Source organism: Saimiri boliviensis, chromosome X (assembly GCF_048565385.1).
Source record: "Saimiri boliviensis isolate mSaiBol1 chromosome X, mSaiBol1.pri, whole genome shotgun sequence".
NCBI lineage: Eukaryota > Metazoa > Chordata > Mammalia > Primates > Cebidae > Saimiri > Saimiri boliviensis.
In genome coordinates this window covers 54,866,221-54,937,025 of record NC_133470.1, presented here as the reverse complement: position 1 = coordinate 54,937,025, position 70,805 = coordinate 54,866,221, and the positions used below count along the sequence as shown (strand labels likewise).

At 46.9% G+C, this 70,805-nt stretch overlaps 2 protein-coding genes and 1 pseudogene across 16 annotated transcripts in view; 2 read left to right on the top strand and 1 right to left on the bottom strand.

The window, feature by feature from the left end:
* Positions 1–19,252: 19,252 nt before the first annotated feature.
* Positions 19,253–20,127, top strand: LOC104653386 (keratin, type II cytoskeletal 8 pseudogene; annotated as a pseudogene).
* A 19,981-nt stretch (positions 20,128–40,108) lies between these two features.
* Positions 40,109–62,962, top strand: LAS1L (LAS1 like ribosome biogenesis factor). Of its 11 annotated transcripts, XM_010351679.2 has the most exons (15): positions 40,109–40,263; positions 40,387–40,431; positions 41,136–41,261; positions 42,193–42,262; positions 43,379–43,460; positions 44,753–45,037; positions 45,687–45,733; positions 46,892–47,001; positions 50,753–50,838; positions 51,181–51,231; positions 51,536–51,742; positions 52,074–52,221; positions 57,341–57,828; positions 60,516–60,666; positions 62,672–62,962. In XM_010351679.2, exons 1-15 carry the CDS (start codon positions 40,196–40,198, stop codon positions 62,769–62,771), a joined length of 2,064 nt encoding a protein of 687 aa, XP_010349981.1. In that variant the 5' UTR covers positions 40,109–40,195; the 3' UTR covers positions 62,772–62,962. The 11 variants fall into 11 exon arrangements, 9 of the variants coding, with proteins under 9 accessions (XP_010349981.1, XP_010349980.1, XP_003940995.1 ...); XM_010351678.2 differs by having other exon boundaries at positions 40,109–40,431; positions 60,519–60,666; XM_003940946.3 differs by having other exon boundaries at positions 40,109–40,431.
* A 4,788-nt stretch (positions 62,963–67,750) lies between these two features.
* ZC3H12B (zinc finger CCCH-type containing 12B) overlaps positions 67,751–70,805 on the bottom strand; it is a 523,339-nt gene continuing 520,284 nt past the window's right edge. For all 5 annotated transcript variants that reach the window (XM_074391748.1, XM_074391747.1, XM_003940948.3 and 2 more), the window contains one exon: positions 67,751–70,805. This exon is cut by the window's right edge and continues 3,368 nt beyond it. The gene's annotated coding sequence lies outside the window, so the exon portion shown is untranslated.

Genomic DNA, 70,805 nt, shown 5'->3' with positions numbered 1-70,805 from the left:
TCTTAGGAGTAAAGCAAGACAACTTGCCCCATACCAAGGGGTCAGACCACAAGTTTCTCTTCCATCCATTCCCCTCTTCAGGCCCAGAGCATACAATGCCATTGTCCCCTGGAGTTGTCCCCTCAACCACAAAGGGGTGCTGATTCTGGAGCTGGGATGATTCTAATACTCATTATCTAAGCTCTTTACATCCATGGAGTATTCCATATACTTCAGCTACATTTCATCATCTAACAATTAGAATACCAGTGCAATCTGGCCATAACAGGTTACCACCTGGATGGCCATCTAATTAGCTCCCCTTCCCCATAGCTCTGTGAAGTTGGCAGGATATGGAGCTCTCTCTCTCTCTCTCTATAATAGAGATGGAGTCTATGTTGCCCAGGTTGGTCTTGAACTCTTTTTCTTTCTTTTTTTTTTTGAGATGGAGTTTCGCTCTTGTTACCCAGGCTGGAGTGCAATGGCGCGATCTCGGCTCACCGCAACCTCCGTCTCCTGGGTTCAAGCAATTCTCCTGCCTCAGCCTCCCTAGTAGCTGGGACTATAGGCGTGCACCACCATGCCCAGCTAATTTTTGTATTTTTAGTAGAGACGGGGTTTCACCTTGTTGACCAGGATGGTCTCGATCTCTTGACCTCGTGATCCACCCGCCTCAGCCTCCCAAAGTGCTGAGATTACAGGCGTGAGCCACCACGCCCGGTCTGGTCTTGAACTCTTGAACTCCTGGGCTCAAGTGATCCTCCTGCCTCCCAAAGTGCTGGGATTACAGGTGTGAGCTATTACACCCAGCTGAGTTATCTCTATTTTGCAAATAAGGAAAATTGAGGCTCACAGAGATGAAGCTGATTAGATGCAGACTCAGTGCTTGATAGATCATTCTAGTCAAAATCACATTTTCATACTCAAGTCCCCACTCCTTCTACCCCACAATGCCCATTTCCAGTGGCTGGGTACTCAAACACCTGCCACAACTTGAAAATCACTATGATCTAAGGCACACTCTGTCCTTAGTCCATAGCCTATTAGGTATGGGGCTTGAACTAGGAACCCAGGGCTTTAGAGAGAAGCTGGCACCTGACTTTGGGATGTTCACTGTTTCCTAAGTTGGGGGCTTTTACATGGTTTTAGTTGGTTTACATCAAACATCCTCTTATGTTGTAGCCAAATCAAGACTCCAGGTGGTAGGAGGCAAAATCGTCTGAGAAATAGAAAGCGGTAACAAACCTTAGAGTACTGAAAATAAGACTTTATCCTAGAAAAGTGTCTGGGCAAGTTAAGGATGGGAGAGTTGGAGTAGGACTGGAGTGGGCGGGAAAGAGAAAGTCTAACCAACTCCATGGAACCCAGATTTGAAGGATATCCAGCCAGCCTAGAATTAGAAGTTTGTGTCCTGGTAAGAGGAGGCAGCTTTGGGGTCTGATCCCAACTACAGTGCTACTCCATTTGGACTACTTTGTGCAGACCTTCGAGGTTAACAGCTGCCATGTTGTAGATAAACTCCTCATCCTTCACTGGAATGTCAAAGAACAAAATTTTAAAAAGAGGAATGCATACCTGGGTGTGGTTGGCTCACTCCCGTAATCCCAGCACTTTGGGAGACCGAGACGGATGGATCACCTGAGGTCAGGAGTTCGAGACCAGCCTGGCTAACATGGCGAAACCCCATCTCTACTAAAAATACAAACATTAGCTGGCCGTAGTGGTGGACACCTGTCATTCTAGCTACTGGGGAGGCTGAGGCACGATAATCACTTGAATTCAAGAGGTGGAGGTTGTAGTGAGCCAAGATCGCATCACTGTACTGCAGCCTGGGCAACAGGGTGAGACTGTTTCAAAAAAAAAAAAAAAAAAAAAGGAATGCAGCTCTTTTCTAGCTCTGAGCAGCTGTTTTGGAATTGAGGGTGAGGAAGAAGGTTGTACAGAGGGAGCTTTAAAAAAAGGCATGGAGCTAAAATATCAGCCTGGGGCCACCCCCCTACAACCCCTCGCCCCATGTGGTGCTGCCATCTAGTCTAACTAGAGGATGGTATCTCAACATCTGGATATATAGGTCCTGCCTCCTCAGTGAGCAGGAGGCCAAAGTGTGAAGGCTCCTTTCTGACTTCCATGAAAACACTCCACCAAGAAGATACCTAATGAATAGGCCCTGCTGAAGTATGCATTCACAAGATAGACATTTATCCCTGGAAAAATAATCTGAGGGCCCATCTAGGCCAATGCTCCTCTCTACTCTATAACACCACTGACTTGAAGGTGAAGAAGCCTAAAGGGAAGTTGCTTTAGCAAGTCAGTCACAGCTATATCTCACATTTGGAGATAAAGAGCGCCTAAATACTCTTCTAGCCATGTTAAAGGACACCAGAGTAACTAGCTTTAGGTTATAGAACCCCAATTCTGAGCCCTGAATAAGCAAGTGAGGACTCTTTATACCCTCTGTCCTCTTGTTCTCATCCCAGCAATCCAGATCAACCCACTGTTCAGGCCTCACTTTCAAACAGGAGGGCCACACCCCTTTTTATCCAGAACCCTGGAAACAGCATAAGACAGCAAATTGACAGTATATCCTGAAAGGATCAAAAAGCAATGAATGGGCCAGGCACGGTGGCTCGCACCTGTAATCCCAGCACTTCGGGAGTCTGAGGAGGGTGGATCACTTCAGGTCAGAAGTTCAAGACCAGTCTGGCCAACATAGTGAAACCTCGTCTCCACTAAAAATACAAAAATTACCCAGGCATGGTGGTGGGTGCCTGTAATCCCAGCTACTTGGGAGGCTGAGGCAGAAGAACTGCTTGAACCTAGGAGGTGGAGGTTGCAGTGAGCTGAGATCACACCACTGCACTCCAGCCTGGGCAACAGAGCGAGAGTATCTCAAAAACAACAGAGAATGAAGAGGTTAAGGAAGCATCTTGGCTAGTCATTTTCCTCCATGTCAGAGGTTCCCAAATGTTGCTTGAGCAACCAAAGCCAGCCTCAAAACCCTAGACGAATGCATTAACAAATTGAGAAGGGGTTTCAGGTTGGAAGCAGGAATTTTCCAAAAGAGGAAATGTGCTATGAGCAGGGCTATATGGAATATTTCAAAAATTAGTTGTGCTGGCTGGGCACCCCTATAATTCCAGCACTTTGAGGCTGAGGCGGGTGGAACATGAGGTCAGAAGATCAAGACCAGCCCGGCCAATATGGTGAAACCTCGTCTCTACTAAAAATACAAAAACATTAGCTGGGTGTGGTGGTGGGCACCTGTAATCCCAGTTAATTGGGAGGCTTGAGGCAGAGAATTGCTTCAGCCAGGGAGGTGGAGGTTGCAGTGAGCTGAGATCACACCACTGCACTCCAGCCTGGGTGACAGAGGGAGACTCCATCTCAAAAAAAAAAAAAATCAACTGTGTTGTCAAGCTCAAGACCAGTGAAATCATTTGCATATTGTTCTTCAAGCATGTTCACCTTCCAGATACATTGTTTAGTGCTCTGAGGCCCGCAATCTGATTTCTCTAGGAAACCAGGCCTACTTGTTATCTAGCTTATTTTGCATGCAGACACATCTACACACAACCTTCAAAGACTGTTATCCAACTGCCCTGGGAAGCGGGCAGGGTAAGTTACAATGAATCCATTTTATAGCTGAAGGAAACTGAGGCTAGAGCAGCAAAGAGATTTGCAACAGGTGGCAAAATTGGGAAGGATGAAACCTATGTTTTCCAAAATCCTAAGCCAGTTTTATATTCCTGTATTTTCACTTGTAGGGTAGAGGCTAGAGAGAAGGAAGTCATCCAAGGCTTGTAAACAGACCAAAGAATAGAGGAAGGTGCCTGTGGGGGTCAGGAACTGAAAGGCGGAGGTAATGTGAAAGAGGAAGTCTGTGCCAACATACGGACTGCCTGCAGCTCTGCCTAAATCAGCTGCTTGCAATGGATATATTTGATGGCCTAGTAGAGGAAAACGTCAACTTTGCAGATCATGAACATCATTTTCTGCCTATATAAAGGAGACAAAGATAGGCTTGGACTCAGGACTAAGGCTCAGCCATGACAGCCTATTTCCATTGCACTCAACCTCTATTCCCTAGGCAAGTGGTTCAGGACATAGTACACTCAGATTCACAGCCCTGAGTAAGTTACTCCTCTAGCACACACACACACATTGAGTCACCAAAGTTTACCATTATATATTCATATGCAACTTGCTCATTAATCAGGAACACAGTTATCTTTGGGCTACGTCAGGCACTCTGGGTGCCATGTCACGGTCTGTGGAGCAAGAAAAGGGAGCTGATGTGAGGGAGCCAGGCAGCTTCCCCAGGCTCCAACAATTCCTCTCCCTCTAGACATGCATTGACCTCTTTTTCTATTTTCTGGGAGGAGGGGATAAGAAGGGTGATACAGTTTGGCTATTTGCCTCCTCCAAATCTCATGTTGAAATTTGATCCCCAGAGTTAGGACCCAATAGGAAGTGTCTGAGTCATGAAGGCGGATCCTTCATGAACGGCTTGGTGTCATCCTCATGGTAATAATTGAGTTATCTCTCTGTTAGTTCACGTGGACGCTAGTTGTTTAAAAGAGCCTGGCACCTCTCCCTCTCTTCTTCCTCCCTCTCTCGTCATGTGACACATTTGCTCCCCCTTTGCCTTCTGCCATGCTTGTAAGTTTCCTGAGGTCCTTACCAGAGGCAGATGCCAGCACCACGCTTCTTGCACACTCTGCAGAACCTTTTTTCTTTATAAATTACCGACCTTAGGTATTCCTTTATAGAAATGCAAAATGGACTAAGATAGTGGGCCTCTAGCCCAGTCCTAACCAGGGGAAATAAAAAGGGGAGAGAGGAAAAGGGAGAGAATAGGACAAGAGATCTTTGGTTCCTGGAGGAGAGACGTGATAAGGCAGTAGGGTAGGTATCAACCAACTTAGGTTTTGGGTGAGCTGAGCCCCAGGAGTAGAAGTGGTCTTTGCCCAGGCATCTCTGCTTACAGAAACAGGTCTAAGACAACCACAGAGAACAGAGCACCCAGTGACTCTAGAAGCCAACTTGGAGCTTGCTGCTCATATACACTGGGGGTGCTGCAAGGGGATGAAGCAGGCAGGTGGAGGGGAATATAGGAGAAATTAGCTGAGGGCTCTGAGTTCATCTTCATCACTGCCTTATTCTTGTCTACGAGGTGGAAGAAAGAGCAGGGGAATGAACCTGTGGCAAATCTGATCATGGAGGAAGGAAGGTCACATTCCTTTTGTCCTCCAGACTACCCACCAAGTTTCCAAACATGATGACAGTTCTTGCGCAGACACAGCCTTCCTCCTGTGCAGATTAAGGCTATGTGTCTAGGGCCTTGTGTGCCTGAGCTCCAGCCTAGCCATGACAGCCTATGTCCATTGCACTCAACCTCTGTTCCCTAGGCAAGTGGTACAGGACATAGTACACTCAGATTCACAGCCCTGAGTAAGTTACTCCTCTGGCACACACACACACATTGAGTCACCAAAGTTTACCATTATATATTCATATGCAACTTGCTCATTGTTCAGAAACACAGTACCTACCGCCCCCCAAGATGTATGTGTGTATGACGCACACACACACAATCATAAAATATCCACAAGTACACATACCTGGACTGGACATACATACTCTCACACACTACATATGTGTACACTCAACTAAACCTGTACGTATACATCTAGCCCTGCTCAGAACATTCATATTTATCTCCTTTGGACATAAGCCTATCACACCGAAGCCTCCTTTGCAAACACACACAACTATGTTTCTTTTTTTTTTTTTTGAGACAGAGTTTCGCTCTTGTTACCCAGGCTGGAGTGCAATGGCGCGATCTCGGCTCACCGCAACCTCCGCCCCCCGGGTTCAGGCAATTCTCCTGCCTCAGCCTCCTGAGTAGCTGGGATTATAGGCACGCGCCACCATGCCCAGCTACTTTTTTGTATTTTTAGTAGAGACGGGGTTTCACCATGTTGACCAGGATGGTCTCGATCTCTTGACCTCGTGATCCACCCGCCTCAGCCTCCCAAAGTGCTGGGATTACAGGTTTGAGCCACCGCGCCCGGCTCCACAACTATGTTTCTTTACACACTCACATAATGATATAAAGACAGAGACACACAACCACACCCATTCATACAGATTCTCACCCTCTGTGCTTACCTATACACAACCAGTACTCCCTACATGTACTCAGCAGATTGGTTTGCAAGTACTAATGCTTTATACTGCTTTGCAAGTTCTCCTAAGTCTATGAGATATCCTTTCTTCTGACTCCTTGTCTTGTTTTTTTCTTTTTTTAAAAAAACGTTTCTATATGAAACTTTTCAAAACTATATAGAAGTAGTGAGAATAGTAAAATTGATCACCCATGAACCCATCAACCAGCTTCAAAAATTATTTATACATGCTTAAGTTAAACAATTCAACAGACATTTCCTGTGTGCCAATTCTCAGCATGTGTATGATATTGGGACACAGAGGGGTGGCAGAGGGAAGTTGAAGACATAGTAGGTATTTAATAAATATTAGTTGAGTTGAAAATTTGCAGTCCCTTGGCCGGGCGTGGTGGCTCATACCTGTAATCCCAGCACTTTGGGAGGCCGAGGCGGGCGGATCACGAGGTTAAGAGATCGAGACCATACCGGCCAACATGGTGAAACCCCGTCCCTGTCTCTACTAAAAATACAAAAATTAGCTGGGTGTGGTGGTGCATGCCTGTAGTCCCAGATATTTGGGAGGCTGAGGCAGGAAAATCGCTTGAACCTGGGAGGCGGAGGTTGCAGTGAGCCAAGACGGAGCCACAACCGGCCTGGAGAAAGCGAGACTCCATTTCAAAAAAAAAAAGAAAAATTTCCAGTCCCTGGGCTGGCCTCTGAGGTTAAAGAAATGATAACTAAGTCACTATCCCTGCTCTTGGTGTGGTCGAGGAAACAAATGTGAACGTAATTCATAGGGCTCAGTATTACAGTAGAACAGGGTTGGCAAATTATAGGCTGAGGGCCAAATCTAGCTGGGAAATGAAGTTTTCTTTTTTTTTTTTGGAGACAGAATCTCACTCTGTCACCCAGGCTGGAGTGGAGGGCCATAATCTTGGCTTACTGCAACCCCCACCTCCCGGGTTCAACCTCAGCCTCCCAAGTGGCTGGGATTACAGGCATGCACTAGCATGCCTGGCTAATTTTTGTAGTTTTAATAAAGACAAGCTTTTGCCATGTTGGTCAGGCTGGTCTCGAACTCCTAGACTCAAGTGATCTGTCCACCTTGGCCACCCAAAGTGTTGGGATTACAGGTGTGGGCCACCTTGTCCAGCCTATTATGAGAAATAAAGTTTTATTGGCACACAGCCACACCCGTTCAACAATTCAATGTTGTCTGTGGTTGCAATGGCAGAGCTGAGCTGTTGTCATACAGACCATGTAACCCACAAAGATGAAAATATTTATTATCTGGCCTTTTACGGAAGACGTTTTTGATGACCCCTGCGTTAGAGGGCTGGGGAAAAGACTCTGGGAGTGAATTTGATTCTGCCTTGGAGGGAAAGTGGTAGTGGTGAGGGTCATGCAATGCCTCCCAGAGTGGCATGTGGACCTGGGTCTCTGGGGCAGAGTGTGAGTCTTCATCTCTCTACTGTACCCATGCTCTGTATACTTGGTTCACTTACCTACAACCTCCACAGAACATATTTGCAGGGCCCCATGCACCCCCAAATACATGTGCAGTCATTCCCTTTTTACATTTGGCATCGTCACAGGAGGACCTTGAGCCAAGATGGATGTCAAGGTCCAGGTTCCCATGCGTTACTTACCCAATGGGTAGAATATGTCTGACAGGACACTCATGCTGGCCAAAATCACCTACTCATTGGTCTCAAAGAGTGCATTCAGAAGGGATGGCAGCTGGACTTGATGGAAACTACACTAGGCCACCAAGCACAGACACACGGAATGTTAGATCAGGAAGGCACCTCAGAGATCCTTGGATCCAAATGCATCCCTCTCCACTTACATGAAGCTCAGAGTGATTTGAACAAGGTCACACAAGTAATTGGTAGCAAATTGGAACTGAGACCAGAACTTACGTATCCTGACTCTTGAAACAAAGTGCTAGCCATCTATGAATAGTACAAACCTTTTTTATTTTTTTGAGATGGAGTTTCGCTCTTGTTGCCCAGGCTGGAGTGCAATGGTGCGATCTCAACTCACCACAACCTCTGCCTCCCAGGTTCAAGCGATTCTCCTGCCTCAGCCTCCTGAATAGCTGGGATTACAGGCATGTGCCACGAGGCCTGACTAATTTTGTATTTTTAGTAGAGACAGGGTTTCTCCATTTTGATCAGGCTGGTTTTGAACTCCCGACCTCAGGGGATCCGCCCACCTCAGCCTTCCAAAGTGCTGGCATTACAGGTGTGAGCCACCGCGCCCAGCTGAATAGTACAAACCTTTAACAGGTGGGAAAAATAAGTTCCAGGGAAATGAAGAGATTTTCCCAGGGTCACACTTCTTGTTAGGAACAGAATTATGGTGAGAATCCAGGGTGGCTGAATCCCAGACCAGGGTTGTTTCAAGTGTTAAGCATCTAACTCGAGTGCCCAGAAGGAGGCCTAAGATCACCCAGGACTTAGCAGAAAGGCCAGGGGTCTTTCCACTAATCCACACTGCCTATCATGGAGCACACTAATGCTTTCCCAGCAAGGGGAGGAGAGTGATGAGAAAATCCACCCACCCTAGCTTCCACATTCCGAGAGGATGGCCTTTGCTAATGGCGGGGTCTGAGGTAGCGGTGCCAGAGCATTCCTCCCTTCTTCCCTTTGCTCAGACTCATACCCCACATTTGGCCCTGTGCATCTAATATACCCAGGATGTGGAAGATGTTGTTGAAGCCATGCAGACTCACTAGCCTCACCATCATGCTCCCATCAGAGATGCCTTTACACAGACAGCTCAGAAACGAGTCTCAAAGCAACAACGTGGACACCAGAGAGCTTCAGAAAGCTGGAAGAGTCAGTCCCTGGGGTTTTTGGCCCCAGAAAGACTTTCCAGCTCATATTCTGCCAGCTGAGATGAGTCCTCCCCAAAGCAAGAGGCACTTCTGCCCTCAGTGCCTGTTACCACCCGACTACTACCATGATCTCAGAGGAGAAATGACCACTAGAACCACATGCCAGTGAACTAAAGGAACTAGATAAAACTTGCACCTGCTAACCATAACCTGCGTCATCCCAAGTCTGCCCCTACCAGAGTGGGAACAGAGGCTTGGTGTCTGTTCTCTTCAAGAAGATAAACGTTTCAGGAGGGCAAGAAAACTTCTATGGGATCTCCCAAGGAACCTTCTTGCCCTAAATGCTACAGATTTCATATTCTCTAGTCTTAACCCCTCATTTTGCAGATGACCATACCAAGGTCCAAAGTCAATGGCTGGTTAGAGTCGTAAAGTAATCCAGACACTAACCAAAGTCCTGCACAAAAGTGAGTTAGATTTAGAGGAAGATAAACATGTCTGTCCTAGGCCAGCTCCTGGCTTCTGTGGGGTGGAGGTAGTTCTTACCTTGGTGAAGAAGACCATGGCTGCAATTCCGTGACTCTTATCCTCAGTCTGGTAGATGATGATGGAATACAAAAGAATTCCTGGAATCTGGAGACAGCAGAACTCCACCATGGCTGTGAAACAGAGAATCTTGAGCCATAAGATCGGTGTCACAACCAGCATTTAGGAAGGCAGGTACACTGTCTCCACAGCTGAATCTGGCCTAGGGACAGGGGCAGCCTGAGGAACTCTTGCAGGAGCTTTTGGGGAGGGAATTTGGAGTCTGCTTTTTTTTTTCTTTTTTCTATAGAGAGGCTCAGGGTTCTCAGATTTGACTCCAAACTCCTAGACTGAGGCTCCTGCTGCCTCCTTCTCTGAGCCAAGCAGAGCCCAAGAATGGCTGCTAATGGCTAGGGTTCTGCCTGTGACCCAATCTTTACTCTGTCTTCCAATTTCAAGGAGTGAAAAGTTGAATGCTTTTGTTTCCCTAGGGTAGACCCTGGGGACATCACATCCCTTTGTTTCTTCACATCTAAGATACAGGATTATCAGGTCCTCATACTACCTCCATATTGCCCATGGACACCAAGAGGAGAGAGAAAACAGCCAGGTTGTCTCTCATTCAATTAATAGAAGTGGGAGGTGGCTTTCAGGATCCAGAGGAGAAATGAATAGAGGAGTATAGCAAAGAACTGACTCTTCAGCCAGCTCCCTTGAATCTTTCTCATGGATTCTGAGGTTACAGCCAGGATACAGAGGCTGACCATTAGGATTTTCTCTCTTTTTCCGCTCCTCCCTTTCTCCACTCCATTAGACAGTGCTTAATGACTCCCTGGATCTGGTAATTGAATGAGCTGCTACTCCCTATCTACTTCCTCAGAGCAGGGGGCGGTATTCCCAGGCCCTCTTGGTACCGGGTTACGTATGAGACAAATGCCATGGCTGAAGGTTATGGGGCTAACAAAGTTTGTCCAGGCTTCTTGAAGCTTCAGAAAAGTGAATTCCTCTGAGTCCTGTCTTGCAGAGGATACTGTACCACTTCCATGGAAATGCTGCAGCCACGTCCTCACCTGGGTAGTGTCAGCCAAAGTGCTCCTTCTGCCCCTGCTCTCCTTTAGTGATGTCCATTCTCCCCCAAATCTCCAGGGCTCAGATAAGGTGCCTGGAGATTGTTCTGAGGGCATTTCCCCCATGGGCCACTGACAGAGGATGAATGCGGGGAAAATCATAGTATTTCGGAAGCCAGAGACCTGGGCTTAAAAGGCCTGATTCAGGCTGGGCGCGGTGGCTCAAGTCTGTAATCCCAGCACTTTGGGAGGCTGAGGCAGGCAGATCACGAGGTCAAGAGATCAAGACCATCCTGGTCAACATGGTGAAACCCCGTCTCTACTAAAAATACAAAACATTAGCTGGGCATGGTGGCACGTGACTGTAATCCCAGCTACTCAGGAGGCTGAGGCAGGAGAACTGCCTGAACCCAGGAGGCGGAGGTTGCGGTGAGCCGAGATCGCACCATTGCACTCCAGCCTGGGTAACAAGAGTGAAACTCCGTCTAAAAAAAAAGGCCTGATTCATAGTTTTGATACTCACTGTGGCGTTGGAGGCCCTCTTCCTTCTTGAGACTTAATTTTCTCATCCAACAAGTAGAGATGAAAGTACCTACTTCACTGATGGGCATTAAGAATATGAACATGACCAGGCGTGGTACCTCACACCTGTAATTCCAGTACTTTGGAAGCCTGAGGTGAGCAGATCACCTGAGGTCAGGAGTTCAAGACCTGCCTGGCCAACATGGTAAAACTCTGTCTCTACTAAAAATACAAAAAACTTAGCTGGACATGGTGGCACACGCCTGCAACCCCAACTACCGGGAGGCTGAGGCAGGAGAATCACTTGAACCTGGGAGGCAGAGGTTGTAGTGAGCTGAGATTGTGCCACTGCACTCCAGCCTGGGCAACAGAGTGAGACTCCATCTCAAAGAAAAAAAAAAAAAGAATATAAACATGAACAGGTTTCATTGTTTAAAATGCCCACTACTCACAGGAAGGGTTGTTGTGAACAGTATCCTCTTGATCCTTCCTTAGTCAAGCCTTGGTCCTTGATTTCTCCTAGGTCAAGACTCAAATCCCAGCCTTCAAGCCTACAACTTGAGCCAACCTCTGACAGATGGATAAGATACTTCAGCTCAGAGTGTATGTGTTGGGGAAGGGAGTGTACACGCAAGGGAGGAATATCCTTCCTGAAGACTAGGAAGATGGACATGAATCTTACTATTTTCTACACTATTTTACTTATATTATTTTTTGAAAATAGAGATAAGGTCTCACTGTGTTGCCCAGGCTGGTCTCAAACTACTGAACTCAAGAAATTCTCCCATCTTGGCCTTCCAAAGTTCCGGGATTACAGGCATGAGCCACTGTACCCATTCCTATTTTCTCAAATATTTATCAGAGAAATTCTTTTCTATTCCTAGTTGAAATTGGAATTATGCTGTGGTTAATTTCAGTCCATGTCCTCTGAATATGTGTTCCAAGGAGATGGAACATAGATGTGTCCTATCAACCATGTAGCGTTTCTTTGAGTGATTAAAGATGGATCCTAAAGAGGCCAGCTTCACTGCCACCTCTGCCAGGATTCTTCACTCAACCTTCTGTTCCTTGTTTTTTGTTTAATTTTCCCCCAGGAGACATGAACCTTGGCTTAGATTAGGAAAATCTATGAAAAAGCTAGGTGTTTGTTTGCTTGTTTGTTTTGTTTCCCACAAGAGAAATTCTTTTTTTTTTTTTTTTGAGATGGGAGTTTTGCTCTTGTCACCCAGGCTGGAGTACAGTGGCACTGCAACCTCCGCCTCCTGGGTTCAAGTGATTCTCCAGCCTCAGCCTCCCAAGTAGCTGAGATTTCAGGTGCCCACCACCAGGCCCAGCTAATTTTCATATTTTAGTAGAGATGCAGTTTCACCAGGTTTCCTAGGCTGTTCTCAAACTCCTGACCTCAGGTCATCCACCTGCCTCGGCCTTCCAAAGTGCTGGGATTACAGGTGTGAGCCACCACAGCAGGTAAGAAATTATTTTAGAAAAGCTTCTAGTGCAGCCTGAAATTGATGAAATTCTATGCTTACTGTCAGAAGCAACTTTTTTAAATTGATAGTTAACGACAATGTATTGTATATTCCAGAAGCAACTCTTTGAAAGCGGCTAGTTGTAGGAGGGACAATTAATTTTCTACAAGGTGTAGCTAAGGAAGTTAAAAAGTTAATTAAGGCAGCAGTCTCACTCAGAGATAAGGTTTCAGAGAGAAGCTGAAAGAATCCAGTCTTAGGTGCTGATAGTTAAGAATTTGCAAGGAAGTTTCTGGGGGCTTGGCACCTTCCACAAATGGCACCTTCTCATGTACTCCCCACAAATTACTGATGTTAATGAAAGCATTAATTTTTTTTCTTTTTTTCTTTTTCTTTCTTTCTTTTCTTTTCTCTCTCTCTTTTTTTTTTTTTTTTTTTTTTTTTTTTTTTTTTGAGACAGGGTCTTGCTCTGCTGCTCAGGCTGAATGGAGTACAATGGTGCAATCAGCTCACTGCAGCCTCAAATACCTGGGCTTAAGCAATCCTCCTATCTCAGCCTCCTGAATAGCTAGGACTACAGGTATGCACCACCACACCTGGCTATTTTTAAAATTTTTTTGTAGAGACAAGTTCTCTGTATGTTGCCCAGGCTGGTGTAGAATTCCTGGGCTCAAACAATCCTCCTGCCTCAGCCTCCTAAGTTGCTGGGATGACAGGCATGAGCCACTGCATGTTACTAAAACATCAATTTATTAAGCAATCTTCATAGATTTTTTTATATCAGAGAAATGTAAAAACTGATAGTTTTTGATGATATTAAGGAATTCTTTAACATGTAACAAGAGCAAGATAAAAATACAAAAATTAGCCAGCTGTGGTGGCGGGCACCTGTCATCCTAGCTACTCAGGAGGCTGAGGCTTGGATCGGGGAAGTGGAGGTTACAGTGAGCTGAGATCACCACTGCACTCCAGCCTGGACAACAGAGCAAGACTCCATCTTAAAAAAAAAAAAAAAAGTTGATCTTGTAGCTGGCACCAAATCTCTCCAGATTCCCAGAGTTTCAAAGACACTCCTCTCCGCCAAAATGTCCCTTTGTGTAAATATTTGAAAAGCAGTAGTCTGAGGGAAATAAGCAGAGTTTGGGGTGCTAAACTTGAAATGTTAAGTGTAAAGTAAAAACAATTCCAGATGGATCTAAGATTTAAATGTTAAGAAAGAGACTAATGTATAAGAAGAAACTTGTATAACCTTTAAGTGAAGAAACTCTATACAAAATCCAAAAGCCATACAAAAAAATATTGATGCATTTTACTACAAAGCATTTAAAACTCTTGCATCACAAAAATATATATTGACATAAAGTCAAAACACAAACAACAAAGTGGTAACATATTTTATAATACAAAAAACAGGTAAGCGAGGGGCTACTTTCCTCAATAACAAAAAGATCATGTAACTCAGTAAGATTAAGATGAATAGCAATATAAAATGGGAAAAGGGCAAGAACAGTGAATACACAGTAAGAGAGATGAATTACTGATAAAGATGCTCATCACTCATAATGAAAGAAATTAAAATTAAAGTGAGATACAACTTTTCACCTATAGGATTACTAAGTTTGTTAACAGTGTGAGTGACAGTGTGGGGAAAACAGTCCATCTTTAACACAGCCTGTTAAGAGTATAAACTGGGCAATCTTATTGGAGGGCAATTTATCAATGTTTATCAAAAATGTAAAGTGTGTACCGGGTGTAGTACCTCATGCCTGTAATCCTAGCACTTTGGGAGGCTGAGGTGGGCAGATCACTTGAGGTCAGGAGTATGAGACCAGCCTGGCCAACATGATGAAACCCTGTCTCTATTAAAATACAAAAAATTAGCCAGGCATGGTGGCATGTGTCTGTGATCCCAGCTACTTGGGAGGCTGAGGCACGAGATTCGCTTGAAGCCAGGATGCAGAGGTTGCAGTGAACTGAGGTCACATCACTGCACTCCAGCATAGGTGACGAAGTGAGACTCTGTCTCAAAAAAAATGTTAAGGGTGCATACTCTATAATCCAATAGTTATATTTCTAAAAATTTAGCCTGCAGATATATCACAGCTGTGCATGGACATGTGTACAAGGATAGTAACTAAAGCATTGTTTCTAGTAGCAAACGACTAGAAACAATGTCTAGTCTTTTGACTAGACATTGGGTTGGGGGCAGTGGGGGGGTGGAATCCCTAAATGTTCATCATTTAGGGACTGATCAGTTAAATTAAGGTGTAAACTCTACCTCCATGTATCTCTCTATTAAAAAGGGTGAGGTGGGCTGGGCGCGGTGGCTCACGTCTGTAATCCCAGCACTTTGGGAGGCCGAGGCGGGTGGATCACGAGATCAAGAGATCGAGACCATCCTGGTCAACATGGTGAAACCCTGTCTCTACTAAAAATACAAAAAATTAGCTGGGCATGGTGGGGCGTGCCTGTAATCCCAGCTACTCAGGAGGCTGAGGCAGGAGAATTGCCTGAACCCAGGAGGCAGAGGTTGAGGGGAGCCGAGATCGCACCATTGCACTCCAGCCTGGGTAATGAGCGAAACTCTGTCTCAAAGAAAAAAAAAAAGGTGAGGTGAATATGTTTGTACTGATATGGAAAGTTATCTAAATAGTTACGTGAACAAAGTAAGGCAGAGAACAGTGTATCTGGTTTGAGTCCATTTGTGTGAAAAAAAAAAAAAAGGTTATTCTGTATAAATACTAATTTTTTTTCAAAGGAAAACACAAGAAACTGTTTTCATTGGGTATCCTTGTGGAATGAACCTGGTAGTCTGGCTTAAAAGCTTTGCTATGTGTAGGTATTGTTTCTGAAATTAAAAAAAAAAATGTTAATTTTAAAATAACTTTTACCTACTGCTAAAAAAAAAAAAGAGAGAGAGTACAGTAATGTCTAAGTCTTTCAGTTATTGTTTTTGCCACTTTCACTGGGAGAGGGAAAGGACGGAAGTCAAAGTGTGTGTGTGTCCCTTAGTAAAACCCCAACAGATTTTTTTTCCCCAGTGACAACCAGTTTAATTTAGCAGGGCCTGGAGGCTGAATACTATACTGAGTATTCTATAAAGATGTATTCTCAGGTCGGGCACTGTGCCTAACGCCTGTAACCCCAACACTTTTGGAGGCTGAGGTGGGTGGATCACAAGGTCAGGAGTTCGAGACCAGCATGGCCAATTTAGTGAAACCCTGTCTCTGCTAAAAATTAGCTGGGTGTGATGGCACATGCCTGTAGTCCCAGCTACTTCACAGGCTGAGGCAGAATTGCTTAAACCCGGGAGGCAGAGGTTGCACTCCAGCCTGGGAGACAGAGTGAGACTCCATCAAACTGGCTTTTGATCCACTAACCTGTTTAGTTCGCCACTGCGTTCCAGCCCAGGCAACAGAGCGAGACTCCATCTCAAAAAAAAGAAAAAGATGTATTCTCAAGGGCCATTAAGTCCTATTTCTCTGGACCCTCACCCATGGTGGCACAAAGGCACAGAAGTGCTGTTAGGCTCCTTGTGCTACATGAATTCATCTCTTATAGTGAGGAAGTTTCTGAGGGAGATATCTGATCTTGGTGACCCCAAACACATCAAAAATGATACCTAGCATCTCAACAGCTGTGTGAGTGCAGAAGATCAAGCAGATTATCAAGCAAAGTTGTCATAAAGCCCCTTAGTTGAGGCAAGATGCAATGTTCCATATAAGTCTGAGACAGGAACATTGGTTGTGTACGAGGAAGCAGGAGTAGCTGACTTCACAAGAAGATCATGCCCAAGACACATAATTATCAGATGCTGAGGGTTGAAATGAAAAAGAAAATGTTAAGGGAAGCCAGAGAGAAAGGCCAAGTCACCTACAAAATGAAGCCCATCAGAGTAACAGCAGACCTCTCAGCTGAAATTCTACAAGCCAAAAGACATGGGGGCCGGGGGGCAATATTCAACATTCTTAAAGAAAAGAAATCCCAACCCAGAATTTCATATCTGCCAAACGAAGCTTCATAAGTGAAGGAGAAGATAGATCCTTTTCAGACAAGTAAATCCTGAGGGAATTCGTTACGAGAGCTCATAAAGGAAGCACTAAGTATGGAAAGGAAAAACCATTACCAGCCATTACAAAAACAGACTGAAGTATGCAGATCAGTGACACTATTAAGCAACCACATAAACAAGTGTGCAAAATAACGAGCTAAAGTGATGACAGGATCAAATCCACATATAACAAGAATAACCTCAAATTGAAATAGGCTAAATGACCTAATTAAAAGACAGAGAGTGGCAAACTGGATAAAGAACCAAGACCCATTGTTTTCAAGAGACCCGTCTCACATGCAATGACAAACATATGCTCAAAATAAAGGGATGGAGAAAAATCTACCAAGCAAATGGAAAACAGAAAAAAGCAGGAGTTGCAATTCTAGTTTCTGAGAAAACAGACTTTAAACCAAAAAGACAAAGAAGGGCATTATATAATGGTAAAGGGTTCAATTCAATAAGACTTAACTATCCTAAATATAATGTGCACCCAACACAGGAGTGCCTTGATTCATAAAGCAATTTCTTAGAGACCTTAAAAGAGACTCAGACACTGACACAGTAATGTTGGGAGACTTCAACACCCCACTGACAATATTAGACAGATCATTGAGACAGAAAATTAACAAAGATATACAGGATCTGAACTGAGCACTGGATCAAATGGATCTGATACATATCTACAGAACTCTCCACCCAAAATAAACATTCTTCTCATCACCACACGGCACATGCTCTAAAATCAATCACATAAGGCTGGGTGCTGTGGCTCACACCTGTAATCCTAGCATTTTGGGAGACCAAGGTGGGCAGATCACCTGAGGTCAGGAGTTCGAGACCAGCCTGGCCAACATGGTGAAACCCCATCTCTACTAAAAATACAAAAATTAGCCGGGCATGGCGGTGCATACTTTTAGTCTCAGCTACTCAGGAGGCTGAGGCAGGAGAATCGCTTGAACCAGGGAGGCAGGGGTTGCAATGAGCCAAGATTGTGCCATTGCACTCTAGCCTGCGCAACAAGAGCAAAACTCCATCTCAAAAAAAAAATAAATCACATAATAGGAAGTGAAACACTCCTCAGCAGATGGAAAATAACTGAAATTTAACAGTCTCTGGGGCCACAGCACAACCAAATGAAAAACCAAAGCTGAGTTTTTGACACCCTAGAATTGGGCCTGATAGGATTTCTTCTTCTTCTTTTTTTTTTTTTTTTGAAATAGAGATGGGGTTTCACCATGTTGGTCAGGCTGGTCTTCAACTCCTGATCTCGTGATCCGCCCGCCTCGGCCTCCCAAAGTGCTGGTATTACAGGTGTGAGCCATCGTGCCAGGCCAGGATTTCTTTAGAGAAATCAAGGTGAGTGTTTGGGGAAGAGGTCAACACGTGTGCATATAGCTACACTAACAAGGTAGGCATTAACTCCACTGGGATTGATATTTGGGCAGTATGAATGGACAGAGCTGTATAGGTTGCTAAAATATTTTAAAACTTCTATACTGATTGGTAACACTCTTCACTCACACCACCACCACCTTGATTCCTTCATGAGAACTCCTCCCCCTGACCTCCCCATATAATTCAACAACTATAAAGGGTTAATGCCTGGCATAGCAGGGGCTTCTAGGACTCTGCTCTAACACTAGGGCCACCAAAGTTAGTAGGTTGTCAGAGTCCCTTCGAGGAGTCAAATATTTACAATATCACCTCTAATTATCTCTACATACCGTGGGGAGAAACCAAGGTGCAGAGAAGCCAAGGTCACACAGCTAGTTCTATGGCTGATTGTGTCCCCTCAAAATTCGCATGTTGAAGCTCTGACCCCCAGTACCTCAGAATGTGACTGTATTTGGAGACTGAGCCTTCCTTTAAAGAAGTGATTAAGTTAAAATGAGGCTGGTAGGGTGGGCCCTAATCCAATCTGACTGGTGTCCTTTTAAGAAGAGAATATTGACCAAGAAGCAGCTTCTCCACTCCTTCTGGAATCCCCACCTGCTTCAGCCCGCCTGCCTCCACACATACCTCCACCACGTCCATCAGGGTGACCCAGACGTCCTATAAGGTGTCCACCTCTGTCCCCTGGGCCTTCAGCAGCCACTCCTACAAGAGTGGGCCCAGTGCCCACATCAGCTCCTCCAACTTCTTTAGAGTGGGCCGCAGTAGCTTCCGGGGTGGCCTGGACAGAGGTTATGGTGGGGCCAGCGGCATGGGAGGCATCACCACTGTCATGATCAACCAGAGCCTGCTGAGCCCCCTTAACCTGGCGGTGAACCACAACATCCAGGCAGTGTGCACCCAGGAGAAGGAGCAGATCAAGACCCTCAACAGCAAGTCTGCCTCCTTTGTGGACAAGATATGGATCCTGGAGTGGCAGAACAAGATGCTGGAGACCAAGTGGAGCCTCCTGCAGCAGCAGAAGACGGCTCGGAGCAACATGGACAATATGTTTGACATCAACAACCTTGGTCGTCAGCTGGAAATGCTGGGCCAGGAGAAGCTGAAGCTGGAGGCAGAGCTTGGCAACATGCAAGGGCTGGTGGAGGACTTCAGGAACAAGTATGAGGATGAGATCAACAAATGTACAGAGAATGAATTTGTCCTCATCAAGAAGGATGTTGATGAAGCTTACCATGAACAAGATAGAAGAGCTGGAGCCTCTCCTGGAAGGGCTGACTGATGAGATCAACTTGCTCTGGCAGCTGTATGAAGAGGAGACCCTGAAGCTGCAGTCTCAGATCTTGGACACATCTGTGGTGCTGTCCGTGGACAACGGCCACTTCCCAGACATGGACAGCATCATCACTAAGGTCAAGGCGAAGTATGAGGAGCTCGCCAACCACAGCTGGGCTGAGGCTGAGAGCATATACCAGATCAAGTATGAGGAGCTGCAGACGCTGGCTGGGAAGCATGGGAATGACTTGCAACATACAAAGACTGAGATCTCCGAGATGAACCAGAACATCATCTGGCTCCAGGATTATGCTGAGAGCCTCAAAAGCCAGAGGGCTTCCCTGGAGGCCTCCATCACAGATGCCTAGCAGCGTAGGGAGCTGGCCCTTAAGTATGCCAACGCCAAGCTGTCCAAGCTGGAGGCCGCCCTGCAGCAGGCCAAGCAGGACACGGAGCAGCAGCTGTGTGAGTACCAGGAGCTGATGAACATCAAGCTGGCCCTGGACATCGATATCGTCACCTACAGGAAGCTGCTGGAGGGCAAGGAGAGCTGGCTGGAGTCTGAGATGCAGAACACGAATATCCATACAAAGAACACCAGCAGCTATACAGGTAGTCTGAGCTCACCCTATGGGGGCCTCACAAGCCCCAGCCTCAGCTACGGCCTGGGCTCCAACTTTGGCTCTGGCATGGGCTCTAGCTCCTTCAGCTACACCAGCTCCACCAGGCCATGGTTGTATTAAGACCCGCGATGAGAAGGTGGTGTCCAAGTCCTCTGACGTCCTGCCCAAGTGAACAGCTGTGGCAGCCCCTCTCAGCCTGCCCTTCCTGTGGCTGCCCCAGAGCCCGGGAGGGAAGCTGCTGTGCACAGTTGCACAGGGAACAGGAGATCCACCTGAGGCTCAGCTCTAGCCCTCAGCTTACCCATGGGGGAGTTTACTGCCTGGGGACCCCTCTTGCCCATGGCTCCAGCTACCAAACAATTCAATTGATTTTTTTTGTGTGTCCAAAATAAAACCTCAGCTAGCTCTAAAAAAAAAAAAAAAAAAAAAGAAGAAGAAGAAGAGAATATTGGAAAAGACAGTCACACCAGGGATGCATTCACACAGACCATGTTGAGGACACAGAAACAAGGCAGCCATTGGCAAGCCAACGAAAAAGGCCTCAAAAGAAACCAACCCTACTAACACCTTGATATTGGACTTCCAATCTTCACAACTGTGAGGAAATACATTTCTGTTGTTTTTTATTTTTATTTTTTAATTTATTTTTATATTTTTTACTTTTTTTTTTTCTATATCAGCACAAAAACCTGAATAAGTTTCTGTTGTTTTAAGCCAATTATGTAGCATTTTGTTATGGTAGCCCTTTCAAACTAATATAGCTAGGTAATAACAGAGAAGTTCACCCCAGGTCTATTTGCCTCCAAGCCCATGCTCTGAACAGATTTTGCTTTCCCTATTTAGACAACGAAGGGAGTCAGCTCTTACGAGAATCCAGTGAGGGAAAGGATTTGGGACAGTATCTAGAGACATGACTCCTCAGAGAGTAGACTTACCTGCCAGGAAACATCTAAGAACAGCGCCTTGTGCACAGTAAGTGCTCATAAAGTGTGTGTGGTGCTAAATGAGGGTGTATCTCAACACAGGGCCTGAAAAGGAAAAATTACAAGTTTCCTAACCCTAGAGTGCCCAAATCCCAGAAACTGGTGCTAAATGCAATTCACTGGAAAGCCTTCACTGAATTATGTGAACTAAGGAGTGGAACTAGGGTTGCCCAAGTAACCCTCCACTAATATACTCTCTATACCCACACTCACATGAAACAACACAAGCCCTCCCCTCCGCATACCATATACACTCACTTGAAACTCTGACATATACTCTCACTCATACAGATTCTTGCAAAGCTTGCATGAGCTCCCATAGACACCTCTTGCCCACACTTTCGTATATATTCTGCCAGTCTTATGCCCTACACTCTGATACAAATGCATTCATTCATATATATATTCTCCCAGACACCACAACCTCCCGCCATTCACATATGTTCCATATACCCATTAGGAGCTCCCATATTTTCACATGCATTTCATTTGTTCACATACATTTATATACTCACATATATACATATGGATATTTGAATATACATAGAAAATAGTCCAGCTGGGCACAGTGGCTCACATCTGTAATTCCAGTGCTTTAGAAGGCCAAGGCAGGAGGATCACCTGAGCCCTTGAGCCCAGGAGCCCAGCCTGGCCAACATAGGAAAATCCCATCTCTAAAATATGTATAAATATATATACATTTTTTCTTTCTTTCTTTTTTTTTTTTTTTTTTGAGAAAGCATCTTGTTCCGTTGCCAGGCGCCAGGCTGGAGTGCAGTGGCACGATCTTGGCTCACTGCAACCTCTGCCTCCCAGGTTCAAGCAATTCTCCTGCCTCAGCCTCCTGAGTAGCTGGGACTATAGGCGTGCACCACCAGGCCCAGCTAACTTTTGTTTGTTGAGTAGAGACGGGGTTTCACCATGTTGGCCAGGATGGTCTCGATCTCTTGACCTCATGATCCGCTCTCCTTGGCCTCCCAAAGCGCTGGGATTACAGGCATGAGCCACCGCGCCTGGCTATATATATATATTTTGAGACAGAGTCTTACTCTGTCACCCAGGGCTGGAGTGCAATGGCATGATCTCGGGTCAAAGCAACCTCGGCCTCCCGAGTTCAAGCAATTTTCATGCCTCAGCAGGAATCCCTGAGTAGCTGGGACTACGGGCATGAGCCACCACACTCGGCTAAATTTTTTTGTACTTTTAGTAGAGACAGGTTTCACTGTATTAGCCAGGATGGTCTCAATTTCCTGACCTCGTGATCTGCCTACCTCGGCTTCCCAGAGTGCTGGGATTACAGCCCTGAGCCACTGCGCCCGGCTCTATGAATTTTTTTAAAAACTAGCCAAACAATCATAGATTGTTTTATATCAGGGAAATGTAAAAACTGATGTTTTTTGATGATATTAAGAAATTATTTAATGTGTAACAAGAGCAAGATAGAATACATTTTTTAAGAGCCCTTATCGCCAGGTTTGGTGACTCATGCCTGTAATCCCAGCACTTTGGGAAGCTGAGGCAGGTGGATCACCTGAGGTCAGGAGTTCAAGAGCAGGCTGGCCAATATGGTAAAACCCCATCTCTACTAAAATACAAAAAAAAAAAAAAAAAAAAAAAAAAATTAGCTGGGCATGGTGGCAGGTGCCTGTAATCCCAGCTACTTGGGAGGTTGAAGCAGGAGAATTGCTTGAAACAGGGAGGCAAAGGTTGCAGTGAGCTGAGATCACACCATTGCACTCCAGCTTAGGTGACGCGGTGAGACTCTGTTTCAAAAAAATAAAGATAAAAGACTTCTTATCTTGGCCAGTCACGGTTGCTCAGGCTTGTAATCCCAGCACTTTGGGAGTCCTAGGCGGGTGTAACACTTGAGGTCAGGAGTCCGAGACCAACCTGGCCAACACTGGTGAAACTCTATCTCTAGTAAAAATACAAAAATTAACTGTCCATGATGGCAGATGCCTTTAATCCCAGCTACTCAGGAGGCTGAGGCAGGAGACTCGCTTGAACCCAGAAGGCGGAGGTTGCAGTGAGCCTAGATCGTGTCACTGCACTCCAGCCTGGGTGACACAGCAAGACTCTGTCTCAAAACACACACACACACACACACACACACACACACACACACACACACACACAGAGATGGGAAACATAAGAAAATATAAATAAGAAAGAGTTATGTAAAGCATCCAGCCTATAGTAGAGAAGTAAAAAATGATAGCTCCTTTTCCAATACCATGTTGCCTCTTATATCATTAGTTAAGCTGGAGTTGGCCTGGCACAGTGGCTCATACCTGTAACCGCAGCACTTTGGGAGGTCAAGGCAGGAAGATCACTTGAGTCCAGGAGTTCAAGGCTAGACTGGGCAACATAGGGAGACCCCACCATTTTTTTTTTTTTTGAGAAAGCATCTTGTTCCATTGCCAGGCGCCAGGCTGAAGTACAGTGGCACGATCTTGGCTCACTGCAACCTCTGCCTCCCAGGTTCAAGCAATTCTCCTGCCTCAGCCTCCCGAGTAGCTGAGACTACAGGCGTGCGCCACCATTGAAACCACCATTGCAAAATTACAGAAGAAAATTGTTACAGTGAAAGAGATCTGACCTAACCAACTCCATCTTCCTTTAACCTCTCAACAGTCCTTGTTCATTCCTGGGCATAGGCCAAACTAACTTTGGAAGAAACTTAGTTTATGGTTTAACTTTGAAACAAAGATAATAACTGCCCTTTCCCAAAACAAACCCCCTTCTTGCCTGGGAACTAGACTGTTTTTATAGGACTAAGAAATTAGCCACAAGATTAGAAATTATTATTTAGGGCCAGGCACAGTGGCTCACATCAGTAATCTCAGCACTAAAGCAGGTGGATGACTTGAGGTCAGGAGTTAGAGACCAGCCTGGCCAACGTGGTGAAACCTCGTCTCTACTAAAAATACAAAAAAATTAGCTGGGTATGGTGGCACCTGCCTGTAATCCAGCTACTCAGCAGGCTGAGGCATGAGAGGTTACAGTGAGTCAAGATCCTGTCACTGCACTCCAGCCTGGGCACAAAGCAAGTCCCCGTTTCATTAAAAAAAAAAAAAAAAGAAAGAAATAAATTATGGTTTAGGAGTCATGCAGCTAGAGGTTGTAAGACTGTGACCCTAGGGCTGGGCGCGGTGGCTCACGCCTGTAATCTCAGCACTTTGAGAGGCTGAGGCGGGCGGAAATACCTGAGGTCAGGAGTTCAAGACCAGCCTGGCCAACATGGTGAAACCCTGTCTTAAAAAAAAAAAAAAAAAAAAAAAAAAAAAAAAAAAAAAGATTGTGACACTCCCCAAATTGCTCTGGGGGAGCAATAACATCACTATTGTAAAACCTGTGAACCCTGAATATCTGAGACTAGTCCCAGTCAATTTAGAAAGTTTATTTTTTCAAGGTTAAGGACACAGGCACCAGTGAAACAGCCTCAGGAGGTCCTGATGACATGTGCCTGAGGTGACTGGAGCACAGGTTGGTTTTATATATTTTAGGGAGACATGAGACATTAATCAATATATGTAGGATGAACAATGATTATGTCCAGAAGGGTGGGACAACTGGAAGCAAAGGTGGGACAACTCAAAGCAGGGAGGGGGCTTCCAGGTGATAGGTAGGTAAGAGACAAATGGTTACATTCTTTTGAGTTTCTAATTAGTCTTTCTAAAGGAGGCAATCAGATATGCATTTATCTCAGCAAGCAGAGGGATGATTTTGAACAGAGTGGGAGGTGGCTTGGCCAGGTATGGTGACTCACGCCTGTAATTCCAGCATTTTGGGAGGCCAAAGTTGGCTGATCACTTGAGCCCAAGAGGTCAAGGCTATAGTAAGCTGTGATCACACTGTAACTGTCCAATGGGTTCTAATTGCCTGCTGACCAGATAGAGCCATTCTATCAAGATAGGAGAATTGCAACAGCGAAGCAATTCAATACAGGTAGAATTAGCTAAAAGGGAGACTTGAGTCTTATTATTACTCAAATGCACCTCCCTGAAAACTTGGGGGCTAAGGTTTGTTTTTTTTGTTTTTGTTTTTGTTTTGACACACAGTTTTGCTCTGTCGCCAGGCGCCAGGCTGGATGGAGTACAATAGCGCAATCGGCTCACTGCAATCTCCACCTCCTGGGTTCAAGCAATTCTCCTGCCTTAGCCTCCCTAGTAGCTGGGACTACAGTGGCACATCACCATGTCCAGCTAATTTTTGTATTTTTTTAGTAAAGACGGGGTTTCACCATGTTGGCCAGGATGGTCGTAATCTTTTGACCTGTGATTCACCCGCCTCAGCCTCCCAAAGTGCTGGGATTACAGGCGTGAGCCACTGTGCGCAGCCCGAGGCTAAGGTTTTTTTGTTTGTTTGTTTGTTTTTTTGAGATGGAGATTCGCTTTTGTTACCCAGGCTGGAGTGCAATGGCACAGTCTCAGCTCACCACAACCTCCGCCTCCTGGGTTCAGGCAATTCTCCTGCCTCAGCCTCCCGAGTAGCTGGGATTACAGGCACGTACCACCATGCCCAGCTAATTTTTTATTTTTAGTAGAGACGGGGTTTCACCATGTTGACCAGGATGGTCTCGATCTCTTGACCTCGTGATCCACCCGCCTCGGCCTCCCAAAGTGCTGGGATTACAGAGGTGAGCCACTGCGCCCAGCCTGAGGCTAAGGTTTTTTTAAAGGATAGTTTGGCAGGCAGAAGGCTAGAGTAAGAGTATTGCTGATTGGTTGGAGGTGCAATCAGAGAACTGTGGAAAATGGCCCTTGTACATGGAGTTCACTTCTGGGTGGGGGATCACAGAGGAGTTGCTGGTCCAACTGGGGCCATCCAGCAGTCAGAAATGCAAAAGTTGGTTGGGGGCAGGGGCTCACGCCTGTAATCCTGGCACTTTGTGAAGCTGGGGCCAGAAAATCGCTTGAGCTCAGGAATTTGAAAGTAGCCTAGGCAACATGGTGAAACTCTGTCTCTACCCAAAACACAAAAAAATTAGTACGGTGTGGTGCTGCATGCCTATAGTCCTAACTACTCTTGAGGCTTCGGGGAGGATCACTTGAGCCCACGAAGCAGAGGTTGCAGTGAGCTGAAAAGGCAACACAGCACTCCAGCCCTGCCTCAAAAATGAAGATAAAATAAAACAAATGTAAAAGCCTGAAAGACACCTCAAAAGGCCAATCTTAGGTTCCACAATAGTGATGTTATTTACAAGAGTAATTGGGGAAGTTGCAAATCTTGTGACCTCCAGAATAATGGCTGGTAATCATTTAATTATGCCTACATCTTAACAGAATTCAGGGTCCTCTCATCCTCTTAACTTGGTGGTCTTTCATTAGTTTTACAAAGGTAGTTTAGTTTTGAGAAGGGCTGTTATCATTTAAACTATAAAGTAAATTTCTCCCAAAGTTAGCTCAGCTCACACCCAGGAATGATCAAGAGCAGTTTGTAGGTTAAAGGCAAGATGGAATGGGTTAGGTCAGACCTCTTTTCTTTTCACTGTCATAATTTTGTCAGTGTTATAATTTTTGCCAAGGTACTTTTAGCACCACTATACTCTAGTCTGGATGACAGAATGAGACCCTGCCTCAGAAAAAAAAAAAAAAAAAAAAGGTTGGGCTCAGTAACTTACACCTGTAATCCCAGTAATTTGGAAGGCCTAGGTTTGTGGCCAGAAATTGAGACCAGCCTGGGCAACAGAGCAAGACTCTCTCTCTCTCTCTCCTACCTCTCTCCATATATATATATATATATATATATATATATATGCTGTGTGTGGTGGCATACACCAATAGTCCTAGCTGTTTGGGAAGCTGAGACAGAAAGATCTCTAAAGCCCAGGAATTTCAGACTGTAGTGAGGTGTGATGTGGGATCACTGCAGTCTAGCATTGGTCGCAAAGTGAAATTCTGCCTCAAGGAAACAAAACTGGAAATTCTGACCACGCCCTAAACAGCATGGTAATCCCTATGACCTGCATGTACATCCCAGATGAGTTCCTAGAAGAAATGATCAACCTCTGTAGTGCCTAACTTGAGACATTCTTCTATTGTTTCTTATTCCGGCCTCAATTGACAAGCCCTTTGGACTTTGTAACTGACCTTGGCCAACCTCGTGATGCCACACCCTATGACGCCCTTCCAGCTTGGCCAACTTTATGACTCCACACCCTAAGACCCCCTCCCAGCTTACAAATCTACGACTCCCTCCCAGCTTGCAAAAAACTGCCCTAAACTCAACTTTTGACTGCCTTCCCCACAACCTGTAAAACCAGCTTCTATCCCACTGCCCTGCGCTGACACCCTTTTCGGCCTCAGCCTGCCTACACCCAGGTGAATAAACAGCCCTCTTGCTCACACAAAGCCTGTTTGGGGGGTGTCTTCATTCAGCATGCATGTTTTAACATTTGGTGCCAGAAACCCGAAAAAGGGGTACTCCTCTGGGGAGACCAGCCCCCTGATGTGGCTCCTCCTCTGGGAAGAGACCTACCTGAGACCTCGACACATCAGATCATGCCAGCAGCTCACGATTAGCATGCCAAATAGCTCCCCCGCCACCTTCAGATCAGGTAAGCAGTCTCCCCCTCTTTCTCTTTTCCTTTAGAGAACGGGAGACAAGTCTCTCATCTCTCTCTCTTTAGAGGAGGGGAGACAAGTCTCTCCCCCCGCTTTTCCTTCAAATCTCAAGGAGACAAGTCTCTCCCTCTTTCTCTCTTTTCCTTTAAATCTTTCTCCTTCCAAAAGAGATGAAGAGACACTCTTTATCCGTGTGGAGCTGGAGAAGACAAGTCTTTCCCTCTCGCTCAAAAACTCCAACGTCGGTCACAGACTCAGGAAGACAGGACTCTTCCCTTGGTGTCTGGTCAATTGTGGGGATGACTGCCTTGATCACTCATTCACGTTACAGCCGACGCCTACTGAAAACCCTGGTAGATGCTTACTCCTTCTCCTAGTCTCTACTCTGCTCCTTTCCTTTAAACTTACCTATTTCACCAGGGGCAATATTCCACCCTCTGTTCCTCGTTTTCACCTCTAGCCTGCGTCTTAAAAACACCTAAAACCTCTTCAACTGTCGCCTGATCTGAAACCTAAACATCTCCTTTTTTCTGTAACATGGCCTGGCCTCAATACAAATCAGACAATAATTCCAAATGGCCAGAAAATGGCACTTTCCATTTTTCTATTCTTCGAGACCTGAACAATTTTTGTCAACAAATGGGAAAATGGTCTAAGGTGCCAGGTGTCCAGGCATTTTTTTTACACTCCAATCCCTCCCTAATTTCAGTTCCTTCTCTCCCTTCCATCCGCCCCTCCTGCCTCTGCCAGTAACCCAGAATCCTCCTTGTCCATCGACCCTTCCAACATTTCTCCTCCCTGCCTGTCCAAACCGGCCCCAATCCAGGCCCAAACCTCCCCCTAGAGCCTCCCTCCACTTCCTCTGCCCACAACCCACCTCCTTATGCTCCTCCTGTCACCTCCCCACCTCATACACTATCCAGCTTACAGTTTAGTTCTACAGCTAACTCCTCCACCCCTTCCCCACAATTTCCCTCAAGATGCGGCTGGAGCCAAAGGCATAGTTAAGGTGCATGTCTTTCTCTTTATCTGACCTTTCCCAAATGTGCCAATGGCTAGGCTCCTTTTCATCAAATCCTACTAAATATATACAAGAGTTCCGATATTTAACCCAGTCCTATATAATCTCACCTGGAGTGACTTAAATGTCTCCTTACTTCTATTCTCGCCCCTGAACACTTAATATGCATTTTATCACCCAATCAGCCCCTGACATTAAAAAAGCTACAGAAATTAAAATCTGGCCCTCAAACCCCACAACAGGAACTAATCAACCTCGCCTTTAAGGTGTTCAATAATAGAGAAGATGCTGTCCGGTCAGAACTACAGATGCTTGCCTCTGCAGTAAGACAAACCTCAGCCACACCACCGGCTCACAAAGACTTCAAAGTGCATAGACTGCAGCGTCCAGCCACCCCTACCGGACCTTGCTTCAAGTGTCAGAAACCTGGCCACTGGGCCAAGAAATGTCCACAGCCCAGGATTCCTTCTAAGCCCTGCCCCATCTGTGCCTGGCCCCCATGGAAAGTTGGACCATCTGACTCATGTTGCTGCTTCCATAACTCCTGGAGCTCTAACCAAAAGCTCCCAGACTGAATCGGCTTGGCTGCTGAAGACTGACGCTGCCCAAACATCTTGGAGGCCCCCTGGACCATCACGAATGCTGAGCTTTGGGTAACTCTTATGGTGGAGGGTAAGTCCATCCCCTTAATCAGGTCGGGGCCACTCACCCCACGCTGCCTTCTTTTCAAGGACCTGTCTCCTTGGCCTCCATAACTGTTGTGGGAATTGATGGCAAGGCCTCCAGGCCTCTCAAAACTCCCCAAGTCAATTAGGCCAGCACTCCTTTCCACACTCCTTTTTTTTAATTTTTAAATTTCATTTTTCTTGAGACGGAGATTTCCTCTTGTTGCCCAGGTTGCAGTGCAATGGCGTGATCTCAGCTCACCACAACCTTGCCTCCCAGGTTCAAGCGATTCTCCTGCCTCTGCCTCCCGAGTAGCTGGGATTACAGGCATGTGCCACCATGTCCGGCTAATTTTGCATTTTTAGTAGAGACGGGGTTTCACCATGTTGGTCAGGCTGGTCTCAAACTCCCGACCTCAGCTGATCCAACTGCCTTGGCCTCCCGAAGTGCTGGTATTACAAGCCTGAGCCACCGCACTCAGCCTTCCTTTCCACATTCTTTCCTAATCATCCCCACTTGTCCAGTTCCCCTGTTAGACCAAAATATCCTAGCAAAATTGCCTGCCTCCTTAACTATTCCTGGACTACAGCCACACCTCATTGCTGCTCTCCTCTCCAAACCCGTACCTCCTTCAACAGCTCCCCTTATGTCCCCCTACCTTAACCTTAGGGTGGGGGACAACATCTCCCCAACCATTGCTGCAAGTCACTCGCCCCTCATCATCCCCTTAAAACCTAACCACCCTTACCCTGCCCAGCACCAGTATCCCATACCACGACAGGCTTTAAAAGACCGAAAGCCTGTTATCACCCATCTATTACAACATGGCCTTTTAATTCCTACAAACGCTCCTTACAATTCTATTCTACCTGTCCAAAAACCAGACAAATTCTACAGACTAGTCTATGACCTCCACCTCATCAATCAGATTGTACTTCCCATCCACCCAGTTGTACCAAACCCTTCCTATCTTCCACAACTTACTACTCTGTTCTTGACCTCAAAAATGCTCTTTTATAAAGCCCTAATTTCTTCCCCATCTGTTACCTATCTTGATATAATTCTTCACCAGCATATACACGCTCTCCCTGACAACCGTATCCAGTTAATTTCCTAAACCCCAACCCCACCCACTAAACAACAGCTTCTCTCCTTCCTAGGCATTGTAGGATACTTTGGCCTCTGGACGTTCACCTCAGGTTTTGCCCCGCTAACCAAACCACTTTATAAACCTACAAAAGGAAACTTAGCTGACCCCATAGACCAAAAATCCTTCCCCACATTCTTCCTTCTGTTCTCTAAAAAGACCTTAGAGACTGCTCCTACTTTAGCGCTCCCCAACTCCTCTCAACCCTTCTCTCTCACAGCAGAAATAAAAGGCTGTGCCTTTTTTTTACCCAGGAGCCAGGCCCACGGCCTGTAGCCTTTTTATCCAAGCAACTTAACCTCACCATCCTGGGCTGGCCCTCAGGCCTACACACAGCAGCAGCTGCCACCCTGATACTCTTAGAATCCCTCAACATCACAGGCTATGCCCCACTTACCCTCTATAGCTCTCACAACCTCCAATGTTTCCTCTTCACACTTTACTAATCCATATAGCATCCTCCCCATTTCCCCATATTTCTTTTTCCTATTCCAGACCCAGACCACACGTGGTTTATTAATGGCAGTTCCTCCAAGCCCAGTCGGTTGGCACTGGCCAAAGCTGGCTATGCTTTTGTATCCCACTTGTCTAGTGTAGAGGCTGCCACATTCCCCTCTTCCACCACTTCTCAGCAAGCTAAACTGATTTCTTTAATCCGTGCTTTTACTCTTGCCAGAGGACTACATGTTAATATCCATACTGACTCTAAATACGCCTTCTACATCCTACACCACCATGCTGCCATATGGTAGAAAGAGGTTTTCTCACCACACAGGGGTCTTTTATTATCATTGCCCCCTTAATAAAGGGGCTCCTTAAGGCCGCTGTCCTCCCAGTCAAGGCCGGAGTTATGCACTGCAGAGGACACCAAAAACCGTCAGATTCTATTACCCAAGGAAATGCCTTAGGCGGCAAAACAGCCAAAGAAGCAGTGGACACCCCAGTGTCTCCCCCACAAGGCCAGTATTTTTCCTTCTCATCTATCGTCTCTACCTACTCTCCCTCCAAAAACTCGCTTTACCAGGCAAATGGTTCCTACACAAGGCTAATGGTTTTTACACCACGGGAAGTTCCTCCTCCCGGCCTCACAAGCTCACTCTATCCTCTCATCCTTTCATGACTGCTTCCATGTAGAGTACAAGCCCCTGGCTCGTCTTTTAGAACCCCTTATTTCTTTTCCACCATGGAAGTCCATTCTCAAAACAATCACTTCAAAATGTTCTATCACTCTACTACTCCTCAGGGCTTTCTCAACGCCGTCCCCCCCCCCAACTTTTTCCTACACTTCAGTCCCTCGAAGTTTCCCCTACACAAGATTGGCAAATAAACTTCAAGTTTTGCCCAGGTAGGCATTTACCCTGTCTCTGACTCTACCCCTGGCTGCTCTCCCCTTGTTCATCAGACTCTCCTCTAAACCCCTCTACTTGCCTGCTCCTACCTAACCTTGTTAATAAAACTGAGTGGTTACTTATAAATATCACACCATGAAAACAAAAGCTCTCCCTCTACTCATTTACCCTACCAACCCCCGCTACAACCTTTAACAGCCACAGCCCTTGCTGGTTCCCTCGGCATCTGGGTTCAAAGCCCCAGACCCCTCAAAACACTTTCTCACCCTGTCAGTTTGCACTTCCAGTTCTGTCTAAGCCAAGGACTTTTTTCCCCTTTGTGGTTCTGCTTCTTTACAATCTGCCTTCCCACCAACTCGACTGGCACTTGTACCCTAGTTTTCCTTACTCCCAAAATTCAGTTTGCCAACGGAAATGAAAGCCTCCCTGTTCCCCTTGTGGTCTTGACATGACACAAGCGGGTCATTCCATTGATTCCCTTACTTGTATGGTTAGGAATTACTACTGCACTCAGCACAGGCATAGGAGGCCTTACCACTTCAATCAGCACCTTCTGTAGCCTCTCTAATGATTTCTCTGCTAGCATTGCAGAATTAACTCAATCACTATCCCTTCCTCAAGCTCAAGTAAATTCCCTAGCTGCAGTTGTCCATCCTCCAAAACCACAGAGGTCTTGATTTACTGACTGCTGAAAAAGGAGGTCTTTGCCTATTCCTAAATGAAGAATGTTACCTTTATGTAAACCAGTCCAGCCTCGTATATGATGCCATCAATAAAAGACAGAGCCGAAAAGCTCAATAATCAGGCAAATGGTTATTCTGGACCTGGCTGGACTGGCTGGACACTCTCTAACTGGGAGTCATGGCTTCTTCCAATCCTTAGTCCTCTGATACCTACTTTTCTCCTCTTATTCGGACCTTGTCTTTCCTGATTAATCTCTCAATTCCTACAAAATCACATCCAAGCAATAACCAGTCAGTCAATGTGATAACCAATCAGTCAATACAACAAATGCTCCTACTAACAACGCCACAATATCACACTTTACCCTGAGATCTCCCAGCAGTCTAAATTCTTTCCCATTTTTAGGTTTTGGCACCTCCCCCAGCCCCGCTCGAAAAAGCCCTGAGAAACATCACCCCATCACCCCTCTGTGCCGACCTTCCTAATATTCCACTGCCCTCTACTCTTCACTTCCTTTTCCTTTATATTGCTAATATAAAAAGACAGGAATAGGGCCAGGCGTGGTGGCTCAAGCCTGTAATCCCAGCACTTTGGGAGGCCGAGGTGGGTGGATCACGAGGTCAAGAGATCGAGACCATCCTTGTCAACATGGTGAAACCCCGTCTCTACTTAAAATACAAAAAATTAGCTGGGCATGGTGGCGCGTGCCTATAATCCCAGCTACTCAGGACGCTGAGGCAGGAGAATTGCCTGAACCCTGGAGGTGGAGGTTGTGGTGAGCCGAGATAGCGCCATTGCACTCCAGCCTGGGCAACAAGAGCGAAACTCTGTCTCAAAAAAAAAAAAAAAAAAAAAAAGACAGGAATGTAAGGTCTGATGGTTGGTGCCATGAACGGCATGGTAATCTCTGTGACCTGCATGTACACCCCAGATGAGCTCCTGGAAAAAGCAAGCAACACTTGCAGCACCTAACTTGAGACATTCTTCTATTGTTTCTTATTCTGGCCTCAATTGGCAAGGCCTTTCGACTTTGTAATCAACCTTAGCCAACCTGGTGACACCACACCCTACAACCCCCTCCCAGCTTGGCCAAACTCATGATCTCACATCCTACGACCCCTCTCCCAGCTTGCAAAAAATGCCCTAAACTTAACTTTTGTAACTTTCCACTGCCTTCCTCACAACCTATAAAACCAACTCCTATCCCACTGCCCTTCACTGACGCCGTTTTTGGCCTCAGCCTGCCTGCACCCAGGTGAATAAACAGCCATGTTGCTCACACAAAGCATGTTTGGGAGGGGGGTCTCTTCATTCAGCACACGTGTTTTAAGAAAAGCAAAACAACAACAAAAAAAACTTTTGGCTGGGCGCGGTGGCTCACGCCTATAATCCCAGCACTTTGAGAGGCTGAGACGGGTGGATCACGAGGTCAAGAGATCGAGACCATCCTGGTCAACATGGTGAAACCCCGTCTCTACTAAAAATACAAAAATTAGTTGGGCATGGTGGTGCAAGCCTGTAGTCCCAGCTACTCGGGAGGCTGAGGCAGGAGAATTGCTTGAACCCAGGAGACAGAGGTTGTGGTGAGCCGAGATGGCATCATTGCACTCCAGCCTGGGTAACAAGAGCGAAACTCCCTCTCAAAAAAAAAAAAAACAAAACTTTTCTGTTTTGTTTTGTTTGAGACAGAGTCTGGCTCTGTTGCCCGGGTTGGAGTGCAGTGGCCATCTCGGTTCACTGCAATCTCCACCTCCTGAGTCCAAGGGATTCTTGTGCCTCAGCCTCCCAAGTAGCTGAGATTACACGCACACACCACTGTGCCTGGATAATTTTTGTAATTTTAGTAGAGACCAGGTTTCACCATGTTGGCCAGGCTGGTCTTGAACTCCTGACCTGAAGTGATCCACCCACCACAGCCTCCCAAAGTGCTGTGATTACAGGCATGAGCCACCTTGCTAGACCAAAAAACAAAACCTTGAAAAGCTCTTTAGTGCCTACTGTTTCAGGAAAACAGTCTAGGGATTTATTATTCTAACAAGTTGAGTTTCTAGTTTATAAGACCCCTTCTCTTCTATGCAAGGGATGGAAGCAGAAGAGACTGGTTAGTAAGGTAGTACAGTGATCCAGAGAAAACCAAGCCTGAATTAGAACAGTGGCCATGGAGATGAAGAGGACTGATTGAAAAGGTAGTGGGTTGATTATGTAGTTTTGGAGGAGGGTGGCACAAAGGGTGAGTGAGAAGATGGAACAGTGGAAGTGAGTGAGGAGGTGAAGTGGTGAAGGATGGTAACACTGTCACAGAGCCCCACCAGTTACCCAAAGTTAGCCTCTGGGTAGAGAGTTTCCTCACTATAGTCCCTTTGGGGTTTGCCAGAAAGATGTTACAGGAAAGGGGTTTGGATCCAGACCCCAAGAGAGGGTTCCTGTATCTTGCACAAGAAAGAATTCAGGGTGAGTCCATAAAGTGAACGCAAGTTTATTAAGAATGTAAAGGAAGGCTGGGCATAGTGGCCCATGCCGGTAATCCCAGCACTTTGGGAGGCCAAAGCAGGCAGATCACGAGGTCAGGATATCAAGACCATCCTGGCCAACACGGTGAAATCCCGTCTCTACTAAAAATAGAAAAGTTAGCCAGGCATAGTGGTGGATGTCCGTAGTCCCAGCTACTCAGGAGGCTGAGGCAGGAGAATCACTTGAACCCCGGAGGTGGAAGTTGCCGTGAGCCAAAAAAAGAAAGTAAAAGAAAACAGAATGGCTACTTAAGAGACAGAGAAGCCCCGAGGACTACTGGTTGCCCATTTTTACATTGGTTTTTGTTTGTTGTTGTTTTTTTTAATGGAGTCTTGCTCTGTTGCCCAGGCTAGAGTGCAGTGGTACGATCTTGGCTCACTGCAACCTCTGCCTCCCGGGTTCGAGCAATTCTCCTGCTTCAGCCTCCTGAGTAGCTTGGGCTACAGGCACACATAGCCATGCTCGGCTAATTGGTTTTTGTTTTGTTTTGTTTGCTTTAGTAGAGATGGGGTTTCACCATGTTTCCCAGGCTGGTCTCAAACTCTTGAGCTCAGGCAATCCAGTAAACTCAGATTCCCAAAGTGTTAGGATTACAGGTGTGAGCCACTGCGCTCAGCCTGGTTATTTCTTGATGATATGCTAAAGAAGGGCTGGATTCACACCTCCTCTTTCTAGACCATATGGGGTAACTTCCTGACATTGCCATGGCATTTGTAAACTGTCATGGAGCTGGTGGGAGTGTAGCAGTGAGGATGACCGGAGGTCATTCTAGTGGCCATCTTGGTTTTGGTGGGTTTTAGCCATCTTCTTTACTGCAAGCTGTTTTATCAGCAAGGTCTTTAGGACCTGTATTTTGTGCTGACCTCCTATCTCATCCTGTGACTTAGAATGCCTTAACTGTCTGGGAATGTAGCCCAGTAGGTCTCAGCCTTATTTTACCCAGCCCCTATTCCAGATGGAAATGCTCTGGTTCACATGTCTCTGACAATATACAGGCTAGCCTGGGCTCTGTGGCTCAAGCCTGTAATCCCAGCACTTTGGGAGGCTAAGAAGGGTGGGTCATCTGAGGTCAGGAGTTTGAGACCAGCCTGGCCAACATGGTGAAACCTCTTCTCTACTAAAAACACAAAAATTAGTCAGGCATAGTGGTGCAAGCCTGTAGTCTCAGCTACTCAGGAAGGTGAGGGAAGAGAATTGCTTGAACCTGGGAGGTGAATGAGCCAAGATTGCACCACTGCACTCCAGCCTCAGTGACAGAGTGAGACTCCGTCTCAAATATATATATATATATATATATATATATATATATATATATATATATATGCCAATAGCTGTAAGTGCTTAGAGTATGTCATGCACTCTTCTAAGAGCTCCCCTCCCCTCTCCTCTTTGAGACAGTATCACTCTGTCGCCCAAGCTGAAGTACAGTGGCACGATCTCAGCTACATAGTCCTAAACATATTTTAGCCAACGTGTAAAATCAAAAGGTCTTCACTGCAACTTCTGACTCCTGGGTTCAAGCGATTTTCATGCCTCAGAATAGCAGGGATTACAGGCGTGCCACCACACCCTGCTAATTTTTGTAATTTTAGTAGAGACAGAGTTTCACCACGTTGGCCAGACTGGTCTCGAACTCCCAGCTTCAAGTGATCCACCCTCCTCAGCCTCCCAAAGTGCTGGGATTATAGGCGACAGCCACCATGACTGACCAATGCTTACCTCTTTTAATCCACATACCAGTCCTTTGAGACTACTATGCAAGCACTATTAATAAATGCTCTTGTTATTTGCATCTACAGATGAAGTAAACGAGGCATAGAAAAGTAACTCAAAAAAATAAAATAAAATAAAAAAAGAAAAGTTAAGTAACTCGCTCAAGGTTTCAAATAGTAAGTGGTGAAGCCACAGTTCCAGCTACCTGAATGCAGACACTGAGGTGTAGATGAATGTGTGGACAGTGTTGCCATGTATTGAGTGATATAGGAGGAGGACAGATTTTGGGGGAAAGTATTTTAGTTTTAGACAGGTTGATACTGGTTTGCCTCTGGGATCACGTAAGTACAGCAGTTGATTAAATGTGTCTGGAGCGCAACAGAAAACTGTAGCTAGAGAGTTGAAGAACATCAACATATAGATGTTTGCTTAGCCGGGGCCACACGAGTGCACTAGGTGAACGAGATACACAAAAGTGGAGGGGTGAAATGAGAGGGAGGGATATGGTGAAATAAGGAAGAGGAAGCAGCAGCTTGAAGACAAACTTGATTAACTTCAGGAGTTCACAGACAATGCCTTGGACTTGGAGATTTCATTTAATTCATGCCCACTGGCACTGCTAGAAGTGTCCTACATCACCACAAACCTAGGGATTCTTAGGATTCTTGAGCATGTGCCAGGACAGGTCCATAGTACCTGTGGTAAGCTGAAAAAATTGTCTCCCAAAAGATACTCACATCCTAATCCCTACAACCTATGAACTTTACTTTATGGGGGGTGGGGGGAAGAAAGAAAAAAGAAAACCATTGGACTTCATTGTAATTAAAGATATTGAGATGTGGAAATTAGCCTGCATTATCTGGGTGGACTCTGCCACCACATGTATCCTTTTAAAAGGTAGGCTGGGGGAGATTTTACAAACACAGAGGGGAAGATGAAGCAGAGAGAGATTTGAAGACGCTGGTCTTGAAGACTGGATTAATGTGCTCCAAGCCAAGGAATGCCAGTAGCCACTAGAAAAGACAAGGAATGGATTCTCCCCTAGAGCAGCTGGAGGAATCATGAACCTACCAGTACCTTGATTTTAGCTCAGTGATAATGTTACTAGACTTCTGGCCTCCAGAACTATGAGAGAATAAATGTGTGTTGTTTTAAACCACCAAGTTTGTGGTAATTTGCTACAGCAACAGTAGGAAACTAACACAGTACTCCTTGAAAATTACCACTATTTAACACACTTTGTCCACTATCTCCTAATTCTCAATAGGTCTCAGGCCCCATTTGCCACATATTAAACATAATGCTCTTGTTGCATGCTTTGGTCATGTTTTCTTAGAACACATGCAATAGGCTGGGTGCGGTGGCTGATGCCTGTGATTCTAGCACTTTGGGAGGCTGAGGTGGGAAGACTGCCTGAGACCAAGAGTTGGAGACCAGCCTCGTCAATATGATGAAACCCCATCTCTTAATGGAATAGTGAGAACTTAAGCTCTATGTGGACGAAAAGGGGGTAAATAGGGGTCTTTTCCTGAAAAGTACTATGAAAAATTATTAGCCTATAAACCTCAAAATGTGTGTTAATGATTGCCACAGATCTGGCAACTCATCTGACTGGACTATATCTTGAGGAGTCAGAAATCACTCCCCTGACTTCTTTGCCTGCACACAGTAATGATCCCGAAGGAAAAAGGGTATCAGGCAGACACCTGGCCAACTGGTTGACACGGCTACTTGGGACAGAATAACTGTCAGTCAAGAACCACACGCAGGCCAGGCACAGTGCATCATGCCTGTAATCCCAGCACTTTGGGAGGCCCAGGCGGGCAGATCACTTGAGGTCTGGAGTTCCAGACCAGCCTGGTCAACATAGTGAAACCTGGTCTCTACTAAAAATACAAAAATTAGCCAGGCATAGTGGCGGGCGCCTATGATGCCAGCTACTCAGGAGGCTGAGGCAAAAGAATCACTTGAACCCGGGAGGCGGAGGTTGCAGTGAGCTGAGAATCATGCCATTGCACTCCAGCCTGGGCAACAGAGCCAGACTCCATCTCAAAAATGAAAAAAAAAAAAAAAAAAAAGAACCATGGGTAGACTACATCTTAGGAAAAGGGTGGAGAAAGAAGCACATATAGAGAATGAATTGGAATTTGTTGTTGTAAAGTGTAAAAGTACCACTCACAGCAATGCTGTTAAGATAGCAATAATTCTCGCTCGCTCTCAAATGTTACATTGGAAAATAACTTTTCCAAGGATTGGGACACAACCCTAAACATTTTAGCCAACCTGTTAAATCAGAACTTTATAATAATTGCTTTTCTCCCAGAATTCCAAAATACCAAGGAGTTTTGCAGAAAAACTAAGTATACCATTGTGGATATTGAAATCAACATAGCAGTGGAATGTTGGCAGGGTAAAATCCTACAATTTTCGGCTATGACAGAAAACCTAGATACCAGTCTACAATCCTCACTGTACAGATGAGAAAACTGACACTAGTCTAAATTCACACAGTTAGTGGCAAAATTAAGAGTAAAACCCAGGTCTCTAGGCTAGTATTTATTTATTTATTTATTTAATTTATTTATTTTTGAGACAAAGTCTCACTCTGTTCCCAGGCTGGAGTGCAATGGTGCAATCTTGGCTTGCTGCAGCCTCCACCTCCTGGGTTCAAGAGATTCTTGTGCCTCAGCCTCCTGAGTAGCCGGCGTGTGCCATCATGCTCAGCTAATTTTTTTTTTCTTTTCCGATCTGCTGGTTTTATGTAACTTTTGTGTTTTTAGTAGAGACAGGGTTTTACTATGTTTGCCAGGCTGGTCTGGAACTCCTGACCTCAAGTGATCCGCCCGCCTGGGCCTCCCAAAGTGCTAAGATTACAAGCGTGAGCCACCACGCCCGTCCTTGCTGGTACTAATTTAAAAGGCAGGGCCGCTGGTTACCTGCCACAAAAACAGATTTTTTCCAACCTAACTGTAGCTATTTAGATAAGAGATATTTTCTCTGTAGCCCTGCTTCAGTGTCCAGTGTTTTACTAGGTTAAGTCTTGATTCATGGCAATTAAAACGTACCTAAAATCGCTTTTTTTTTTTTTTTTTTTGAGACCGAGTTTCACTCTTGTTACTCAGGCTTGAGTACAATGGCGCGATCTCGGCTCACCGTAACCTCCGCCTCCTGGGTTCATGCAATTCTCCTGCCTCAGCCTCCTGAGTAGCTGGGATTACAGGCACGCGCCACCATAAAATCGCATTTTCAATTCACTGGATAACTACAATCATACCGCCGGGCCCGCCGAGGGGCGCAAAATAAAATTCGTCTTGCAGCGAAGACACTGTTTCCGGTCTGGTACGGAAGCCGGTTAGCAACCAGGAAGTTGGCGGAACCTGGAGGCTGAACGATTGCACCCGGAGGGGTTGCTTTGTGAAAAGAACACTTCCGGCCGGCGAGTTTTTTAACCCCTACAGTCATTAGGTAGGCGCCCAACTCTCACGTTCCGATTGGCTACGCTCACGCTGAAAGGCGGGCTTGCGTATGGAGTTACGCTCTCCCATTGGCTGCTGGCGCGGCGGCGGTTCGGAGAGAGGTAGCACGTTGAGCTGAGGGTTGCGCGGAGCGCCGCGGCTCCGAGCCTGGTGTTAAGCTCAGTATGTGGTGGGAATCGGAGGCCGGGCCCGGTCCGGGTTCCCAGGGGATGGATCTCGTGTGGAGTTCGTGGTACGGAAAGTGCATCAAAGAGAAAGGGTTGTTGCCACTTTGGGCCAACGGTGTCGTGGTCGCCTGGGCCAGCAGGGCCGAGTGGGACCAAGTGACTGTTTATCTGTTCTGTGACGACCATAGGTTGCAGCGGTACGCGCTTAACCGCATCACGGTGTGGAGGAGCAGGTAAGGTGGCGGGCTCGGCCGTTTTGCCTGCGTGCTGGTGGCACTGCACCTCTTCCTTTGTCGTTTCTATAAGGCCCTGTCTCCAGTCTTTCCCTAAGTCGCCTAATGTTGCTCCTCTCCTAAATGCCTGGGGAAACGTCGCGGCCATCTCTTGCGGAAATCCCGTTTGTGGATGGAAAGTAAGGGGTTGTGCCTCAACAAATATCTGTGAGGTTATCCATTACCTCCAGAAAGTGACCTTCTCCCAACTTGGATGGGAGAGGATGCTGGAGGGACTAGTGAGGCCCTAGTAGTTTAGTACCCTAGGGTGGATTTCCGATTCCAGTTAGGGAGAGCAGGGAGGAAGTCTTGCCTGCAAGCGCCTCAGTCCGGTTGGTAAGATTGAGTTGGGAGCTGACTAACAAGGGGTGGGGCTTCTCTAGCTCAGTGAGTTGATTTAGGAGTGAAAGAAAGGGGTGTGTCCACACTGTTAATTGACAGTCTACCAGTTAGGTGTCCTGTATAAGGCCTAGCCAACCTCTCGTGCCCTATATACTGTTGAATCCCGCAGACATTACCCTGTCTCCTCTCACCTTCTTGTTTTGTGTCTGTTCATGCTCTTGAACCAGAATATGATGGGTGTAGCCGGCAACAACCTAGGTTCTGAGGTAGAGGGTGGACCGTGTAAGGGCTCTTTATGATGGTGCTGGACTGTGACCCTTTAGGTCAGGCAACGAACTCCCCCTGGCAGTGGCTTCTACTGCTGACCTGGTACGCTGTAAGCTCTTGGATGTAACTGGTGGCTTGGGCACTGATGAACTTAGACTGCTCTATGGCATGGCATTGGTCAGGTAAGACCTGCATGGGGTAAGGGTGGAGGTGGGCTTTGGGGACTGGAGGCGGGGAAGGCATGTGATAAGCAAAACTTGGTTTTAGGTGTTACCTGAAGCAAAACTCTACGTGTACCTCAGTGTGGGTCAGCCTGTGATTATCGCTTGACTTAACAGCTTTTGGTACCCTTGTCAACACATTCCTCTTTCCCTTTTTCCTGAAAGCCTTCTCTTCCATTTTTCTTTCTCTTAGAATATGGAGGAAGGGATTCAGACCTGGTGATCTGTGTGGATCTCTTGATGGTCTGATATTTATTCTTACTTTTGAATTCCTCACCCAGAGGAATTTGTCTGAATGACGTGATGTTCTCTGCCGTGATTTGATGTAGACTTTCCAACCCTGTTCCTGTCTATTCCTAGCACCACCCTTTTCCCCTTCACCCTATGAACACTGAAAGGTTGCTGAGTTATGGAAGTAGAGACATGGGCTGGGAATTCCTGACTTACAAAGTGGCTCATGGTTCTAGCTGTATACAAACTGGAAAAAAGGTTGCTACTGAGTTTTCGTATCTGTCAAAGTCTTTGTTTATCTGTTCTTCCCTTTGTCTGCCTTGAGATCCTCCCTTTCTCTTCTTACTTTCTCCATTGGTTAGCAGTACTCCCCGTTGTCGTTTGATGTAGTCCTTTGCAGCATTTATAACATACTGTGTTCTATCGTGATACGTTACATTATGTCATGATAATTTATCCCAGACTGAACTGTTCAAGGCTAGAGCGGTGTCTTATTCATCTGTATGGCTTCGTTATAGGGCAATCTCAGTAAATGTAAGACTAGGACAGGACAGTCAGTGGAAAAGTTGTGGAAATAAATGCAGGGTGTCGGTAACTCAGCAAAGTGTTTGGAATAAAACAGTTCCTTGGGCTGTGCGACTCATTTCTCCCTCAACTCCAGGTTTGTGAATCTTATCTCAGAGAGGAAGACAAAGTTTGCTAAGCTCCCCCTCAAGTGTCTGGCTCAAGAGGTACGTATCATACAGTGGCCTTGCTCAATTCTCTCTCCTAGAGGGCTCACCAAATGGGGTGTGGAGTAATGTGGGCACACAGTCAGATTAGCTTATTCCACCACTACCAGCCAAGCCCAGCAAGAATCCCAGAGCCTCATCTTCCAGCTTAAAGGAAGCGCAGTTGCTCCCTTGCTCATGACTGGTATCTCAGAGGGCTTGGCCTGCCCAGCTTGCTGGGAGGAGCCCAAATGTAGCATTGGGTGGGGACAGGAAAGAGGTGACAGTCACAGTGCCTGCCCTCAGGGAGCTGACAGTCTGAAAGAAGGAGACAGCCCAGCCACTATGAATCACTTTGTAAGTCAAGAATTCCCATCGCATGTCTCCCACTTCCATAACTCAGACATTCCTGCCTTGAGTCAATATGTGAAGTATATAGAGGCCCAGAGGGCAGGCATGTTTTCAGTCATTAGCGCTTCCTGGAGGAGGTGTGTGAGGGAAGCAGGGGTAAAGGATATTCAGGGAGAAGGACAGGGGAGAGGGAGACTGGAGAACATGATTGTTAATGCTCATTCACAGGGATTTCTTTGTTGTAGAAGGGTGGTTGGTGGTTAGGGGAGGTGTGTGCCTTTTCTGTTTCTGATTTTCTTTTCTTTTTTTGAGACAGAGTTTTGCTCTGTTGCCCAAGCTGGAGTGCAGTGGCGTGATCTTGGCTCACCACAATCTCCGCCTCCCAGGTTCAAGCGATTCTCGTGCCTCAGCCACCCGAGTAGCCGGGATTACATTTGTATTTTTAGTAGAGACGGGGTTTCACCATCTTGGCCAGGCTGGTCTCCAACTCCTGGCCTCAAATGATCCGCCCGCCTTGGGCTCCCAAAGTGCTGGGATTACAGGCATGAGCCACTGTGCCCGGCCCGCTTTTCTTATTTTCAAGACCTCCTCTATAGAGCAGTAAAAAAATAATCAGGAGAGCTGGTTTTTGACCTTGGCTCTGTCACTATGATTGGAATCTTCTTTCAGGACCTCAGTTTCTCTAGTTGTAAAATGGGGCAGGGGGTGGTCAGGATAATTCATTCTGGTTCCCTTCCAACTTTAATCTTTTCTCATTTCTGTACTCACACCCTCCCCTATAATCAGGTAAACATTCCGGATTGGATTGTTGACCTTCGCCATGAGTTGACCCACAAGAAAATGCCCCATATAAATGACTGCCGTAGAGGTTAGTCCTCAGAGGGTATACCTATCACAGTTAAGCCCAGGGACCTGGGCTTGGTGGCATTGAGGGTAGAGGAATAGGCAGGAGGGTCTCCACCTGGAGTCAGGGCTGGGACTAGGTTGAAAGAAGTAAGGCCTCGCCTTGGGTACAACATTTAAGGCGGGAAGAATTCAGAAGTTCCATAATCAAGATAAATAACATATTAGTTTAGAAAAATTTATGATAAACACAATATCAAAACTTTAAATAAAACAGGGTTAGTATTACTGATTTCTCCTTTTGTTTTAACTTCCAACATGGCTTATCAAGGCACTGTTTTCATAGTTTTGACTACAGAAGTTTTTGGCCTACCCTTAAGGTTTTTTTTTTTTTGAGACGAGTCTTACCCTGTTTCCCAGGCTAGAGTGCGGTGGCACGATCTTGGCTCACTGCAACCTCCACCTCCTGGGTTCAAGTGATTCTCCTGCCTCAGCCTCCTGAGTAGCTGGGATTATAGACCACACCTGGCTAATTTTTTTTTTTTTTTTAATGTTTAGTAGAGATAGGGTTTCACCGTGTTGGTCACGCTTGTTTCTTACTCCTGACCTCATGATCCACCCGCCTTGACCTCCCAAAGTGCTGGGATTACAGGCGTGAGCTACCATGCCAGGCTGTATTTTTTTTAGTAGAGATGGGGCTTCATCATGTTGGCCAGACTGGTCTCAAACTCCTGACCTCAAGTGACCCGCTCACCTTGGCCTCCCAAAGTACTGGGATTATAGGTGTGAGCCACAGTTCCTGACCACCCCCTTAAATTTTGTTTTTGAGGTAGTGCCTCATTAGCCTCACATACCTCACCGTAGTGGAGGTGGGGAGGTTGCCAGGCATGAGCCATCAGAAGTGTCATGAACCCAGGAGTTCTTTGGACGTCCACCCCATCCCAATTAAGAATCCTGGATTTAGCCTCACTGTTTGTGATGGGAAAAAGATCTACAAAAGGGGAGATGTAGCCAAGGACGTGTAACTAGCTAATGGGGCTGATTCCTACTTCTCCCACTTACCAGCTCCTTGCTGTCTTTTACATCCCTTCTCTAAGTGCAATATTAGTTGCTTTCTAGGAAAAGTGCTGGTGAACAGGAGAAAGCAAAGAACAGGCAGATAACCCAGTGTTAAAGAGGCTGCTTCTGGATGTTTGAGATTTGAACTTTGGAGCCGAGCCTTTTCCTGGGGCCTTCCTATAATGCCCACAAGATGAGGCTGGAGGCCTGTTAGTTGCCTGCCTGATCTTGTGGCACTGCCTGCCTTCCCTCCTCTAGGCTGCTACTTTGTCCTGGATTGGCTCCAGAAGACCTATTGGTGCCGCCAACTGGAGAGCAGCCTGAGAGAGACCTGGGAGTTGGAGGAGTTCAGGGAAGGGATAGAAGATGAGGACCAAGAGGAAGATAAGAACATTATCGTCGATGACATCACAGAACAGAAACCAGAACTTCAGGACAACGGGAAAAGTGTGGAGTCAGATGTAAAGGCCGACGGAGACAGCAAAGGCAGCGAAGAGATGGATTCTCCTTGCAAAAAGGCCCTGAGTCGTAAAGAGCTATACGGTAGGTGTTTTGGAGGGCAGAAAGGGGCCCATGAGCCCAGAAGGCTCAGGCTTAGAGTTAACACTGTGTAGTTTCCTGACTCAGCATTTCCTCTGGGGCCTGTGGTGAGTCTTAGCTTAAACAATTACTGTCACAAACCATCTTCCTGGCTTGTTTTCATAGTATAGTGACACATTCACCTCAAACTGTCTTCCTTGAGCCCTGTGAAGTAGGTGGAGAAGGAATTCTAGTTTCCCAGTTATAACTCAAGAAATGAGGTGAAGCTGGGTGCAGTGACTCACGCCTGTAATCCTAGCACTTTGGGAGGCCAAGGCGGGCAGATCACCTGAGGTCAGGAGTTCAAGACCACCGTGACCAGCACGGAGAAGCCCTGTGTCTACTAAAAATACAAAATTAGCCGGGCGTGGTGGTGTACGCCTGTAATCCCAGCTACTTGGGAGGCTGAGGCAGGAGAATCACTTGAACCCAGGAGGCGGAGGTTGCGGTCAGCTGAGATCGTGCCATTGCACTCCAGCCTGGGCAACAAGAACGAAACTCCATCTCAAAAAAAAAAAAAATAAGCAAAGAAATGAGGTGAGAGAGGCTCAGAATCCCAGCAGGAACAGGGGTCTGGGCTGGCAGTCCTATCTGTCTCCCCATTCTGTTTCAGAAAGAGCCCGAGAACTGCTGGTATCATACGAAGAGGAGCAGTTTACGGTAAGAAAGTGTCCTGGAGCTGGTGTACTCTCATCTGCCCCAGCCATTTCTTCCCTCTTGCCAGCTACCTGAGAGAAGTCTTGAGAAGGAATTTGAAAGAAAAGTGACAAAGCGTGAGGGAACTTCTCGGAAAGAGAGGGGGTAACTAGGAAGGAGACAAGAGGAGCAGAGTCCAATTGGCTGATCCTCCACACCGATGGAAGGGAGCAGTTGATGAAGTTTGCGGATAATCTGCCCTACTGGGTGGTAGGGAACAACTGGGATGGGTAGTTGCACAGCCCTGCAATTCCGCAGCTGACCGTTAGATGGGGCCCAGGAGCTTCCGTAAATTGGGTGAGCTGGAGGGGTGCTGTTTTTAGTAGGAAAGGAGGTAGCTCAGAAACCATTTAGCTCAGCTTTCCCTTTTCACAGATTAAGAAATTGAAGCAGGCCGGGCGCGGTGGCTCAAGCCTGTAATCCCAGCACTTTGGGAGGCCGAGGCGGGTGGATCACAAGGTCGAGAGATCGAGACCATCCTGGTCAACATGGTGAAACCCCGTCTCTACTAAAAATACAAAAAACTAGCTGGGCGTGGTGGCGCGTGCCTGTAATCCCAGCTACTCAGGAGGCTGAGGCAGGAGAATTGCCTGAGCTCAGGAGGCGGAGGTTGCGGTGAGCCGAGATCGAGCCATTGCATTCCAGCCTGGGTAACAAGAGCGAAACTCCGTCTCAAAAAAAAAAAAAAAAGAAAGAAATTGAAGCCATGGATGAGTGGAGGGAGTCACATACACAGTTAATGATAGAATCGGGATTAGAACCTGGATTTCCCAGTTATCTTCTGTAACTCATTACCTCCCCTCATCCTTGGCCCTATGGCCCAAGAGTCTCTATCTCTAGCCAAATTCCTCCACTGAACGTCTCAGTATTTACCCACAGGAAATTCAGCTGGGGGAGGGGGAAGAGGGGTGAGGAAGGGAGAAGGAGGATTAAGTCTTGCATTTGAGAGTCAGGCTATTTTTAGTAGCAAGGCCAATAGGGGAGTTGTGGACCCACCCCTGCATGCCCTGCCCTGTCCCCTGCAGGGTAGTGCTGAGAGGTCCTATGGGAAGGGATCCTGGAGGGGTGGAGGTGCGTTGCTTGGCTGAACCAGCCTTCTGATGGGACCCTCTTTGCTGGCAGGTGCTGGAGAAATTTAGGTATTTACCTAAGGCCATTAAGGCGTGGAATAACCCGTCCCCACGTGTAGAATGTGTCCTGGCAGAGCTCAAGGGCGTTACATGCGAGAACAGGTGTGTAACTAGGTAACTGGGAGCTGCATATTCTCTAGGATAGAGGGTAGCAGCCTCTTTCAAATTGGTTTCCATATCCTAGCTTGCCATTCTCCTGTACAAAATCCCAGGGGTAATCCTGATTTCCCTCCACAGTGACCCTACATTTGGCAGAACTGTCTGCCCTCAACCCTGCCAACTTCCAGGTGAGGGTTGCCTATACTAAAATGGCAAAAGGCCAGAATGCCCACTATTATCCGTCTTCTGGCCAGCTGTTTTCCTCTCTGTCAGGTGGCATATGGAGCTCTTGAAAACTAGAAAAATCCCTTGATAATGACACTGCCTAGCCCTTGTCCAAGTTTGAGGTAAAAGATATATGGTGGGCACTGCTAGTCTTGTCTTTTTTTTTTTTTACAAAAAAAAAAAAGACAAGACTAGCAGTGCCCACCATATATCAACAGTCTTGCTCTGTTGCCCAGGTTGAAGTGCAGTGTAGCAGTCTCAGCTTACTGCCACCTCTACCTCCCAGGTTCAAATGATTCTTCTGCCTCAGCCACAAGAATAGCTGGGACTACAGACGTGAGCCACCACACCCAGCTATTTTTATATTTTTCAGTGAAGACAGGGTTTCGCCATGTTGGCCAGGCTGGTCTCAAACTCCTGGCTTCAAGTGATCTGCCCATCTGGGCCTCTGAAAGCGCTGGGATTACAGGCATGAGCCACTGCACCTGGCCTTTTCTCTTTTTTTATGGTAGGGTCTTACTCTGTCTCCCAGACTGGAGTGCAGTGGTGAGAACATAGCTTACCGCAGCCTCAATCTCGTGGGCTCAAGAGATCCTCCCACCTCAGCCTCCTAATTTTTTTTTTTTTTTTTTTTTTTTTTTTTGAGAGACAGAGTTTCACTCTTGTTAACCAGGCTGGAGTGCAATGGCGCAATCTCGGCTCACTGCAACCTCCGCCTCCTGGGTTCAAGCAATTCTCCTGCCTCAGCCTCCCGAGTAGCTGGGACTACAGGTGCACGCCACCATGCCCAGCTAATTTTTATATTTTTGTAGAGACAGGGTTTCACCATGTTGACCAGGATGGTCTTGATCTCTTGAACTCATGATCCAACCGCCTCGGCCTCCCAAAGTGCTGGGATTACTGGCGTGAGCCACCACGCCGGGCCCTAATTTTTAAATTTTTTATAGAGATGGAGTCTCAGTCATGTTGCCCAGGCTGGTTTCGAGTTTTTGGGTTCAAGAGATTGTCCTGCCTTGGCTGCCCAAAGTGCTGGGATCACAGGTGTAAGCCACTGCAGCTGGCCTGGTCTTTTTTTTTTTTTTTTCCCTTTTTTTTGAGATGGAGTCTTGCTCTGTCGGCCAGGCTGGATTGCAGTGGTGCGATCTCAGCTTACTGCAACCTCCACCTCCCAGGTTCAAACAGTTTTCCTGCCTCAGCCTCCCAATATGTGGGATTACAGGCGTGCACCACCACGCCCGACTAATTTTGTATTTTTAGTAGAGATGGGGGTTTCTCCATGTTGGCCAGGCTGGTACTGAACTCCTGACCTCATGACCCACCTGCCTCTCGGCGTCCTAAATGCTGGGATTACAGGCATGAGCCACCATGCCTGGTCTTTTATTTATTTATTTATTTTGAGTTGGGGTTTCGCTGTCACCCTGCAGTGCAGTGCAGTGGCACAATCTTGGCTCACTGTAACCTCTGCCTCCTGAGTTCAAGCAATTCTCCTGCCTTGGCCTCACGAGAAGCGGGACTACAGGGACACACCACCATGCCCAGCTAATTTTTATATTTTTAGTAGAGACGGGGTTTTCCCATGTTGGCCAGGCTGGTCTGGAACTCCTGGCCTCAGGTGATCTGCCTGCCTTGGGCTCCCTTAATGCTGGGAATACAGGCGTGAGCTACCACGCTTGGCCTGACGTTTTCTTTTCACCTGCCATTGGAGGGTATTTGCATCCCTTGGATAGTCATGGTTAGGGGAACAGATGTGGGACCTTCTCAGAGTCTGGCTCCTAGAGACTAAGTTCTTACTCTCTCAAGTATGGCTGTGGCCTTTTTTCCAAAACAGAGTGCTCAGCTCAGTCCAAAGCAGGCACATAGTATGTCTACCCATTCTTTCCTCCCCAGCTCTTGAGGGCTTTCTAAATTCAGCTGGAAGGGCTTTGGGGGACTTTCCACTAAGAACCTGTGGAGGCAGTGGTAAACCTCAGCTAGAGAGAAGTTGGAGAGTGTAGGTAGGTGGTAGGTGGCAGAGTAAGCCTGGGTGGGAACCTGCAGTGTAGACTGGGATTGCCCCTGGAGTCTTCTCTTCATGTCCAGGATACTAGTTCCAAAAGCATTTTATCAGTGTTTCCCCAGCCTAGGTTTCTTGGCTCCGCCTTTCAGCAAAGGGGTGGGTGGTGGCTTCATTACCAGCTGGAAAAACTATGCCCCTAACACAGTGTGTCTGTCTGGTAATGCTGGAGGGAGGGATCTAAGTATGTCAACTTTCCAGGCACTAGGAAACCTTGGGAGCTGTTTTTTCTGTGTCTAGGCTTGGTCAGCTAGGAGAGTGTCTATGTTTGTTTAGTGTTGCTATAAAGAAATGCCCGAGGTGGTTTGATTTATGAAGAAAAGAGGTTTGTTTGACTCATGTTTCTGTATCCTGTACGAGAAGCATGATGCCAGCATCTACTTCTGGTGAGAGCTTCAGGCTGCTGCTTCCGCTCATGGCAGAAGGCAAAGGGGAGCCCACATGTGCAGTGATCAAGTGGCAAGGTGGAGAGGGAGATGTCAGGCTCTTTTTAACAACCAGCTTTTGCAGAATCCGATAAAACAAGAACCTGATACTGTGGGAACAGCACCAAGTCATTCATGAGGGATCTGACCCAGTGACCCAAACCCCTTCTACAGGCACCATGGTCAACATTGGGGATCAAATTTCAACATGAGATTTGGAGTAGATAAACATCCAAACTGTAGCAGAGAGCCTCTTGGGAAGCCACTGATTCTGGAGGAATCACTTGCTGTTGCTGGTGTAGGTTTGAGCTATTAACCCATTTATGCTGGAGGTTGCACATTTTTTTGTGTGTGAAAAATCACACCTTGGTAAAGACCTTAAGCAGTAGGATATAAATAACTCCCACAGGCTTAGCGTTCCAATAATGGAACACTAGGCATAAATGGACTAATAGATAGGAATGAGAGATTACTCCTATAGCCTACTCCTGCAACACCTCTTACTTTGTTCTGGGTTTTTTAATCCACTAGTAATAAGGTATACGGACCATATTTGATCTAGCAGTTGGGTCCCCAAGGTTTCTACTTCTAGGATATAAAAGAAGGTAGCCAGGGAGGAAAGATGGGGTAGGGTACTGGAGAATGGTCAAGAGAAACAGACTGCAAGAACTGAGTCTAAAAGCCCTTGACTTCATGATCCCAGACATTGAATTCCTTCCTCTGTGGATGTGAAACTTTTTTCTATTTGTGTGTTGAAGTGTATTTGGACACTACTTCCCTCATTATGGGATGTAGATCGGCATTAGTGCTTGGTAAACACTTGTTCAAAACCCACTGATCCCAGCCTCTAGCCAGCCCCTACCCAAGCAGGCTGAAGCCTAAGATCCAATTGTCAACTCCCTTCCTCCCCGCTCCTACCCACCTACCACCTTTCTCTATGCTGCTTTGGCCACTTGAGCCAGACGCATTAGCTACTTTGGGGGTGGGTGGAGGAGTAGGAGAAGGTCTTCTGCCAGCATCACTCTGTTGAACTATTGTTCTCTTGTTCCAGGGAGGCTGTGCTGGATGCTTTTCTGGATGATGGCTTCCTTGTCCCCACATTTGAACAGTTGGCAGCTTTGCAGATAGAGTATGAAGGTAGGGTTCTGGGGGCTCACTGCAGTCTTAGGGTTCTGTTTCCTGGGTGGGAACACCTGGGGTGGGTTGGGGGCCCTGGACTGGGGTGTGAAGGCTGTTTCTCTATGGCCTCTGGAAGCCCCTCAGCCTACCTGGCTGAGCAGAACAGGTAGCCCTACTGACAGTTGTGGGGCTGTCCTTAAGTGGTCTGGAATGGGATGCGGTGGGATGGGGCGGGGTGGGGGAGTCTTAATGACATTGTTGTGCCGTGTTCCTTGTGATTTAGCTGCTAGCTAGAGAGCTAGAACAGCAGAATTGGAGGGGCCTTGTGAGGTCATCTAGTCTAACATCCTCATGTTACAGATGGTCAGACTGAGGTCCAGAGAGGGGAAGGTACTGACCCAAAGTCACACAGTGAGTTACTGACAAAGCTGAAGCTAGAACCAGAGCTCTGTTTTGTTTATATCTTATTTTGAGTCAGTTGTTGGTTGCCAGATACTAACTGGTTTCTCTCTCCCTGCTGTTCTGCTCTCCTCTTTTCTTTGTTCTGCGGTGGCAACTCTGTTGTCGGTGGGGGGCTTGGCTCATGCGCGCGCGCACACATTCTCTTGCTCTCACTCTCACTTCCTTTCTCTTGATGTCTCTTGCTCTCTCTTTCGTGCTCTCTTGCTCTCTCCCTCCTATTGCCCCCCACAAATGGGTGTCCCTTACAAACCAGAAAACGTGGACTTGAATGACGTCATGGTGCCAAAGCCGTTCTCTCAGTTCTGGCAGCCCCTACTCAGGGGCCTGCACTCCCAGAACTTCACGCAGGCCCTGTTGGAGAGGATGCTCTCTGAATTGCCAGCTTTGGGGATCAGCGGGATCCGACCTACCTACATCCTCAGATGGACCGTTGAACTGATCGTGGCCAACACCAAGACTGGTGAGGGAGACTAGCCCTAGCCGTAGGGCCTAAGGCAGCCCAGGCAGGAGCCGCTGCCACTGTCCTCAGCTCTCTGCTAAGAAGCACCAGGCAAACACCTCCTGTGTTAAAGGTTTAGCTTTGCCCAAGAGGGTCCTGCGGCAGCAGTGGACAAATCTCCCTTTTCCTTTTCTTCTCAGAGCCAACTAAACTGGGCTGAATGCTTTGAGCAGTTGGGAGGTATAGGTGGGGAGTCTGGGGGGATGGGGAGGGACAGAGCCAAACTTTGTGAGGTGAAATGTTGTGGGGGGCTCACTGCTTCCTTCTCCTTAGGTCCTCTTTTCTCTCTCAGGACGGAATGCTCGCCGATTTTCTGCAGGCCAGTGGGAAGCAAGAAGGGGCTGGAGGCTGTTCACCTGCTCCGCCTCCCTTGACTGGCCCCGGATGGTTGAGTCCTGCTTGGGCTCACCTTGCTGGGCCAGCCCCCAACTCCTTCGGCTGTAAGTCTCTTGAATTCCATCCGGTAAGAGGGTGAGGCCCTGCAAGCCTCAGGGCCACACAACCCTAGAATGACTGAGTTGGAAGGGCCCTTTGGGGACAATCTAGCCCAGTCTCACTCCCACTGACAGATGGGAGAACTGAGTCCAGAGAGGGGAGGGGTAGGGTTTTCTTACCTAAGATCATACAGCTTAAGACCTGACTGAACTGAGTCCAGTGTGGGAATGGATAAGACAATCCCCCTAGAGTGCTTAGCACAGTGGCCTGCACAGAGTAAGTGCACAATAAATGGTAGCTGCTGTTTATTAATGAACCCAGGTCTTCTGACTCCATGCCCAATGCCGTTTCCTCTATTATCTTTCCAAAGTATACCTCTGATAGTTGCTTAGCAACCTTGAGTTGCTCCCTATTGCCTTCCTGTTAAGTCTAGGCTTCTTAGCCTGACATTCAAAGATCTTTCTGATTCTGGCCCAACTTACCATGGTAGCCATACCTCCTGTGAGTCTCCTTTACCCCATCCACCCTGGGTTCTATGGTCAAACTGAATATTGCACTGGTAAATACCTGTGGTTGTCTCCCTTTCCTTTCCTCTGTCATTTTCTGACCCTGAGCCACTTCCCTCATAATCATGGAAGCCTTTAGCACCTGATTCCCTTCTTGCTTTCTGGAGCAATATCTATTTCATTTGAATGACTCATCTGACACTCTACAGCTCCTCAACTCCAGTGACTTTCATTCTCCACTACACTCAGCAATCCATTTCCATCATTCAGAGCTGTTCCACCTCTGAAAGCTGACATCCCAGCATCCCACTCGATGACCACCACTTCTCGTCCTTCTAGTTCTCACCTTTGCATCCCATGACATCTGCTCTTTGCCTGCATCCAGATCTCCATCCCTCCATTTCCTGCATCCCTTGACCTTGCTTCCCCTCTATCCTGTCTGTGGTTGCTCAGTTCAGCCACTCATCATCAGCACCTTCAGCTCTGCCCATCCTTTGGCCATATTTGACTTGCAAACCCCTGAGCTGGAATTGATCCTCCCCATTCTGCTTCCCCTGCTCCTCAGCCCGGGTAGCTGAGCTCTGCTGGAGAAAACCACATAGCCCTGCGGATTGCTGCCACTGCAGAGGTATGATTTTTAATCTCGGGCGAGGCCTCAGTTCTGCTTGTCTGAACTTGTACTTGTTTTCTGACCACTTTCTCTCCCATTTCCTTACTATTCTAAACCCTTACCGCTCACCTCAAGCCCCTCCCCTTCTCCCATTTCACCCTAGCTTCCTCGAGCACATGGAGGCATCCGGCAGGGCCCCCTCGACCTGAGGTCCAGCCGTCGTGAACTGATCTGCGGCTGCACTCAACCTTCTCGCCAGTCTCAGGATGAGGTGGCCTTGCCCCACCTCAAAGCCTGCTCCTCCACCTGTGCTCTGGAGCCACCTCTGCCAGCATCGCTGGGGCCTCACCCCAGCCTCTACCTTGCTCTGCTGGCTCTTGCTCTTCAACCTAGGAACGTGCCTGAGCTTTTCTCATCTTAAAACAAAACAAAACAACAATAGCAGCAACACAAGCAAAATCTCCTTTGACCCTGCATCCCTCTGTTGGATTATCATCAGCTTGTCATTCCCTCCCTTCCCATCAAAACATCTCAGAAGAGTAGTCTACACTCAGCACTCTCCATTTCCTCACTACCCTCTTACTCCTCAACCTGCTGCAATTTGGCATTTACCCCCAGAGTTGCTTTGACCTCCAAATTACCAAATCAATGGGCCCTTGTCAGTCTCTGTGTCTGCTGCATTGATGCTGTTTACCACCCCCTCCTTGAAAAATGCCTGTGCTTATTACTAGTTCCTATAAAGTGCTGAGGCCCAAATCTCTGTCTAGACCTGGCCCTTGCCCGAAGATTTAGCCTCCTGTACTCGACTGCACATCAGACATCTCCCCTTGGATGGCCCACAGGCGCCTTACTGTGACCAAAAGAGAATTGGTCATCTTAGTCCCCATCTCAACTCTAAAGTGATCTTCCTCCTCTGTTCCCTATCTCACTTGGTGGCAGCACCATCTACCCTGTCCTGTTGACTCTCGAATACTTCCCAAATCTGAGGTTTTGTGTTGCCGTGTCTACTTCCCCTAGTGTCTCCTTCCCTCTATCAGATTAAGCTTTTCAAGGGCAAGGACTCTGCATCAGCTGTCTGTGCCCCAGCACACCACACAAGTCTAGGCACCAAATAGGCCTCAGTAAATGTCATTGAATTGAACCGTGCTCTGCTCTCTCATTCCCAGCAGTGCTGTCCTTGGTGGGAGCTGACCCAGTGCCTGGGGAATGAATGAAGTGGGAGTCTGGATGCCAAGACTCTCTTAGTCCCTGACCCCCTATTGAGTCCAAAAATCTTTCTTTAACCCTGATGGCATTTGGGACACAGAGGTATTTGTAAGATTAACAAAGTGGCTTTGTAGACGAAGTCAGTCAAGGCAAGACTTCCAGGAGATGGGACTGAACAGCACATTGCCAGATGTATGTGCTCTAAACTAGAAATGACATGGATGGGTGGGAAATTGGGAGGAGAACCAAAAGGGCCTAGATGAGTCAGAAAGCGTTTCAGAGAGGAGGCATTTGAACAATTCAAGCAGGAGAAAGAATAAAGGGAGTTTCACAAAGTCCAGAAGGAACATGGCATGTGTATGTAATGGGAGGGAGGGAGTGACAAGAGCAGCATGGAGAGGTTTGGATAGGTGGCCTTCAAGGTACTTTCCAATCCTAAGTGCCTGCAGAGTGGAAGCTGCTGGTCTCGGAGAAGTCTGGACCACAGAGATCTTCTCCCAACCCAAGCATACCAGAGGGATGCGACACATGCCAGCAGTAACAGCGGCTTACTTGGGTACGATTCCTTGTGCTCAGATCCTGCCTTCCCCAGATAAGCAGTGAATCTAGTCCTAATCACCCCATTACACAGAGCGGGAAACGGGTTTTGCCCAGGTATTATGCTGCAAGTCAGAGCTGGGGCCACAATTCAGATAGCGTGTCCTTAGTCCCATGCTCTTCTGTAATACTCCACTAGATTGTATTATTGCAGAAAGCATCTGTTAAACACAGAACTTGGCTTTTGTTTTTCCCAGAGAAAAAATAAAAGATACTATTGGAAATTAAGCGTCAGGTATGGTGCTGTGTTTTTTTGTAGAGGTTAATTTCATTTACTTTGACACAGCAGTCTTGGGAGGTGGAAGTATTATATAGTATACCCGATTTGACAGATGAGACATTGAGGCTCTAAGGAGTGATGGGACTTATCTAACACATTTGTTGATGGTGGGACAGGGATCTTGGCCCAGGTAGTGTGAGCTCAAAGTCCACCTTCATTCCATCAGCCTGAACTTGTGACTTTCTCAGCCCTGAGCTATGACCAGGCATACCTGAGGAAGGGGGTGTATTTTAAGATTCGTATCACCCCTGCACCTTAGTGGTCAGACCAGACAGCTCGAGGTAGCAGGTGGGTAATCATAACCAGGGCTGATAAGGCATTTTGCCACTATCAAGTGCCTGGGGATATTTATTATTAATCACACTAATGGACCACCATGAGAGGACAAAGTTTCTCTCTGGCTTTTCCTCTGATAGAGCTGGAAGCTTTTTGAGCGCTTTCCCCAGCCTGCCAATATCAATTTAATTTGAGCCACTATCCTCTTGGAATATGAAATTGGGTCCATAGACAGGATCTCCCAGCCAAGTCATCAGCCCCCCAGCCCTGACCCCACCGACCAGTGACTATGCATATATGACGAGTCTGCATGTGCCCAGAGAAAGCAGCCTGCTGAGCTTATGGCCCGTCTGTGAACCATCTGCATCCATCCGTGACCGGGTGCCTGTTAGGTGCCCGGTTCTATGTGAGGCTCTGCCAGGGGTGTTCACCCTCTTCTCCCCTCGAGCTCCCCTTCCCAGCAGCTCTGTATCTGTTGGTGGTTTTGCTGTTAGCGCCGTCTTTTGTGTGCACAGTGTCATCATCTTTAACTCTGCCTGACCCCTGCCATCAGTCACCAAGCCCTGCTCTCTGTCTGTCTGTGTGTCCTTCACAGCTTCACTCCCTCCCATCTCCACTGCCAGTGCCCTAGGTCAGCCCTCCCCGACTCTGGCCTGAACTGTCGGAACAGGCTCCTCCCTGGTCTCCCTGCCTCCAGGCTGCCCGTCCAGGCCAGCTTCCACATGGCCAGCCTCCACATGGTCACCATGGTGATCTTCAGAAATGTAGCCTTCACGTGTACTCAGAATTGGCAGGAGACCCCTCACACACACGCCAGTGCACACACTTACCTTCCCAGTCCTCTCTTCCTCCCACGGCTCCTCAGCACAGGCTGTGCCCTCTATCTGGGCTACTCTCACTGCACGCAGCAGCACCGTGTGCTTGCTCTTGTCTCTGGGCTTCCTGGGCCCTACCTCCTGCACGTTGCCCTCCCTTGGTCTTTCCTGCCCTCCTCATGCTCTCTGTCTCCCTCAGCCCCGCAGTGCCTGCAGTAGGTTCGCAGTGCTCATCTGGCCTCCCTCCCACATCCTGCTTTGTCTTGTCAGCTGCTGCTTTTTTTTTTCTTTTCCTCCATTCCAGGCTGGGCTGTAGCTGCTCCCATTTAAAAGGATCACACTTTGTGTTCCACGCAGAAGGAGCCCAGAACACTTCCAGGCATATCCTTGGAGCTCAAGACAGGTTGTTCAGCTAGGCCAGAGAAGAGAGGGATCTGCTCATTTCCAGCCCTGCAGGCCTGTTGGCTGTTTTGTGTATTGATGTAGCTTTTAAGTGCAGACTAATAGCTATCATTTATTGCATGCCCACTATGTGCCAGGCACTGTGCCAGGCATTCTATGTGAGCTTTCTTATTTACTCCTCCCAACAATCCTATACATTAGGTATCATTATTGTCCTCATTTTACCTGAGAATGGAAGTGAGGCACAGAGATGAACCACAGAGCTTGTTCGGGGTCCATGGTCCTGTTGTTTCTATGTTCTGTCTGCTCTACTACACTGCCTTTCAGAGGCAGGTCTGGAAGTTCAGAGACCAAGTTCAAACCCTGGAGTGTTGGGGTATGAAGTGACTTGAGATTTTGAATCTTTCCTACCCCATCCCTCCCTTTGCTCAGCATCTTCAAAGCCATGGGGCAGGGCCTGCCAGAGGAGGAGCAGGAGAAGCTGCTGCGCATCTGTTCCATTTATACCCAGAGTGGAGAAAACAGCCTGGTGCAGGAGGGCCCTGAGGCCTCCCCCATTGGGAAATCTCCATATACACTAGACAGCCTGTGTTGGAGCATCAGACCAGCCAGCTCCAGCTTCGGGTCTGAAGGAAAGGCCCAGCAGCAGGAGGAGCAGGGCAGTGTTAATGATGTCAAGGAAGAGGAAACAGAGGAGAAAAAGGTCTTGCCAGACCAGGTAGAGGAGAAGAAAGAAAATGATGACCAGGAAGAAAAAGAGGAGGATGAAGATGATGATGAAGACGATGACGATGAAGAGGAAGAAAGAATGGAGGTGGGACCTTTCTCTACAGGGCAAGAGTCTCCCACTGCCGAGAATGCTAGGCTTCTGGCCCAGAAAAGGGGAGCTTTGCAGGGTTCTGCGTGGCAGGTTAGTTCAGGTAAGAACTACTTTGTCCCCATACGTACTTTTTTTCTCTTTGGCTGGCTCTTGAGGCTTCATTCTACCCTAGGAAGAGATGAAAAGTAGCAGTCGATAGCTAATGTGAGGCAAGCCTGGAAGGGAGCCTGGTGTATAGATGACAGCTGGCTTCTTCCCCCTCTTAGGATGGAGCCTGTGAATGCCAGGGACCACTGTCAGTCTGCCGGCTACCTCATGTAAAGAGCACACTGAGAGGATGAGATAGGAGTGAGCCCTGGGCAGTAACATAGAGGCAGAAGATCGCAAGTAGGGAGCGTGTATATGGTTCTGCACGTGTTTTTCATGTTCAGTGAGACAGTGCTTTCTGTGTATGTGTGCGTGTGCTTGGAGGCTGGCTGGTGGTGAGATAAGATTTTGCTGTGTATATTAGAAAGATGGAGCCTAGGATGTTAAGTCAGAGAAACAAAGTGAGATCACAAGAGAGAATAAGGAATGCTGTGGTTTTTAGATGAGCATAGAAATTAGCGAAACCAAAGCCAAGAAGCTGCTGCAGGGAGGGTTAGTGATAGGGATCTGCTCTTCCTTTTGAGTACCTTGCTTAGGTTAATGAGCAGGAACCTTGAAGGCCTTAGATCCAGAATGAATGACAGAACAGTGTGGTGTTTGTGTGCTGAAGCCTGGGGAGGGAGGGAGAACAGCTGGGCCTGTGTGATGTGGAGTGGGCAGTGGCAGAGAGTGAGAGGGGAGGCAGTGAATGAGATTATGGCGAAAGAAACTATGGCCTTTGTTTGCCCTCGTATGGAAGGGGTGGAAGGGCTGGAACATAAAGTCTGTCTCTTTCTGTGTGTGTATGTGCATGCGCCTATAGCTAGCTGCTGGCCAAACCATGGCCCAGTGACAAATAACTTAGGATAAGGAGAGCTGTGTTGGGACGTCTTTGCAAATATTGAAAGGGTGGGGCATTGACATCAGCAGAGTGTGTGTGTGTGTGTGTGTGTGTGTGTGTGTGTGTGTGTAGGAAAAAGGGAAAAGTAGGGGCAGTTAAAGTAGAAGTCATGGCCAAGTAGGCTGTCATGCAGCTTTGTGAAGAGGAAGCAAAGTTGCTGAGATCCATGAGGGCTAAGAGGTATTTGTGTGAGAGAGAAGTGATAGCATTGAGGTTGGTGTCTATGGAGGGGTAGTGGGAACAAGCATAGAGATATAGCCGTTCAGAGGTGGCCTTTATGTTTGTGCTGTCACTGGGGACATGTACAAAGGTATCAGGCTAAAGAGGCAGGGTCAGTGATGTAGATAGCATTGAGGATGTTAGTGATGATAGAGGGATGATCAGGTCAGCAACAGAGCCTATGTAGGTAGTGGCCCATGTGCACAAAGGTTTCTCTGTATCATGGAGTAATGCAGGACATTAAGGCAGGTACAACTTCCTGTAAGAGCCAGAGAAGGGGGTTGGGCAAGTAGAACAGTCCTTCCTGAGGAACTCTGGGTTACATAAAAAGCTGGTCCAAGGTTGACACATTACAGAATGCCAGGGACATTATCTTTGAGTACCAGGAAGATGCAGAAGACCAGAAACAGATCTTTGTGGAATGCAGTAGTGAAGGCTTCATTTGAAAATTCTGAATGCATTTGTGGAAGGATGGGGAGGGAGATTTAATATAATAATGTGTGGTAGGTGTCTCAGTGATAGGAAAGGGGGTGAAGGGGGATGCCCAGCATCCCCATCCTAAAGTGGAGCATCTGTATGTTGGGGGGATGTGAGTTGTGAATGCGGGAAGTCTAGAACGTTGTCTTTCCCTTTCCTTTGCCATTGCTCCTTCTGTGTGTACCCATGTGTGGGAAGGTAGGGACAAGAAGATTCCTGGTTGTATGCCAGTGAATGAGAGGTGTGGGAGGGAGGGAGTGAATGGAAGGGACAGTCACTGAGTGAAGGGCATATATATGTGTGCTTCTGTATACATATTTGGGTGGCTGTGAGGGGTGGGATGTATAGTGAGACAGCCCTTCACTAGAAAAGGGCTATACCTTTTGCATCTTGGGGCAAGAACTGCAGGGGGTGGGGGAACATTATCTCGGAATCCACCCTGAGATGGGCATGGGAGGGGTGTGTATCTCTGCATTAAGAAAATACGTGGTATTCAGACAGGCAAGGGAGTGTGTGTGTGGATGTGTAGGAAATCTAGGTCATTCAGATACTCTGAGTTATTGATGAGTTTAGCGGACGGTGCTGTGGGAATTCAGGGACATCTAGACCCTCCATGATATGTGTGTGTGTGTGTGTGTGTGTGTGTGTATGTGTATGTGTGTGTGTGTACACGCGTATGTGCATGTTTATGTTCAGGCAGGGAAATAGGGGTGAGGATGAGAAGTTGAAGAGTGATGCAGCCATGTCTGAAGATGTTGTTTGTGTCTGTGTGGGAACACGCCTGGGGAAGTAGGAAAAGAGCAAAGAGGAACAAAAATGCCTGTAGTTGTATACTTGTATATGTAAACACACAGAGGGCAAGAAGGACCATAAAGAATGTGTGGTGAAGCACTCTGGTGGAGAAGGGCTCATGAGAAGTGATACCGAGAGCAGTGAAGCTGGAGATCCTTAGAGAGCCCACCCGTGCTAAGTGGGGTGGGTGGATAGACAGGGTGAGCAGGCCTGTGCGTCAGTTGGAGAACCAGCTCATCAGCCCAGTCTTGCCACTTCCCTTTGCTCCACAGAAGACGTGCGATGGGACACATTTCCCCTAGGCCGAATGCCAGGTCAGACCGAGGACCCAGCAGAGCTCATGCTGGAGAATTATGACACCATGTATCTTTTGGACCAGCCTGTGCTAGAGCAGCGGCTGGAACCCTCAACATGCAAGACTGAGTGAGTGCCCATGGCAACAGGATTTCTCACCCCCTTTCTCTGCCACCTGTGGGAGGGAGAGAAGACAAGGTGAGGTGGGTGGGGGAGGTGGCTGGCCACTTGCCAGCTCTCCCTGTACCTAGTGTGGGGAGCCAGTGATGTAGCCACACACAACTGGCTTGGCATCCTCAGATTCCATTCAGTTTGTGCTTGTGGATGGATGTGTGTGTGTGTATGTGTGCCTGCACGTGCACGTGCGCTCATTTTGGAGGAGAAGGGTCCATAACTTTCAGCCAATTCTCTTACTGGTCTACCACTCCTAAAAGGTCAAGAATAGATGCTCTCATCCAGCATTTTCATGTTCCTGAGGAGAAAACTGAGGCCCAGAAAAGGGAAGGGATTTGTCCAAAGGTGCACAGAGTAATCAGTAGGCTTCCCTGCACTGTCCACGCCCCTTGGTAGCAAGGCCTGCATAGGGCTCCATGCTGTCCCTCGAAACTCGCCTCTGGATCACAGGTGTGGGAGCCCTTGGGTCACCAGGGAGCCAGGAACCAAGCAGCCCTTGCTGAGGGGCTATGCTGGTAACACAAAGGAGCCCATCCAGAGGGCCTGTACATTCCAGAATGCTGGGCCATTCTGACCAGGAGACTCCTGTGAGTGCCAGAGAAGAACCCCTGTGGGCCCCTGAAACTGAGTCTTTCCCTTTGCTGCCTGCCCACTCCCTGGGAGATGAGCCCCTCTTAGAACCCAGGGGCCCCAGAAGCAGGCCAGATCCAAGGCAATGCCATGGATTCTGTCCAAGGCCATGGCCAGCAGGCCTCTTGGAGAGGAGAGGCAGCAGCTGGGGAAGCCAGGAGATCTGTAGTTAGGAGTGGGATTCTCATGTTTGAGAGAGAGGTCCCCTTTCCCCCTCTTCCCAACCAGGCTGGCCCTGAGTAAGGATGGCTCATTGAGGACCAGGAAGGAAGCTGATTCAGCCCATCTCCCACACCCTCTTTAGTAGGGAGGTTTCCTCTGCTGGGGAGGGGCATGCCTACCCCTGCTTCTTGTCTCAGCTCCACCCCTGACTTGGCTATGTGGCCGTGGGCAAGTCCATTCCCATCTCTGGGCCTCAGTTAACTTGTCTGTAAGATTGTGGGTAATGGGAGGTGGTGGGACAAGATCATCTGTAAGGTTTTTTTTTAGCTGCAGTAGTGTAACCATGGATCTGCCTGAAGGAAGAATGATGGCATTGCTCTCAGCTGTCACTCTTGCCCAGCTGCAAGGACCTTGACCTGCGGGAAGCAGGGGAAGCAAGAGTATTATGAGCAGGGCCAGGGAGAAGGAGGGCAGAGCCACCCTCCCTAAAGCAATCTTGCAATCATGGGCCTAGTCTTACAGCCCAGGCCTGGCCTTGGGCCCCTTAACTAGCTATTGGGTGTGGGAGGGATCCAGCGTGGAGGTCCCTGGCCCCCAAGCTCTAGGGCAGGCGTCCCCAAACTTTTTACACAGGGGGCCAGTTCACTGTCCCTCAGACCGTTGGAGGGCCGCCACATACTGTGCTCCTCTCACTGACTACCAATGAAAGAGGTGCCCCTTCCTGAAGTATGGTGGGGAGCCGGATAAATGGCCTCAGGGGGCTGCATGCGGCCCGCGGGTCGTAGTTTGGGGACGCCTGCTCTAGGGCCTTGAAAGGAGGCCCTGTTAAGGCAGCTACTTTCAGTGTCTTGGGAGCGGGATGGTGCGGGGCCCCCTCCCGTACCTCAACCCAAACAGCTTTGCTTTAATCTAGTTTATGTACTAGGGCTCTGCATAAAGCTTCATTTGAAAAGTTACTTGCCTCCTTCTCTCCCTTCCTCAACTGAGGAGAGGGCCAAACCACCCCTGGGGCCCGCATGAAGTTGTTTCTCGGATTTGCTTCAGTCTCTTTGTAAGGTCAGGCAGGAGAGTGGGCCTGTCCCACAGACACACACATGTCAAGCACTCTTGGCCCCTCCAGAGCCTAAAGCTGCCTCCTTCCCTGACTGACCTCCCACTCTCTCCTCAGCACCTTGGGAAGTGGCAACAGCAGCAGCAGCAACTTCGAGGGCCTTCTCTGGAGCCAGGGGCAGCTGCATGGGCTCAAAACTGGCCTGCAGCTCTTCTGATGGCCATCCCTGGTGCAAGTGTTCATCCAGCCCTGCCAGGGCAACAGCCCACCCCCTAGTACAACTGATGCTCCCTGAGACAACCTGGGAGACAGCCTGGATCAGCCACATCAACTCAGTTGTCCACCATAGGGGAATTTTGAATGTCTTTTGTTTTTGTTTGTTTGAAAAATAATAAACAGGCAACTGTAGTTTTGGTGTTTGTGAGATGAAGCGGATGGGTGCTGGGGCTGACCAGTATAGTTTTCCCTTTACTGTGGAGGCTCCAGACAAGGCTTTGAGAAGGAGTTAGGTCCTGAGGCCCTTTGGGCCTCTGGCTCTGATTGCTTCCATAACCAGGCTCCACCCATATCTTATTCCTGACTCCTCAGACCATTTCTGTTCTCAGCTGTAGTATGAGGCCAGCTCACTTGGAAGCATCAGGCCCCAGAGGCATTGCTGGCTGCAGAGCCTAGCAAGTGTCCAGGTGGTGTGCCTAGAGCCTCCTCCTTGACAGCGGGAAACACCAGGCCTTCTTGCTGCTACCCAGCAGGCTTCCTGCTGTTCTCCACACCTGCCCTCACTATGCACTAAACAGCAGTTGAAAGCTGAGAGAAGCTTTTCTTTGTCACTCTTGAGAGTGGGCTTCCTTGTGGTGTGCATTAGAGCCACAGAAATATCTTAGGGACTGATCCAGAGCCCCTTCTCCGTGATCATCAGTCCCCTCAGAAACTCACCTCACCTTAGAGTGCCTACCTCATGTCAGCCCTGAGCTACCAAGAGATAGGGATAAATAAACCATGCTTTCATTCCTTAGAGCCTTCAGCCTGATGAGGAAGAACAAAGTCATCAAGTGATAACCTGATGCCTCTGCTAAGGTGCCTTAAGGGATTTCTGTAAAGGGCTGCACCAAGAAATTATGGAGAGAGCTTATGCTAAGAAAATGCTAAAGAGGAATTTGGTAAAAATGCTGTGCCAGAGCCCAGTCAAGAGTTTTAACTTGGATTAGGACCCCCTAGAGCAGGCGTCCCCAAACGTTTTACACAGGGGGCCACTTCACTGTCCCTCAGACCGTTGGAGGGCTGCCACATACTGTGCTCCTCTCACTGACCACCAATGAAAGAGGTGCCCCTTCCTGAAGTGCGGCGGGGGGCTGGATAAATGGCCTCAGGGGGCCGCATGTGGCCCGCAGGCCGTAGTTTGGGGACGCCTGCCCTAGAGTGTCTATAACACTTGAAAGGATATACTAAGTATCATTGTGGGTATGTGTATAATCATTTTTCTAGGGGGCTGGTCCACAGCTTTTAACAAGTTGTCAAAGGGATCCATTAACCCAACAGCCGAGCAGTGTTAAAGATCTTTCCTGTGTATGATCCAAGCATTAGGCATGGGCAAAGCAGTCTTGTGCACTGATTAATGCAATGTCAGTTTCCTTCCAATTCTTCCCTTTCCCCTCACAATGGCAAATGCTAGAAGTCTGTTGGCATCTTGGAATATCAGAGCTGGAAACGTCTGCAAAGAACATCTAGGCCACATCTAGTGAAGGGACTTGTAAATGTGTACTCTGGAAGGTACTCTAGTGCCTGCTCTGTGGAGGGGGATAGGTGCCATAAGCTCTGGGTTCCCTCCATCACTTCATCAGATTCTTATGTATTGGAATCACATATAAGATTTCTTTTCTTTTCTTTTCTTTTCTTTTTTTTTTTTTTGTTTGAGACGGAGTCTCATTCTGTCACCCAGGCTGGAGTGCAATGGTGCGATCTCAGCTCATTGCAACCTCTGCCTCCCGGGTTCAAGCAATTCTCCTGCCTCAGCCTCCCAAGTAGCTGGGATTACAGGTACCCACCACCACACCTGACTAATTTTTTTCGTATTTTTGTAGAGATGGGGTTTTGCTATGTTGGCCAGGCTGGTCTCAAACTCCTGACCTCAGGTGATCCAACCGCCTCGCCCTCCCAAAGTGCTGGGATTTCAGGACACCGCACCTGGCCAGAAAGATGGGTTTTGCTGATAAATAAATAAATAAAATAATAATAAGGTCTGGAAGTCAAAGTTCTAGTCTAACCCCATCATTGTATGCATTCAGTGAGGTAGAAAAAAAAAAGGGATTTGCCCAAGGCCACAGGGCAAGTTAATGGGTTGGTTTAGATCAGTGTTTTCTAGCAACGTCAACATCACCTGGGTACTTGTTAGAAATGCAAACTAATGGCCGGGCGCGGTGGCTCAAGCCTGTAATCCCAGCACTTTGGGAGGCTGAAGCGGGTGGATCATGAGGTCAAGAGATCAAGACCAAATGGTCAACATGGTGAAACCCCATGTCTACTAAAAATACAAAAAAAAAAAAAAAAAAAAAAAAAATTAGCTGGCATTGTGGTGCGTGCCTGTAATCCCAGCTACTCAGGAGGCTGAGGCAGGAGAATTGCCTGAACCCAGGAGGCGGAGGTTGCGGTAGCCGAGATCGCGCCATTGCACTCCAGCCTGGGTAACGAGCGAAACTCCGTCTCAAAAAAAAGAAATGCAAACTAATGGATCCCACTCCTGACCTGAATCAGAAGAGTGGACAGCAATCTATGGTTTAGCAAGCCCTTAAAGTGACTAATGCACACTGAAGTTTCAGATGCACTGACTGGTATACAGGAAAAAGCTCATCAAAGACCTGGGTTCCAGGCAAGCTCCACCACTTAAGGGGAGCAACCTTGGGTAAATCATGCCAGTTTTTTTCACCTACAGGGAGATAATATTTGCTTCCTATGCTTCAGAGGATCAAAACAGACAATAGATGGGAAAGTGTCTAAAACATGTCATGCTTTGTATGTATGAATGGTGTGGGCTCATGCCAGGGTTGGTAAGCCTTGAAGTTGGGACTCAGGTCTCTTTATAAAAACCCATTGTCATGCTTTCCCCTGGCCCTCAAAGACTGATACAAAGATGAAAAGCAGACTACATGAGCTTATTTCTAGTCCAGGTCTGGAGAATAAGAGCCAAGGGTCGTTGTTTGCTATTATCCTTCTGGAACCTAGGAGTTCTGAGGCCATGTTGAAGGGCTTCAGATGGTAGGGGTTGGTGGGTGGGGAATGGAGCTGTCAGGAAACAACCTTACTTGGCCTAGTGCCCATGGACCTTTTCTTTTGATTAGAGATCAGAGACTGATTAGAAAGTCTGAACTGCTCACAATTTCCATTTTTATTTTTGTTGACAAGGTTTTGCTCTGTTTCACAGGCTTGAGTACAGTGGCACAATCATGGGCCACTGCAGCCTCTAATTCCTAAGCTCAAGCAATCCTCCCACCTCAGCCTCCTGAGTAGCTGGGACGACAGGTGCGTACCACCATACCTGGTTAATTTTTAAATTTTTTGTGGAGACAGGGGTCTTCCTGTGTTGCTCAGGCTGGTCTCAAACGCCTGACCTCAAGTGATTTTCCCACCTCAGCCTCCAAAGTGCTGGGATTATAGGTGTAAGCCACCGTGCCCAGCCTGAAATGCACACATTTAACTACAGGGATAGGGGTCAAGGAAAGGGAGCTTAGATTATATTATTATTCAAAAACGGTAATTCAGAGATTCCCCTCTGATAGATAATTCATCAGTGGCAAAGAACATGATTCCTGCACCCAAGGAACTCCCTGTTTTATAGTAGAGACTGTGTGCCACAGTGAGTGACAAGGGCTAAGAGGTATTGCTCAATATTCGTGCTAGGCCTACTGTGGGGAGGGACTAGCAATGGCTGGACCAGGAGGTTGGACAGCTTGATAGAGGAGGTAACATTGGCACTGGATCTTCAAAGGCGAAGTTACTAGTCAGAACAAGAAGTAGAAGGAAGGCAAAGTCTGGGGGCACCAGTGCAGGGTACAGGATAGGTAATTAGAACATGGTGATGTGAAGGACTTGGTAATCCATGAGCCCAGAGGAGAGGTGCAGAGGAATATGACCAGACTATTTTCCATCTGAGATTAGGGCAGAAGCACTGGATGTTTGTTGATTCGTCCTTCTTGGAATTCTAGTTGTTCTTACCACTCTCTCCTTACCCTCATGCTGCCACTGCCCTCCAAGGAAGTGTTAATGTCTTAGTTTATTCTCTGAGTGTGTTTCATTCCCCTACTAGAGTGCAAGTTCTCCAAGAGGGATTGTTCCTCTTCTGTCTGCCTAGCTTAGTATAGGCCAGACCCCTATTCAGTCCTCAGTAGCAACCTGATACACGTATGCCCGAGGAATGTGACAGAAAGAGTAAGAGACAGAAGAGGTAAAAGGTGGGGAGAGATGAGCACTCTTAGTCCCATGGAGGATGTTAACAAAAAAAGATTTTCAGATTCACAAATGGTCTCTTCCAAAGGCTTGTAGGCTGGGCTCTGCTGCAGCCATGATGGCCACCTCTACCTTTAGAATGAGACTGGCCTGGAGTGCGGTGGAGGGTGGGTAGGAGGTTCCAGAGAGGGAAGAACCAACTCCACTATAATGAAGGGCTTACCGGCCTGGGAGTCATGAGGTCTGGGCTTCCAGTCCTGCCTTTGCCCTTAATTCTGTTTGGCTTTGGTCAAAACTCTTCAGCAGTCTTGGAGCCTCAGTTCATGCACTATCCCCTGAAGTGGTTGATGCAGCTGAGCACCCTCTGAGTGTGAATTGTAGGATGCTAGGCTCCTTTTGGCTCTGATATTCTGGCTGAGTCAGCAGATGATGTCTCTGTGGCCCTGAGGCTATTCAGGGGAGAAACTATAGGCTGTGCACAAAAATTAAGTCTGGGCCCTGGGCCCCCGACCTGGTTCTGACTGGTGGCCCAGCCCTGCCCTGCAGGGAGCACCAGTTTGATTAGCACTTGGAACCATTAGTCTTCAAAAATTTGAGGACACATGCTTACTGGATTAAAATTCAGATGGACACATTTGGGGAGATCCCTGTCTTTATAGTTTATCTCAAAATATAAGTCACAAGGATATACATTTAATACTTAGGAGCATACTGCTGGAGTATATGTATGTATGTGTGATATGGCTTTTGTTGTTGGTGTTCTTTTTTTTTTTTTTTTTTTTTGGAGACAGTCACTCTCGCCCAGGAAGGAGTGCAGTGTCGCGATCTCAGCTCACTGTAACCTCCAGCTCCCGGGTTCAAGTGATTCTCCTGCCTCAGCCTTCTGAGTAGCTGGGATTATAGGCACGTGCCACCACACCCAGCTAATTTTTTTATTTTTAGTAGACACAGGGTTTTGCCATGTTAGCCAGGCTGGTCTCGAACTCTCGACCTCAGGTGATCCGCCTGCCTTGGCCTCCCAAAGTGTTGAAATTACAGGCATGACCCACCATGCCTGGCCCATTGTTGTTGGTGTTCTTAAAGAAACAGAGCCATGAGTAGTTAGTAGACAAATAGTTTATGCAGTAAATAACTGTGGTTACAGTTCATTATTGTCAGTGATACAGCATTTTCCATCACAATTATAGGTGAAACAAATTAAAACCTCATGAAGTAGTCATAGCACATTCATGCTAGTGAGAGCATATACAAAGCAATGCACGTGCATTATTAGGGGCAGACAAAACTGGGGAAGGGCTGTATTTTCACTCACCTCTTGTTAACTTTTTGTATTTTGTCATTGAGACTTACATTATGTTTGGGTCAAACAAAAAACCCAAAGAGATTTTATAAAAGTTTACAACCATTAAACAGTATTGTTTAATCCCACAAATGGATAAAGCAAACTACTATAGCTCAACAATACACAAACCAGGACTAAAAATAGTCAATCTATGTATATAGCTAGCTACCATACAATAGATATTGAATATACTGAGTCTTTACAAAGGCATTAACTATTTTAGACAAGCAGGTTCCAGAAATACACTTGTTTCCAATGAGAAGTAACTGTAGTGCCATTTCAGTTGAAGACTATGCACTCCTCAGTGTCAGACCTGAGGATAAGCAAACTAGGGAAAGGCAGAGAAGGGTTAGGAGAGAGACCTGAGCGGGCTCTTTGGATAGCTCAGCATTACTTTCTCTGTGCAGATCCAGACCTGGTTCACAAAGTAGAACAAAGTGTATTGAAATTTTTGGCCCTCAAAAGGCATTTGTACAAAGTCCCACACGTACAGCACAGATAGAATGGTAACTGAGCGCCTTTCAAAATGAACTCTTCTATGTTCGAAGAAAACTCAGGGCCAAAGGTTAATGGAAATAAATCAGTGTTTGAATTACTGTATAAAGATAATTTATTCCAAAGTAGAAAAAGTGAATTTTAGAGAAGTGAAGTATTCTGGAATCTAGCAGTGGGTGGACAGAGAGAGAGAGAGAAAGAGAGAGAGAGAGAGAGAGAGAGAGAGAGAGAGAGAGAGAGAAAATCATGCTATGTATTTTATTACTTAGAAGAAGAAAAGTTTTGTAGACCATTTCCATAAGGCATCTGTTATTCTCCCTTCCATACCTGGCACCTTAAGAGACAGTGCAATGGCTCGATATTACCTTTGAAAAGGCTTCTTTTCCTTTGAGTTGTCTTACAGAAAGGGTGCCCTGGATTGACCATGCCACTCCGGGGTCACACTTCTCCTTTAGATCAAAATGAAAACAACAACAAAATCACAAAAAGAAGAAAAAAATTCAGAAAAGCTACAAAGTTGAAGGCCTCAACAGGCACAGACTTGCTATGAGGTCAGAAAATCAGTGAAATAATTAAAATTACAAAGCATCTCTCGCAAAATATACTGCTTCTTGAAAACCACACAAAACGCTTTGTAGTAACCCCTGCTGAGTTCTTAGAGGTAAGTATTCTGAAAGACACATGCTTAGCCCCATGAAGGAAGCTTGATTTTATTATCAAGTCATCCGAGGGGGTCCCAACGCTTCCTTATTATTTGCTGTTTTATAATTACAGACAAAATGGAAAGTCTAGAAGTGTGTAGACCTCAATATAAAGAAAATCTCTCTAATAACTAAGAACCATGCTGTATTTATGTATTCAATTATATAGCTCCATTTATAGTTTCTTGCAGATGATTCACTAACACACTTTTTACATAAAATCCCTTTTGCAAGGACATTAAATTTAATAGGCTAAAGAGAACTTATGCAATATAATGCTTGAAATTGTACACATGATAGCTGTGCACTGGTAATAAAGAGGCCTTGAAAAATTGTCTTTGTCTATAAATTACTACTGCCCTTTAGAAATAAAAGCTCCCTCACAACCCCTGAGCTACTTCCCTGTGACACACAGTGCCACAAACATCGTGGTGAAAATTCAGTGCCAAACCTAGCTTAAGGTGAGTTTTGTACATTTGTTGCTATACAATCAGGAAAAAAAGAGATACAATTTGTATCAACAAAAGGTCATTTCTGGTTATTTGAGGCATTGCTCCTAGCCGCTTTTGGTTCATACCAAAAAGAAGAATGAGAGGAGAATGACATCATTTTTAGTAAATCAGAAATACATATGCTGCCTTAAAAAATATTTCCTATATTGGGAGGAGCTTACAAATTTTTTGAGTACTAAATATGAACATGTTCAAGATGATTGCATGTGACAAGATTAATCTTGTGCTTCCCTATAAATTGTACAGCTAGTGGATACTGTGGTGCCATGGATGATTTTGGTAGGAAGATGAACTAACTGGCACATAGGCAGTAGCATCATCTGAGATTGTCAAATACCCTGATTTAGACACGGGGCCGATTTAGGAAGTCCAAGAAGTTGAATGTATGAAATGGTGTCTGTGTGAAATAGCAAGCACTACAGTGTCAACTGTCACTCTGTGGACCTACCCTATAGAAAATGCTTGTACATTTTTTTCAATATGCTGGGGTATATGAAGATCAGAGGATAGGAGATAGAATGTAAATCTGTGGTTAACTGAAGTGAAACATTGGTTAAGATGCAGTATTGATCAACTTGGACAGAGACAGAAAGCCAGAAAGCAGCATGCAAGCCATTATCAAACCACCAGAAACAACCCTGACTACAGCCTCACATTCAGAGTGTTTCACAGTAAGAAACATTTATAGGCAGTGTCATACCTTCTCATGAAGAAACAAAAGGCCAAGGCCCGGCCTTCTCAACTTTCATGAAAAAACGATCATA

What these genes read in the sequence shown, in the direction of transcription:
- LAS1L (XM_003940946.3), top strand. Translation starts at nt 40,196, where the DNA reads ATGTGGTGGGAATCGGAGGCCGGGCCCGGTCCGGGTTCCCAGGGGATG. An exon ending in CGTGGCCAACACCAAGACTG is followed by an intron (nt 51,743 to 52,073) that starts GTGAGGGAGACT and finishes TTTCTCTCTCAG; the next exon opens with GACGGAATGCTCGCCGATTT. An exon ending in AGCCCCCAACTCCTTCGGCT is followed by an intron (nt 52,222 to 57,340) that starts GTAAGTCTCTTG and finishes CCCTTTGCTCAG; the next exon opens with CATCTTCAAAGCCATGGGGC.